Source organism: Eublepharis macularius, chromosome 1 (assembly GCF_028583425.1).
Source record: "Eublepharis macularius isolate TG4126 chromosome 1, MPM_Emac_v1.0, whole genome shotgun sequence".
NCBI lineage: Eukaryota > Metazoa > Chordata > Lepidosauria > Squamata > Eublepharidae > Eublepharis > Eublepharis macularius.
This window is the reverse complement of record NC_072790.1, coordinates 203,621,090-203,693,178: the sequence shown is the minus strand read 5'-3', so window position 1 is coordinate 203,693,178 and position 72,089 is coordinate 203,621,090. Positions and strand designations below refer to the sequence as shown.

Below are 72,089 nucleotides of genomic sequence, written 5' to 3'. Positions count from 1 at the left end.
TGTATCCTGAGGAGGTTGTTTTGCATATGGATTGGTACTTGATGTGCTAATCTTCTCTGCAGGGCTATTGTCAGGGATAGAATGTTTTGTTAGCCTGGTGTTTTTCAGAACTGGCAACCATGCTCGGTTCATTCTTAAGGTTTCTTCTTTCCTGTTGAAGTTTTGCTTATGCTTGTGAATTTCAATGGCTTCCCTGTGCAGTCTGACAAAGTAGTTGGAAGTGTTGTCCAGTATTTTGGTATCCTGGAATAAGATACTGTGCCCTGTTTGAGTTAGGCTATGTTCAGCCACTGCTGATTTTTCAGGTTGTCCAAGTCTGCAGTGTCTTTCATGTTCTTTTATTCTTGTCTGGATGCTACGCTTTGTGGTCCCGATGTAAACTTGTCCACAGCTGCAGGGTATACGGTATACTCCTGCAGAGGTTAGGGGGTCTCTACTGTCTTTTGCTGATCGTAGCATCTGTTGTATTTTTCGGGTGGGTCTGAATACTGCTTGAAGGTTATGCTTTTTCATAAGCTTTCCCATCTGATCAGTAATTCCTTTGATATATGGCAAAAACCTACAAAACCTCCACCTACAAAAAACTAAAACGAGATCCCACTTGCAAAATCACCAGGCTAACAAATGCGCTGATCAAGAATTCCTCACTACATCCCGACACGCACAGAAAACTATGCAAGACTGAAGCACAGCCACCTAGACTATATGGACTCCCCAAAATACATAAGGATTCAGTCCCACTCCGACCCATTGTGAGTGCCACTGGTTCACCGACATATGAATTAGCTAGACATCTGGCAGATCTCCTGCAGGACCACATCGGGAAAACCTCGTCTTACATCAAAGATTCAGCAGATTTTATCAACAAAATCAGTTCTCTGAAACTCAATCCACAAGACATACTTGTCAGTTTTGATGTTGTATCCCTGTTTACCAAGGTTCCAGTAAAAGACACTATTGCACTTATTAATCAGATTTTCCCAGAGGATGTAACAGCCTTATTCCACCACTGCCTGACAACCAGTTACTTCCAATGGGACAATGAATTCTATGAACAGATGGATGGGGTGGCCATGGGGAGCCCGCTCAGCCCAGTTATAGCAAACTTCTACATGGAACATTTTGAAAAAACAGCTCTAGAATCAGCACCCCACAAACCTAGTGTATGGTTCCGGTTTGTGGATGATACATTTATCATTTGGAGCCATGGGGAGGAAGAATTGATGGGGTTTTTGAATCATCTCAACAACATCCACCTGAACATACAATTCACCATGGAGAAAGAAATCGAGGGAAAACTCCCATTCCTGGATACCTGGGTCATCTGCAAAGCAAACTTTCAGTTAGGTCACAAGGTCTACAGGAAACCAACTCACACTGATCGGTACCTACACAAAAACTCCAATCACCACCCCCGACAGAAAAGAGGCATAATGAAAACATTAGTGAATCGTGCAAGACGGATATGTGAGCCGCACTTTCTCAATGAGGAAATTAATCATCTAAACCACGCACTTCAGGCAAATGGCTACTCCAGAAATGAAATCCGAAGAGCAATCAAACCCAGGATGAATCAAACAACCAAAGAAAAACAGTCTCCCACAGGAAAAGTGTTTTTGCCATATATCAAAGGAATTACTGATCAGATGGGAAAGCTTATGAAAAAGCATAACCTTCAAGCAGTATTCAGACCCACCCGAAAAATACAACAGATGCTACGATCAGCAAAAGACAGTAGAGACCCCCTAACCTCTGCAGGAGTATACCGTATACCCTGCAGCTGTGGACAAGTTTACATCGGGACCACAAAGCGTAGCATCCAGACAAGAATAAAAGAACATGAAAGACACTGCAGACTTGGACAACCTGAAAAATCAGCAGTGGCTGAACATAGCCTAACTCAAACAGGGCACAGTATCTTATTCCAGGATACCAAAATACTGGACAACACTTCCAACTACTTTGTCAGACTGCACAGGGAAGCCATTGAAATTCACAAGCATAAGCAAAACTTCAACAGGAAAGAAGAAACCTTAAGAATGAACCGAGCATGGTTGCCAGTTCTGAAAAACACCAGGCTAACAAAACATTCTATCCCTGACAATAGCCCTGCAGAGAAGATTAGCACATCAAGTACCAATCCATATGCAAAAGAACCTCCTCAGGATACAGTGAAGCCTCCCGCCATTAGCATTCCACACCCTGGGAAACTCTTACAGGATGACTCAGCTCAACCCCACCCCTCCTGAATAGATACAAATGATCTACATCTTTTCCACACTGTGACACTGAGAGATCTCTGTCTTTTGGTGCTACACCTCTGAAGATGCCAGCCACAGCTGCTGGCGAAACGTCAGGAACTACAATGCCAAGACCACGGCAATACAGCCCGGAAAACCCACAACAACCATCGTTCTCCGGCCGTGAAAGCCTTCGACAATACATCAATAAGACTTTAACCTGAAGTCCCTTAACAAATTGGAAAAATCATACTATAAACAATGTAGTAAGTGGCATTACAAAGGTAGAAGGCAATGCAGTAAAAGCAGGATCATACACAGAATAATCTTTGTAATAGGCTACACTCCTATTCCATTACAGAGGCACCTTCCTGCACTGTTCTGTTCTGTTATGGTTCTAATACATTCATTAAAATGCCTTCTTGAAGATTACTGTTTTGCATCTTGTAAATGGAGCTAGATTGGTTTTAATTAAGATATAGAAACAGGATTCCTCTTCAAAGAAACAAGAATGGTTTAATAAGGCTAAAGATGTACAAATCCTTGAATCAACTGCTTTTCAAAAACTGACGATATAGAAAGAATAGATGAGCGATGGTCTGTTGCTCTTTGTTGGACTGAGTCAATTAAGGAACACACATGTAAAAGACGTTACAAGTTCAACAAGGTACAATTTACTCAGAGCATACAGTCTTCAGAGATGAAATTTGTTGTCTTATCCGAGGGACTTTATATCATGGTCAGTAACGTTTTAATCGGCTTATGACTTAAATACTTCATAAAAGAGGTTATGTGTGTGCGCGCATGCATTCATGTGAGCATGAGCGTACATGCGTCTGCGTTGGTTGAAATATATATATGTAAATACTAATTTTTGTTTTTCTTGATTTTTATAATTAAATAATAATATTTTTAATTTTAAAAGCCCTTTTCTTTGTGAATATACAACTTTACCCTTATATTTCTATAACAAAAGTGCTAGACTTACTTTTTAAAAAACAGGTGAAAGCTGGAAACTAGGGTATAATTGTGACTGATCATCATTATTACAAGTTGCAAGTTGCAAAGATCTGAGGATACTTAAATTCAGATACTGGAGCCATGAATGGACAAGACAGATCTTCCTACACACCTGAAAAATGCCCCAGGTTTGCAGAAAAATCTGAAATCTTAAAAAAAAACAAAAAAAATTGGTTTTTTTTTTTAAAAAAAAAGGTAAAAGGAACACCTGTAGCTTTAACTAGATGTCCTCAGTGGCTGTTGCTAAGCAACAATAACAGTTCTTCCAGTATTACAAGCTTAGTTTGTGTCAGTAAAAGGCATGGGAAGGGGGCAGGATTCTTTCCAGGGTAGTTTGACCTTTGAGAGAGGACTCATTAGGCCAGGCAGCTGCTGGATGACTTGATACCACGTGGCTTTCACGTCTCACTCAGGCCTGGCTGTTTGCTACTGTTCAACAGCAGCACCCCCCCCCCCAGATAAAGCCACGGCAGAGTAGTGGTTAGAGTGTCAGAGTAGAATCTGGGAGACTGTGTTGTGAAAGCTCACTGGGTGACTTAGATCTAGTCACACACTTTCAGCCTAACCCACCTCTCAGGGTTCTTGTGAGGACAATATGGAGGCAAGGAGAATGACATAAGTGACTTTGGGTCCCCATTATGGAGAAATCAGTATATAAATGAAGTTAATTAATAAATATAGATAAAGATGGGGGGCAAATAAAAGCTGTTGTTCAATGAGTTTGAAATAGAGAAGGATATAGGGAAAGATGAGCATATAGAGGCTGCCAGGAGGAGGGAAAGAGGAAATAGTGTGGGGAAGGGGATACTGAGAAAAGTGAAATACCTCCCACAAGGTTTACTTCTTAAATGAAAGTTGGGGTTTCAGTTGCATTTCCAGGAGATCTCCAGCTACTACCTGGAGGCTGGCAACCCTATTTAGGACCCTCACACGTCAATATATGTAATTCTCAGCATGGCCCCATCTGTGGATACTTAAATCCAGATATGGGAGCCATGGACAAACAAGACAGATCTTTCCACAAACTTGAAAAAAGCCCCAGATTTGCAGAAAAATCAGTAATCTAAGAATATTTATGCTGGAGGGTTAAAAAACCCAAAATAATAAAAGCAGTGCCTGTAGCTTTAAAGAAGAAAATGCCTTCAGTGGCTAGGCAACCACAACTAGAGTGCCAGCCTTCTATACATAGTTTCTGTCAGTAAAAGGTAGGGGGAGGGAGAGTGCCCTTTCCAGGGCTGGGTTGGACTTTGAGGGCAGACTCATTGGGGCGAGGCCTGTTAGCCACCATCAGGCTACTTGCAGGCCTCACTCAGGCCTGGCTGCTTGCTACTGTTCAACAGCAGACATGTAGGAAAGAGACCTTACTCGAATATACAGCCGAAGGGTGAGACCACAAAAGTAGGGCAATTACCAATCAACACTTATAATATCAACTTGTATAAAGTAGTACTCTTAAGTATAACAATGTAAATAATTCAACTCAGTCCAAACAGACAATCAATGCATACAAAGGTGCAGAATAACAATCACTAATATAACAGGTAAGTAATCAGTTACTTCAAAGAATACAGTTAATAAATCCAAGGGTAAGTAATTGATCCATTAAAGGCATTCCAGCACAAAAATGTCCACTAGCAGATAATAAATCTCTTCGTCTTCTATTTCAGGTGGAGCTGGTGAGGATGGGATGGGCACAGCAAGCCTGCCACCCCATAAAAGCCAGCGTGCTGGTGTAGTGACTACAATTTCAAACTAGAATCTGGGAGACCCAAGTTCGAAGCACAATCTAATGTGGACAATCACTGGGTGACCTTGGGCCATTATGCATGCTCAGTCTAACTGCTTCATACAGTTGTTGTAAGGATAAAATGAAGGTGAAGAAAATGCTGTAAATTGCTTGGGTCCCCTGGTGGTGGTGGAGAGTGCCCTCAAGTTATGGCAACCTCTGGTGGGGTTTTCATGGCAAGAAACTAACAGAGGTGGTTTGCCATTGCTTGCCTCTGCAAGTCTGGTCTTTGTTGCAGGTCTTCCATCCAATTACTAACCACCGACCCTGCTTAGCTTCTGAGATCTGACAAGATCAGGCTCACTTGGGCTATCCAGGACAGGCAGGAAAAGCTAAGAAGCAATGGGAGCTCTCAGGGAAGGGAAAGAAAAAATAGCGAGGAAGGTGAAAATGAGATGTCCTCTGCAAGTCCCTGTAGGTTCCCCGCTTGTAATGTTATACTGCTATAGCATTCTAAGAATTACCATTTTTTAAGAGTAACCAAACAAAAAGACCTCCAGTGATGGTGGGGGAATGACAGCCCAGGGGTGAGTCAAGGAAAGTGTGGATGAAACTGCTATATGGACACCCTGTTGCCATTGTGAATGCTTCTGCATTCACACTGCGTATAGGAGCTACCTGGATAATGGTCATTTTGTAGAAGCAGCTTGATTTGCTTTTAGGTAATAATTGCTAATTGGTCTGTTTTAATAGCATTCAAAAGGCTGTCACAATCAAGTGCTGATAGTCATATATAGCTCATCTGTGCCACCTGGTGGACAAAGAATAAATGCCATTTTTTTTTATATCACCTAGCTCCTTGCAACTCTACCATAATCTTTCTGTATTTAACCCTTCTGTGTGATCTTTGGCAGCAAGAAGATATCAGGCTCAAAAGGTATTTATTAACATAGAACTGACCAAGCACAGAATGAATCCTTGGTCGCTTTGGTTGATTACCTCCACCAAGAACTGGACTGGGGGGTATGCCCTGCTAGTCCTGCTGGACCTCTCAGCAGCCTTAGATACTATTGACCATAGTATCCTCCTGACCTGCCTCTCAGCACTGGAACTAAGGAACACTGTTAGATTGGTTTGAGATATATCTGGGAGGTTGTCCCAGAAAGTGGGGGATTCCTGCTCTGCCCCTTGGCCATTGGCCTGTGGGATTCCTCAAAGTTTAGTCTTATTTCTCATGCTATTTAGTAACTCTATGAAGCCACTGGGATAGGTTAGCAGGAAGTTTGTGCTGCAGTGTCACCAATATGCAGATGATAACCAACTCTACCTTTCTTTTCTGCTGTTGATGTTTTGAACTTGTGCTTAGAGGAATAGGTCAGATAAAGGCAAATGAGCTGAAACTGAATCCTGAGAAGACGGAAGTTCTCTGGGTTAGTAGAAAGGCAGACCAAGAACTTGAAATCTCTCCTATTTGGGATGGGCTTATACTTCCTTTCAAAAGCCAGGTTCAGAGCTTGGGTGTGCTGCTCAACACAGCAGCCACCATACAAAAACAGGTAGCTGCAGTGGTTCGGAGCCCTTTTGCCCAGCTTCCTGGCTCAGTCATATCTAGCCACAATGAGCCATGCCTTAGTTACATCACGACTGGACTACTGCAATGCGCTCTACTCGAGGCTAGCTTTGAAGAATGTGCTGAAGCTGCATTTAGTGCAGAATGAGGCAGCTAGACTGCGGGTTGGGGCCAGCTATCAGGAGCATGGGCCCATAACCATTATTGGGTTTTAGTTAAGGCACGTTAACTAAAGAAACTGCACGCAGAAAGCACTCATCCAAGTCAGAGAACCAATAACTGTTTATTTATCTAAAGAAATAATTACATAAGTTTAGTGGCGAGAAAGAACTAATAACTGATCTAACTAGCTAGGATGGCTTTAGATTGAAAGTAGGCCATCTCTCTCAGGAGGAGACACCATGCTGCCTCTCCTGGTGCATGCAGGGAAGAAGAGAGAGAGGAGGGGGAGAGAAGGGAAAGAAGGAAGTTCCCCTGGCAGGAAGGAGACTGATAGCGGCCTATCTATCAAAATTAACTGTATGGTTGTTGCCTTCCTTCTTCTCTGCTGGCAATCCTAAAGGCCTGAGCAAGAGACATCACCAGTCCCTTCTTCTAACAGGTTTCTGAAGGACCATCTTCTCCCATATTTATTTTATTTATTTATTTATATTTCAATTTATATACCGCCCATCCCCAGGGGCTCTGGGCGGTGAACAATTAAAATCGATAAAAACAAGAACTAAAATCAATATACAAACAATAAAACAAATTAACAAAGTGCAGTGGTGGGGAGAACCCTCCCCCACCCCAAAGGTGGGAGGCCAACATGGCACCGCCCCCTTCAACCACCGAATGCCTGGCGGAACAGCTCTGTCTTATAGGCCCGGCGGAATGATAATATGTCCCACTGGGCCCGGGTTTCCATTTACAGAGTGTTCCACCAGGCTGGGGCCAGGACTGAAAAGGCCCTGGCCCTGGTTGAAGCGAGGCAGGCTTCCTTAGGGCCGGGGACCACAAGTAAATATTTATTCGCTGATCGAAGTGATCCCCGGAGACCATACAGGGAGAGGTGGTCCTGAAGATATGCCGGTTCCAACCTGCTCAGGGCTTTAAAGGTAAGAACCAACACTTTGAACCTGATTCGGAATTCAACCGGAAGCCAGTGCAGCTGGCGCAGGACAGGTGGGATGTGTGACTGGTAAGGTATACCAGTCAGGACCCGTGCCGCCACATTCTGGACCAGTTGTAGTTTCCGGATCAGGCCCAGGGGTAGCCCAGCGTAGAGTGAGTTACAGTAATCTAGCCTGGAGGTGACCGTTGCATGGGTCACTGTAGCCAGGAATTAAGATCACAGTGAGAGGCCCTCTTGACTGTCCCATCAGCTAAAGAAGCTCACCTGGTGGGTACACAGGGGAGGGCCTTTTCAATGGCAACACCACGATTATGGAACAACCTCCCCAGGGAGGTGCTCCTACCCCCCTCTACTGCTGATCTTCAGGAGGCAGCAGAAGATGTTTAGGATTACTACAAAGAGATTCTTTTATGCTCGGAGAATTAAATAAATGCCTAAGCTGTGCACAATATAACCAAAGTATTGAATAGTCTAAATGTTCCAAAATTACTTTATCCAGCAATTTCCCAGCTTTAACAATATCCATAACTATATACAGGACCATAGCTGAAAAAATCTGTATTCAGAACTGGGCAAAAACCACACTTGGTTTAAAAAAGACAAACATGGAGATATTTCTGGTGCTAATTTCAATATTCATCTATCCCAAATTTCAATAAAAGAATCTGCAAAAGGATTATAATTAACATGTTGAGGTCTACATTTAGATCTTCACTAAAGCAAGGGATAAGAAAAAATACTAATATTCTCTATTTTCATCCAAGCCACTTGTGGATTACCGGAGAGCAACCTTACCATATTTGCTAGTGACATGATTTTGTAGTATAATATAAGATTGGGATAAGATTAGGATTACTTTTAATTAACTGTGTGTTTGTGTTCGTTTTATTGTTATTTATATTGCAAGCTTTGTTGAGTTCCTGCAAGGTAGAAAAGGCAGCCAATAAATGTTTTAAATTAAAAAATGAAGAAAAAAATAATAAAATATACAAGAGGGTGGCCCTCAAGAACTGCGGAGGATTGCAGGGAGCCTCTTGGGCTTGCTCTCCCCCATCATCGTGATGTACTGCTTTTTCTTCCTCTCAGAGTTGCTCCATTGACAGCGCTTTGATCCCCTCCCCCCACAGCTTCTGCATCTCTCTCTCTCTCTCTCTCTCTCACAGACATGCACACATATGCACGCACATGCACACACGCATGCACGACAGCTCCATGGCAGCTTGTTTGGACATCCTGGGTCCTCTGTTGTGCTTCTGCTGTTCCTCCCTTGCTCAAACATAGTAACTTGGCCAGCTTTCCCCAGCTGCAGGTGTCAGTAGCACATTCCCCCCAGTCTGGCCTCCCCATCCTCATCAGCATTTCTGCCACCCCCCCTCCCCGCCTGACCCAAGGTTTGCTAGTGCTGTGGCAGTGGCTCGAAGGAGTCCCCCCCCCCAATCTATTTATTGTGCAAAGATTTCTGCACTATGTTGCCTGTTGCAATTTCCTGCCTCCCTCAGGAATCAACCAAGCAAAGGAAGCAACTCCAATTGCTTCTTTTAATCAGGGTGGAGGGCAGCTCCCAACTGCAGCCTCCTCCTCCTGGCCCTCCGCACCTCTGCTGTTGATGATGATGATAATGCAGGAGGGGGGTAAGTGCATGATTTTCTGCACATATGCAGAAAACGCTTTTGTTGCCAGTTTCAATTTTGGGCCACACTTCAATTCCCACCCTACTGGCTGAACTTACATTGAGGGGAAGGAAGGGGGCAGGGAAGCTGGACAGAGCACCACTTGACACCTGCTCCTCCTGGCAGCAGAGCCCACCCCATCGACCCCAGCCTCGAGCCATGAAAAATATGTGGGGATGTGTGAGAAGACATCCCAACGGGAAGTTGGGGGCGGCGGCAGTTATTGCCAATGTCAGGGGAGCGAGTGAACAGACAGCAGTTTCTTGTTTTTCAACACATATTTTATTAAACTGGAAAAGGTGCAGAGGTTCTCTGGAAGTATTTCCTGCCAATGTGGTTGAGCTGCGGGCTGCCTTGGTAAAAAGGGAGGATAGCCCTTTTTTGCTAGTAAAACTGGGAGACTGGGCAGGTTGCTGGCTGCCAGTCTCCCTTTCCAACTAAAAGCATGGCCTGTGCGCAGTAAGTACTGAAATGAAATACACAAACTTTTTGGTGGGGAGGGAGAGTCATTACAGCCTTGTTTCCCTGATTTAATTCAGCATTCTGGAAACTGCTTTAACAAGCCAAAACACTAAGTTCTGTGTGTAATTTCAGCTTGTTTTTTCCGTTATGCACATTCCTATTCATTACCTGTACTATACAAGGGGGAGATTCTGAATGTATGCACTATACATATGAACATTGATTTAATTCTCTGTTTTTATTGTTCTATTATAATGTTTCATCAGTTTTTCAATTTCTCCATTTACTTTGGTATTTTAATCATTTTGATTTGTTTTTTCCAAACTTTTGGTTACGTAGCTCATTTGGGTTGATTTTTTCCCATTTTTTCTCTTATTCTCAAAGGTTATATATTCTGGAGGTTACTTGGCAGTCAGTCATTCCTTGTTCAAAAGCCTTAACTACAATTTACAAATAAGGTTTTAGTGAAATATTGGAAAGGGGATAATAACTTGAAATTGTAACTGGTATAGATTGGAGGGGGAGAACAAAAACCCTGACAAGTTACAGGGAAAGACACTTCCTAAGGTTAAAGTGTGAGGAACAAATATGTCTCTCTGCTACTACTCCCAAAATCATGAGCAGTCAAAAAGTAAAGAATTAACAACGAAAGCAGCACACTACCTGTCTGATCTCTGTGGTGCAATTGGCCAGCTTGGTTGCCTGTTAACTGAAAGGTTGGTGGTTCAAGCCCACCCCGGGGACATAGGGAGTGTGCCAAGATGCCCCTTGCCTTTTTATTTTTGAGGAGTTATACAAGCCTTGCTGCCCTAAAAAGTGTCTTCTGGCACTTGGGAAAAACTTCAGCCCCTGCCCTTGAACATAAGCTATGCATCAGCTAGGACAAGAATCCAGCTCATGTGAATGGGAAACCCATATGGTCCCTCTACACCACTGGTGCAGATGCTAGCAGTATGGTGAAAAATCCCACTAAAGGTTAGACTCAGATTTCCAGATTCAAAGTCTGGTGCACTTGCAGCTATAGAACAGGTCTGACCTCACACTCAGCCAAGCAGGTTCCTGCTTCCTCAGTACTGAACATGAGAAGGTGCCTCTATGGCTTTCTCTCCCTTGGCCTCTTACTTCACTATGGAACATCTTCTGGAACCTTACCTGGTAACAGCCTCTATGGAGTGAGCACCAGCTGTGTTTTGTCTCTGCAGATGCTGGTTTGAACCCCTGCTGGACTCTCCCTACCTGATGAGAGGCTGTGCCATTAGCTTTTGGGAAACAGAAAAGCACATTGCTCTCCCTTGGTTCCCAATGCTTGGCCCGGCTCTATTTATTCATTAAGATATTATTATACCAGCATTCCTCCCACTTCAAGATGGCATACAAATCACAGTACTGCAATGTTGCTTTCTTTGCAGAATGAAGAACCAATAAGCAAAAGAATCCAGCGGCATCTAATTACAATTTGGTAGAGCTCATGAGTCTTATAACATCTCCAAAAGATAGCTAGAAAAGGATAGTTTTGATCCCTCAGCCTCAGGGTTCTGGGCACAGTACACTCCCACTGTGCCACTCTGTTGCTTGTGCAGGTTCCTGAAAAGTTGTGTCTCATTCTCTTCCTGCTCTTCTCCCAGTTTTTCCTGATGTTTCTCTGTCAGTGACAAAAGTCAGGGAATGAACACAGAAGGCAGCATACTGCTCATCTGGTCTCTGTGACACAATTGGCCAGTGCATTCAGCTGGTGGTGGTGGTTCATGTCCACCCAGGGATGTAGAGAGTGTGCTATGATGCCACTCATCTTTATTTTTTGAAGCATTCAGTAAGCCATACTGCCCTGAACGAGTCTTGGACACCTGGGAAAAGCTTCAGCCCCTGTCCTTGAGCATGAAGTATGTGCCAGCCGGGACTCAAACCTGGCTCACAAGAAAGGGAATCTTGTATGATACCGCTACACCACTGGCACAGATGCTATAAATTTGGTGGAAAATTCCGCTGAATGTAAGGCTCAGGTTTCCAGATTTAAAGTCTGGTGCACTTGGTAGTACCGAACGGGTGTGGAGCTCAGAGAAAAAGAGCTTAGACTTATGAGACATTGAACATCCAAGTAGAGTTTTAAAACTTTTGTTAAAACTTTGCATTCAAACCAGAAAGACATAGGTGTAATAATTTTTGTTAATTCGTTATTAATGTAGTTCAGCAGCAATGGAAAGATTTGCTGGAAGTGAGGCACTTCACCATTCTTCTTAGTATCAGGTATCAGGATATGCCTCCTGGATCTCTTGGCATCCTAGTCTAGACATTTAGTTTAGAATGCTGTTTCTACTCCTTCCTATCCAAAGTGGAGTTAAGTGTCAAGTGCAAATGAATACCCAATCCTATAGTCCAAGAATAAAGTACTCACTATTTAGCTATAAATACAGCAATAAATACAGCAATACATATAATAGTTATATACAACATAGATTAGATACAATAAATGTATTCAAATGCATTAATTTAAATAAATATATTCAAATGCAAATTAAATATATTCAATTTCTCACAGTGGAATGGAAATTGCAGGAGATTCTCCAATCTAGTTTTGCCTCTTTCATATTGATTACTCTAACAATAGGATTTATTTAACCAAAAAAGAATAGAACCATGGTGTAAAAATAATGACCGTATAGTTAAGACTGCTGCTGGTTTTCATGTTTTTTTCTTAGATAACTGCAGAGTCTCTGTGTGAACTTGCCCTTCAGGAATATGGGGGGCATGGTCACAAGATTATTTATATAATCGTTGAAAGTGAAAAGTAACAGATGCACACAAGTTCCATGCAGTATTTGCCAAAGTTCGATTCTGCGTTTCGTTAAAAAAAATTGTGGAAATATTTCTCTAACTATATTTGTTTATATGCACACAGTTTGTACAGAAATGTTTAAAGTGTGGTTTGGCCAGAGACGGGGTGCCGTTAAGTTTGATGCCAGCGCCCCCTTTTCAGTAGGTTGACTGGACAGCTTCGTTTGAAGCTGTCACGAATTAAAGCAAACGGAGACTATACTAAAACAAATTAACTTCTTGTCTTCCCGTCTTTACAAGACAAGAACCACCAGCAGCTGTCCCACCCCTTCAATTTCACTGAGGGAGAAAGAGACACCGCCTTCCCACGTTATTAGTATTTATTTTTACCCTAACGAGAAAAAAAAACCAAGGAAGGGCACGTTCTTCTGTTAGAAACTTCAGATTGGCAAGAGGTGCGTCCAATAGACGCCCTCTCCTCACCCTACGTTCTAGCGATACGGACCAATGAGAGACAGTTTAAGGTAGCGGGCTAGGAACAACTAGGCAAGAAGAGGAGGCTACGAACGCCATCTCGGTCACGGTGACCCAGGAGGCGCCATAGAGAAGTTGCGTTCCTCCTTTTTCTGCGCCTGTGAGCAACGCCAGGCCGCCGCCATTTTGTGAGCGTGTCCAGCCCCTCCTCCCCCAACCCGCGCGCCATTTCTCCCTCTCTCTGTAGCGACGGGCGCCATGTTTGTAAGGAAGAAATAACCCGAGCAGCTTCTCCTCTCCGGCCACCACCAGCTCCCGTTTCCCCAGCCCCGCGTGTGTTTCCCCCTCATTTTTCATTGTGCGTGTGCAGTGGATGTTGTCACTCCCTGGGCCAGGATTTTTCCTCCGAAGTCGCCTTCATCTCTCACTCATTTTGCTGAGGCGCTGGGGCAGCCTCTTGCCTAGGGCGGCCGTTAAAGTGTCCCTCTGTGTTCCCCACTCAGTAAACCGTGAGTGAAACCGTCGTTCGTCGCCTCAAGGGGATCCTACCGCCTTCTTCCCTCAGCAGAAACAGCGTCGTCGCTGTGCGTGTTTTGAGTGTATGGTGTGTGCGCGCGCGCGCTCCTCCTCCCCCCTCTCCCAACGCCCCATCACGGGCAGCAGCAGCAGTATTCTGCCTTCCTCCTCCTCCTCCTCCCTGCACACACAGCCTGAACCAGCACAATGGCCTTTGAAAGCCTGTTCTCCAAGCCCCCAAACCCAGTTCTTGACCAAAACATGCCCGACTCTGACAGGCAGCATGCAGGGGATGAAAGGTCGAGTAACGTTCTTCTCTATCTCTCTCTCTTGTTTCTCTCCGCTTCTCAATGGTGATAATTAACAGTAATAAGTAAGAATGACGGTATAATGTGGGATGATGATGGTAGTGATAATGATGTATGTTAAAAATGTGCCTAGTTGGGTTTTTTAAAGAGAAAAGGGAAAATATTTCTGTAGCATTGTATGGGTAAAGTCACCTTCAGGCTGGTGGGAGAGCATTTTTTAGCTATGTTGTGGGGTGATCTCTTAAGAGGCGCATTTTGCATGCATTTTTACATCTCATTTTTTAAAAATCCATCTTTTCATAAAATGCACTTTCTTTCTGGTGTCTTATGTTACATCACCGTTGTTCTTATCCTCCCTGACCTCACTTCCATTTGAAATCAAAGAGAGTGTATTTTCCCCTTGTATACATGGAACTACTTGTGATTTTTACACCTTTCACATTTAACTGGCTCTTTTTTGTGCAGGTGAAGTTCTGTCTGATGTTATCTTTGCCACTTTTCCATCCCATTGAGTCAAACCAGAGACATTTTTTCTGGTTTGAGGTCCTACGTCTTCCTTGCTTTCCTGCAGATTCTTGTTTTTACTCAGATTTCTCTTAAGTTTTTTTAAAAACCTGTCATTCAATAACATGTATGCAAATATTACTCTTTAGGTCAGGGGTTACAGTGGTGTTCCCAATAACAGATAAGTCTGCCTATGTTTCCCACAGCCGTCCATCACCATGTACAACACTGTTTATCAAAGTGTACAAAACATTACATACTCCCTATTTATGCAGCAACACTGTAGGTTATACTTTGTTTCCTTGCTTTAGAAAGAAGAACGTAGAGGCACATTAAAATCATTTGCTTAGAGTTACAGTGAATCAGAACTGGGCCTTGTAACTGATCTACATATTAGCTGTCCTTCAGTGAAGCAGTTATAGTATGTCAAAATGTTAATATAGTGTGAACTTCAACATGTTACTAAGTGCAGAATTATTATTTTTACCATAATCCATAATGAAATGTAAGTTTAATAGATCAGCAAACACTGTTTAAGGGAAATAATTGTTTAATTCAGTTGCATCCTGCTAAATTGTTAATAGACCTATAGTTTCTTATTCTTTCATATCTGGAAGCCCTGGAGATATTCTGCTAAAATAGGAACTAGTCCAAGATACCACTACTATGCTAGTGCAGAAATTTTTTCTTTCCAAACAGTTGGCAGAAAACAGTTTTCTGTAGTATAAACAGAACTGCTTAAAAAGTTAACTATAATACTAATGTTGGTCAGCTGGTACTCAAAGTGCAAGGTCTGTTGAAATGTGTTGAACTTGAACTGAACAGCTGGAGAAGCACAGGCAAAGCTTGTAAATTTCTATTGCTTTGCAACTCCTTAGTGAACAGATTCCACTGGTATCTTAAGTCTTGGAACATTTCCTTACTCTGTTCCTTTACTCTGGAGTGTCCCAACTGGAGTGTCATTGAATGTTTTTATAGAAAAATTATTTTAAAATTGAAAAAAAACCCAATTAATTGGATTTGGCAAGATGTGTTCTTCATGTGCTAACTATAATAAAAAGCAAGACCTGAGATATGCATCCTTCTGTTACAGTAGCTAGCAGAGGGGTTTGTTTGTTCCCTGCCAAATGACTGAAAGTCCCAGTAACAAAAACAAAAAGGTCCATAATGAGCCCTTTCTAGTGCAACATGAGCATAGTTTTCCTTAGCTCCCCCAGGGTAATATTTGGGAAGGAATACAAATGGGCTACCATTTTTGACTTGGAGAGTTCTCCTGTTTTGTTGTGATCTGCAAGTTTTATGCAGATGTTTCTTCCTAGAACTTACTTGAACTTATTTTCTAGAACTGTCCATTCTGTCCTAATTCCTGCAGTTGGTAGAACTAAGTATCTTCACAAAACATAGAAGACTATTATTGTTAATAATAAAGAAGAGTTTTCATTTATTAATTACAGTGATGAAAAAGAACATTGAAGAAAATTGAGGCTTATTTTCAAAAATTGAATCCCAGTCTTCAAAGAGAGAGAGTAAGGCACTTTTCCACTGTTCATTAAGTCATTAATGCTGCTTGGGGAACAGACATTATGCTGCCTGTGCTTTCCCAATTACAAGAACAGAGCCTTCAAACTTCAATTCAAACTTTTCAGAAGCAGGGGTATTGCAAAAAAAAAAATGCTCTTGTAGTTTAAATATATGTGCTTCTTCATTCCTCAAATAGCTGAATGTTATAGTTACAGTACCAAAATTACTCCATCCAAATTCCAGAACCGAGTCCTCTGATAAACATTTGACTATTAAATTACAGATATATTTATAGTCTTGGGTATATATGTGTGTGTGTGCATGTGAATGGCAGGTGCTAACGTGTAGGCATCAGACCATGTACCATGAAATACCTATTGAGGTAAAGGTGGGATGCTCCAAAAGTTAATGGGGCCTTGCAGCCAGAAATCATTTGACCTGTGAGACATAATTTCTATATAATCCTCACTGTCTTCTTTTAGAAATGACTTGAACATATCTGCTTGGGCCCATTAAATTATTAAACATTCACTTTTCCATTTCATAGTTATAGGCATTCCTAACTTTTCTAACCATTTGTTCCCCATTTATACCTGAAGAATTACTTCTCCTTGTCTATATATAATTTGTCAACCTTTTTCTCTTTATAAATTTCTTTTCTCCTTTGAAAATATTTTCAGCTCCTCTTTTTTGTCTAGGTTCGCTTTAGATAAATGCTTAATTTAAAAAAAGAAAAATTGAACACGATGTTATGACATGCATAATTGAACAATGCCAGCTCTGAAAGACCAGCACATTAGCCTTAAATGTGCATCATGGCCAGTTGGGACAGTGCATTATTCCTTGGGGAACTGTAGAAGGACCATATTGCATCTCAAATCTATACTGAGCACCTTCTTGGCTTTTACGGAACACTAACTAGCCAGCATTTGCTATTGAGACAGAGGCATGGTTTGTGGGAGCAGTAAATGAGGAACCTGTTTGTGGACTGTACTGTTTCAGATTGCAGGTGCAAGATTATTTGATTAAATGCGTCAACATGGAAATAAAAAATTCCTGCACACAGGCAATATCAGGGAGAGAAGGCTAAGCTAGAGCCCTTCTACCTGACGCATCTGTTATCTACATGCATAGAATTTCTTTAGAAGGAATTCCACCATGATCAGTAGCACATCTGCTGCAAGCCAGGCCTAAGATCTTGATTGATATCTTGAGGATTCATAAATTTATTTTTATGATTAAATTTATAATCCGCTCTCCCCGCAAGCAGGCTCAGCCTCAGCCGACAGTTGGAACAAGTAGCCTCCCCCTTTAAGTTGTCATCAGCTGAGATAATTGTTTATACAGCAGCCATTATGTTTAACGCAGTACTCTTTAACTTCAGTGGAATATACAATTGGTGAAATTAGTTTTGTTTTTTAGTTCCAAAAATAACAGTGAGCTCCTAAGCAGAATTACTCCAATCTAAACTAATTGAAGTCAGTGGGCGAAATCTGGAGTAATTCTGTTTAGGATTGCACTGTATTAAAAGTAGCCTTTAACCAAATGTTAATGAAAGTTTCTTTAAATATGCATGTTTGTGCCATTTTTAGACATGTAGGTTCTGTGATACAATTGTCACATGGTACATTTCCTCTTAATTACTAATGTTTTTAGTCATTCTAAAATGTTGCTAGTTGAGGCATTCTTGAGAAAACACTTCTCTTTAACTGATGCTGTATACCACATTCAAAAGATCAATCTTTTTGTATGGTTGTTAGAATTTCTATTATGTAGTATACTGAGTGCTTTTTAATATCATTTATCCTGTCAAAACCAGATAAATAATTATTTCAGCAATGCCACAAGTTCAGAGATGAATACCTGTACCAGACTATCAAACAGGATGATAAAGATATGCATACCTGTACCAGGCTAGCTTGTATTCAACACAGTTTAGACATACGCTTCCCTATCAGTTGTACTTTTTTCACTACCAAAGAACATTGTTGTCTCTTTATATGATTAGTAGTATAATTCATGTATTTTTCATATCGTACATACTTCTGTAAGTCTTTGCCTATGAAATTGTGGTATTTGTTTGTTGTTCTGATATTATCAGTGAATAAAATTTATTAAAACTACCTGCAAATTTGAGAAAGTATGTTGCATACCATACCACTCCATTGAAATGCAAATAAAAACTAGATACTATATTATGTTACTGTATAAATGTATATAATTTTGACTGAGAAATACACAAATGTGAAACAAGATTTTCTGTTCCATTTCCTGTATTACTATAAGAAAGCATTGTATTGCCCTTTCAAAAAATCATATTAAATCTAGAATTTATGTTTTTAAAACAGAGAAGATGGTGAACTTGAGGATGGTGAAATAGACGATGCTGGTTTTGAAGAAGATAAGGAAGAACAAGATGCAAAAGTTGAAGATAAACAGAAAAATGAAAAAACACACAGAAAATCTCGAAAGAAACGCAAAAAAGAAAAAGAAAAGAAAAAATCAAAAAGAAGAAGACGAGATAAACACAAGGTTTGAATTTTTAGTCAAAGTTCTTTGAAACTTATGTAAAGAATGGCACTAATTACTTTCCCCCTAACTCTGGAAAATTTCGGCAATACTGATACAGAGGAGAAAAATTAGACTATCTCAGATGACATGGCTTTGTATTGTTAGGGATACATCAATACAGTTACAATAATGTAAAACTTGTAAAATCTAAGTGCTGTGGTTAGTTGTTATTCAAATCACTTTAGTTTGCCTTAACTCTAATGCTTTGAATTGTTTCAAATGGTCTTAGTCTGAGCAATGTGAACATGGCAGATAGATTCTTTTTCTTAAGTTTAACATTTAAACTCTTGACTATATGAATATAGATGAGTTTTGTTTTGCTGAAGAACTGCTTTTTGGCAATGATCACGCAAATTTACTTCCACCTATGTTCTTAATGACCTTAACTTCCATACAGTTCACATTGAGACAAAAACAGAAGGTCAGACTCCTTCTTAAAGACAAGTAATACTTCAGTTTTTTAACTTTCAGTATGGGCAGTTCAGAGTTAGGGCTCACTCTTCTCTTCCCTGGGTTTTCTCCGTTTAACAGAACAGAATAGCTACTTTCAGTATAGAAGTAAAGCCAGGAAGAACTCTGGGATACTTGTGTATGACTTCACTTAATATGATCTTTCTGGGGTAGAATTTGCCAAAGGCTGCAAAGTGGCTAAAAGGATCAGCCTGCACAGTAATCACAGGCTGCTTTCAGCATTGTTGACCCTGCGTGTGAGCTGAGACGTGTACTCAAAATGCATTGTGATGTCTCGTGAGATGCTGTAGTTTGCTGCTGGGCACATGCAGTGTTACAGCTTAACATATTTGTGAATAAGATGTTGTACATTATTAAAAATAGAGCAGTGATAGTCCTATAAACTATCTGCAACAAAATAAAATAAAGTGAAAAACAGCAACAACCAATAATGATATAGTCTCAACCTAAAACAGCAAAACAAACAGCAGCAGCTTAAAGCAAAGGGCAAAGAAATGAAATAAGAAATAATAATTATAATGAGCTGTGGTGGGGAAAATCAACCACATTAATGAAAAACAACCTGAAACAACAAGAGGTTTAGCCAGGTACCAGGATATATCAGCATCACCAGGTGCAAGGAGATGAGAAGAGCATTTGAGTGCTGGGGTGGAGGTAGAGGCAGCTAGCAACAAGGCTGTGTTCTTCTTCTGCCTGCTGTACATCTGAGGGTGGAGGAACCAAGGAAGGGCTAAAGATGCAAAAGTATATAGTAGCAAGTGATCTTTCCGTCACCCTGGTCCCAAGCCAATTAAAGCTGTCTCTGTTAAAACCAGCACCTTGAATTGGTACTTGGAATGACGATCAGTGGAGAACTTCAAGCACTAATGTTATATGCTGTCTGAAGTCCATCCTAGTTAGTAGTCTTGATTACGCCTTCTAGATGAATCAAAGTTTCTAAACCTTTTTTGACAATATCACATGGAGAGGATTTCAGTAATATGACTTTAACAAGGGTGTAGATAACTGTGGGTGGGATGGGGGAGTTGTGTGTGATGTCTTGCTGAAGTCCTGATCCTCAAATCTCAAGAACAACATAGTGGGGATCTTCAGGTGGTGGGATTGGTAGAAATTGATGCAACCTTATATATGAGTACTGGCACCTCATACCTCAACTTGATCATGTTGAACATTGTTTTTTATGAGGGGAAAGTCAAAGGTGACTCCCATTGCAACTTAGCCCAACAGACCCAGTGTCATTCACAAAAGCCAGACACTGAGTTCAGCAGTTGGGAAATACCACAGAACAGAACCAAGCAATACCCTGCCTGCCACAAGCACAAGACATTCCCTTGCTTCAGTTTGCTTCTGTTGGGCTAAGTTGCAAGAGTGTCCTGTGCTTCAGTTTGGTTTGGGTGGATTGGATGTGATTCTCTAATGTGATGTTGGTTACCTTCAGGGCTCATTTGGAGCCGGAACGCACAGGAACGGCTTTCCGGTAGATCTGAAAAGAGGTCACGTGGGTTTTGGCCCTGCCCACGTGATTCCTTTTCCTCTGAGTGCAAGCTGAGTGGGTCTGGGCTCCAAAGGAACGCAAGCTGCTTGGATTCATTCTGCTCTACTCCTTTACTTTCATTTGTGATGGGGGCGGGGAGGCAGAGAGAAAATGAGTGAATGAGTGCAAGCCGAGTGGTGCTGAGCTCCAAAGGAACGCAAGCTGCTTGGAATTCATGCTGCTTTATTTTCATTTGTGACTTGTGAGAGAGAGTAAGTGTATGGGTGCAAGCAGGGCTGGCTGTCCAGAGGAGGGTAAGCTGCTTTGAGTTCATTCTGCTTTAAGGAAATACCTGGAGATTTTTGCGGAAAGGGGCCTGAGGGGTGGATGTTGCCTTCTTGCACAATTCCGATGATGTCAGGGGGTGTGGCATATGCTAATGAGTTATGCTAATGAGTTCCTGCCATTCTTTTTCTAGGAAATTACCCCTGGTTACCTTGCTTCATTTTAGTTCGGGGGGGGGTGGTGGTGGTGGTGGTGGTATTCCTGTGCTTCAGTTTGCTTCTGTTGGGCTAAGTTGCAACAGTGTCCCTTGCTTCAGTTTGGTTTGGGTGGAATAGATGTGATTCTCTGATGTGATGTTGGTCCCCTTCGTTTACTTGATTCTGAGGGGATTCCATTCCTGTGCTTCAGTTTGGTTCTATTGGGATTTCTCTGAGATGAGCTCAGCTTGCATTTGGGAGTGTGCCTTGGCCATGACATCCTTTCCCCAGTGTGTTTCTGCGATGGAAGTCAGCTTTGACTTTCCCCATAGGAAACAATGGAGTGGCTGGGGGCACCTTGTTCAGGGGCTCATAAAATTGGTCCCTGAGATCCAATCTTTCTGAAACTTGGGGGGACATTAGAGGACAGTCAGGAGTAAGTCCCCTGAACATTTGGTAGAATTTGCAGGAAAAATGCCACCCCCCCAGCCCCTCGGCTAGCTCCCAGATATTTTCCCCATAGGGAATAATGGAGAGTGGGTGGGGGCACCTTATTGGGGGCCAATCATGAAACTTAGGGGATCTTTAAAGGACAGCAAGGAGTAGGCACCCTCCAAATTTGGTGAAGTTTAGTTGAATAAGGACCTTGGATATCTCTCAGAGTGATTGTACTGTAGAAAACAATGTCCGAATGTTTTAGAAATACCCGAACTGAATTACAGAATCAATTCAGAATTTGGGGGATTTAGATTTTTTTCTCAGATTCAGTAAAAAAAAAATGGATTTACTGATTTTCCTTTTATGCACACCCCTAAAGCTGAGTATTATGGTCATATTGGTGACAGCCCAGCATAAATCTCCATATGACCTTACCGGCAATTTCATGTAGATGTTAAAAAGCATAGAGGACAAGATGGAACTTTGCAGGACCCCAGAATCCAAAGTGCCAGGCAGCAGCCCCCCCCTTTATTTTGGGTGACTTTTCACTTGTATTCTAGCCATCACCTTCAGCTCCACTTGAGCTGCATCAGTTATTCAAATACTTAGGAGTGTGAGAGCCAATGTGGTTTGGTGACTAGAATATTGAATTAGGATTTGGGAGACCTGTCTGGATCAGTCACTCTCATCCTACTGTATCTCACAGGATTGTTTTGTGGATAAAATGGAGGCAAACCATGTGGTCTGCCCTGAGGAAGAACACAGGCTAAAATGTGACAGATAAATAGGAGCAATGGCATATATACAGTATAATTAAGGTACACTATGCCTTTATTATTGGTTAATATTGTGGTAGATTGGACAATGAACCTGTGGTTGAAACCCTTACTTTCCTTCTAACCCAAATGTGGTATTTTAAAAATACATACAGTTCCTTGTGTGCATATGTTTATACAGGTGAAATGGGTTTTGTTTTTCAGCATAATTCGCCATCTAGTGATGATAGCTCTGATTATAGCATCGAGTCTGATTCTGAACGTTCAGAAAGACCCCATAAAAAAGGAGCTGGTTTCTACAGAGATTATGATTCTTCATTTCTTCAGGTACAGTTTTTAAGATGGATCTAATTTCTTGCATACTCACAGCTCTTCAATTAGTCTTCATGCTTAGTCTTGCTTAGACCACAACTTCCATCCTTTCATAAAAGAAGCATGCTTTCGCATTGGAATTGTATTGTACTTTAGTCATTTAATGCATTTATTTCATTGAAAATAATACTTGCTTCAGATATTATAACTTACTGCCATTTTTGACATGTTAATGCCAGGCAAGTCAGTAAAAGTTAAGTCAGGGTGTTTATTTTCACTCTTTTCTTGCTTGGTATGAAAGCTTTCCATTCTTGTTTTGTTGCAAAGGAAATTTATCTCAGGTTTTATGGGTGCTTTGGGTCTGTTGCCTATGCCATATTTGTTCACAACAGAGAGAAGTGCAAATTCAAGCATCATATGCTCCCATCTTGACTGCAGTTAAGATCTTTGTTATTTCATTGCATGAGTTTTTACTGTTTGGTGTCACAGTACTGAAAAGAATCTTCACAAGAACATTGGGGTTGGTATGGTTCTTCTGCATGTCTCTCCTCCCTCTGCATATTTACAGTTGTGAAGTTAGTTTATTTTCTTCTGCTCATGCAAACAGAATAATCAGGCTTTTGAAGCAAAGCTGCTTTTATCATCAGTGGCATCACCATTGGCGTCACAGCACACACACACACACACACACACACACACACACCACTTTTTGTGTTTGTGCTTATAGCAATGTATGGGATTAATTAAGCCCTTATATTGCTATAAGCATGCACACAATGACAACTGTCTAATAAGTAGTAGATAAACTCTCATGTATGACAGTAGCCACAATGGGTATTTTCTGATTGGTAGTTATAATTGCCATTTACTCCCCACGCAAAATGGTAAGTGATAGAAAGCTGCAGAATGCGAGAAGGGAGGGGGAAGATAAGAGGGCATGGATGATGATGATAAGGAAAGACCAATCATCAGAAAGTGGGTTGGAGGTGGGTGCGAGTGAATGAGACAAAACTGAAATAAACATGCACAACTAAAAAGGTTACTCAAATTTGGCTTCCTAAAAAAGGTTGGAGTAAAAGTGGTCTCAAAAGAAGCGGAAAAAAATGCCCCCCCCCCCCATGCGGGCTGTGAAAACTGAAGTCACAAAAATGCATGTAGAAATCAGGGGCAGCACTGAAGCAGTACGAGGCCAGAACCAACTAAAAAACCCTGTGCAGAAAAGCCCCTTTGATTAGTATGTCAGGAAATAAAAGGACCCTTTCCAAGAAGCCCTTTACTGAATCTAGGCTCACCTCCTAATAATTGCATAAAGTGAGACTTTGTAGAGCTCTTGCATGGCATCATGATTTTCTGATGAACATTTAGTTTCCCATGACCAATTGCTTTGTGAGAAGAGCAGTGCTTAGGATTGGATGTTCCAATTACAGCAGTGGTGCATAGTCAGAAGTCATTTTATTAATGCTTGTCTTGTAAGGTCAGTAGTAACTTCAGATCAGTTGCAGTTCATTTAATGGTAGGCTGTTTTTTGTTTCATTTTTTATTTCAATAACAGTAGGTTTGACAACCACTGCATCCCTGTGTTTGTTTAATATCGGAGTAAAAACTGACTTCACTTTTAATTACTTATAGAAATAATCAAAGGTTTAAATGGCTTACAACCAAATTCAAGTAACATTTTTGAAATATCCTAAGGAGGAATTCAGAATATCAGGAGGCAAATCTTCAGGACTAAACTGAGATCTCTTCTAATAGTGTCTTACTAATCTAAATTTATTCACATCTCTGGAAGTCATCAGACTGAATATTCACCATATGGAAATAGGGTGGAACTGTGCATAAGTATTGCTTCATTCTGACTGCTAGAGAATACGATGCTGTCATCTGTGTATGCCACAGATGATCTTCACACTACAGAAAATAGGTAGGAAAACTTTAACATGAGTGTAGCCACTTGCAGTTAAGAAATAACGTTGAATGTGTCTGTGTTTATATTCTGACATATCTTTATAGGGTTTCCTGCTAGCCCTGAGGACATTTGACCTTTCAGGAATGTATTCCCTCATGCCGTATTTACTTTGCTGATCATTGTAATAATTATATTGCTGTTTTGCATAATTTATGTATGTTGCACAGTTCAGCTTTACTTGCAGCATAATTCATGTTACCATGCTATCTTACCAATATCCCTTATATTTTGAATGGGGTTTTTTTTGAAGTATATTTAATCCTACGCAAACAGAATTATGTTGTTTGTTGCAGCGTGAGCCCTAAACTATAAGGAAATCTTTTCTCTTATATGCTTTTTATCTGCCTCCCCATGCAAATACTGAAAGGATAGCAGTACAAGGTGCATTAAAGAGGAGGATTTTTGTATACCAAGGGGACATCCCACGCATGCATATAAATATTATTTTCTTCCTGAATCCTCAGTGAAGTGAAAACATCCAAGAATTGGGAAACCAATTGAATATCTCAGTTTGCTTGGGTTGGTTAGCATTAAATACAAAGGCTGTCTTTCTAGCCCTCCTTGGACTTTGGGAGAGGATTGTTTTGTTGAGTAGGCAGAGGAACTTCTTACCTCCAGTTGCTTCTGAGGGTCCACTTGGGTCTTACCAATAGTTGAAATTGGTTGTACTTTAGAAGCAATCAGTCAGCCGTGTTTCCTCCTTGCTCCTCTACCTACTCACTCCAAACTCTGGAAGCATCTGAACCAAGAGGAGGGAGAGCCATGACTGGACCAAGCATAACTGATCTGTGATCCTATCACTTCTGAAGTGAAGTCAGGAAGCAGCAGCTCCTCAGGATCTGAGAACACCAGGTTCAAATCCCCACTCTGCCATGGAAGCTTGCTGGGTGACCATGGGCCAGTCGCGCGTTCTCTCTCAGCCTAACCTACCTCGTAGGTTATTGTGAGGATAAAATGGATGAGAAAGGAATTATGTAAACCACCTGGGGTCCCCAGTGGAGAGGGGGATATAGATGAAGTAAAAATAAATAAATAGTTCACACTATCTAAAAAAATATGAATAATAGAATTAAAACATCTTGCAAGATTACTATTATTTATATACATATTTTCAGAATGTTAAAAATAACCAAAATTGTGAACCCAGTTAGTGCAACAGTCTGGTTATATCAGAGGTGATTTAAATATGAGGTCAGTTTTTGAAAATAATATAAATACAAGTGGGGGACTCACAAGCACTTGTGGGTGGAATCTCATTTTCCTCTATATCACCTCCCACTCTATTTCATCTTTCCCTTCTCTGGCAGCCCCCATAGCCTGTCCTCTTCCTGCTTCCTTCTCTCCTTCCCACCCACCAGCCAACTTATCCTTTGTCCGCTCCTGTCTTCATCTTTCCCTCCTTCCCTTCCCCATGGCTGTCATTTCCCAGGAGGAGTCTGGCCTAGTTGTGCAGTGGCCACACTGCCAGGTCCAGTTGTATGGCAGTAGCTGCCACCAGGCCAAGTCCAGTTGCATAGCTGCTAGGCTGGGCCCAGTTACGTGGTCACTGTTGAGCCTGGACCTTTTAAAGGACTGTTTTGGCCTCCCAAGTTACAGAAACAAAAGCTTGGAAGGCTCAGCAATATTGCTGTGATTCCTTAGTAACCTCCAAAATGGCCCCTGACAGCTCAGTGGGCATTCTTTTATTAAAGCTACAGCATTGTTCCTATTATTTTGGGGGGCTTTAAACCCCTATTGTATTTCTTTTTTAAGATTTCAGGTTTTTCTACAAACCTGGGACTTTCTTTGGGTTTGCAGAGAAATCTCCCCTATCTGTTCCTAGCTCCATTTTGCCAGTTATTAACCATATACTCTATAGTGTGATTCAGAATTAGATATATGATGATAACTTTGGATCAAGGCAGCTCTTTGCAGGTAAGTCATTGGACTAAGCTTAGCAGTGCTGTCCTTGAAATAAGTTTGGTACTCTTACATTCTTTTAAGTTAGTCAAAATTGTAGGCATTGTGTATATAGATGTGAATAGAAAGAAAATAGATAAAGATACTTTGATAGTATGTTTTTCTGTAATATACTCGCAGTGAAATTAGAATCGTTGTCAAGGTGTACTTGTTAAACTAACAATGTGAGGGCTCCTTTGGTGCAAAACCAGTAACAAGGGAAAAGACCATCCTCCAAATGGAAAAAAATTATTGAGAATTTCAATAGTACATTAATACATATTTTTGTATATTTTTAAAATGTCTTGTTATGTAAAGTGCAAAGTGCTGAAATGTGCAATGTAATAATCAGTGAACAGGAATACCTATAAATACAATAATGTAACCTCATATGAGAAGACTATGTAACAATTCTTCCTGTCATCACATACAATCAGTGTTGCAATATTACAATAAAATATGTAGTCCACAAGTCCAATTGGTGAAAAAGGTGTCCTCAAAGTTAATCTTGCACCTAAGAATTCTTCAGTGTCTTCTTATTAGTAATATATATTCCTTCTCTTTACCGGTACAATCACCATTTGTCAACCAGATTTTCCCACTGGAATGATATTCCTACTCCAGAATGTAAAAATCCTGTTGCAGGGCAGAGCCTGGCAGGGCTTGCTCGCATATCAACTTTCCCGTTTCGTGTTTATAACTTTTTCAAAGGCTCATCGTTCCATAATTGCTGTAATAAATTAGCCATAATAAATATGTTCATCTACGGTCTTCCTGTGCAGTCCCACATGGGACTGCGCACGCGCAGGCCTGCCGATACCGGAGATTTCTATAGCTCTAAACCACTAGGGGGCGCTCCAGCCTCCAAGCGCGCAAGCGCGGCCGCTTTCCCGCCGAAACGGCTCCTAGGAGGCGGAGCGCCCCTCACATACCCTCAGTTTCTCTTTCGCCGCCGATCGTTGAGGTTCTTGCTCTTCCTTCGTCGCGATGGCTGAGACGGCCTTGTTCAAGCGTTGTGAGACCTGTAACCGCAAAATGACAAGGTCGGATGGCCATTCTATTTGTCTCTACTGCCTTGGAGAAACGCACAATGTTCAGGCGTGTAAACATTGCCGCGCATTTACCTCCAAGGCTCGGGCCGAGCGGGCGGATCGTTTGCATGCCTCCCTTTGGCAGCGTGCAATGTCGGTAGAAGACCCTCCACCGAAGTCCTCTTCTGCGCCAGCTGCACCTTCCCGTCCTCTTTCTGAGACTTCGGGTGCCAGGCCGCGTTCCAATCCGTCCCCGAGTCGTTCGGCCCCAGTTCGGAGCTCGTCGGATCCGACAGCTTCGGTTCCGAGAACCGTTCGGAGTCGACCTCCTTCAACTTCGTCGACGGCCCGTTCTCCACCTAGCCGTGAGGTCCGTGGTGACAGGACTCTCTCGGGTCCGAGGGCGACCCCACCGGCACCCCGGGAGATATCGGATCCGAAGGCTTCGGATCCGACTTCGAAGTCAACTGCTCGAACCGATTCTGAAAAGAAAAAGAAGAAGCGTAAACACTCCAGCAAACATGATAAGGCAGTGTTGGAGACCCTACTTACCTCTTCACCCTCGGTTCCGACCGGTCCTACTCCAGCTCCGTCGGAGGGCCGCGACGAGTCCACTGGCCGCCCTCCATCCAAGACTCCTCCGCCGGAGGCGATCCAAGAGGTGGATGTGGTTCCGATCGACAAGCCCCCTACGCCATCAGGTCGGCCTCGATCGGCGTCATATGAGTCGGGCTCGGTTCGTTCCACGAGGAGTCGACAGCCCCGCTCCTACGACCGGAGTTCCCACTGTTCTTATCGGAGCCGGTCTAGAGGTAGTCAGGGTCGGGACGACCCAGGTACCCGCTACTATAGTAGAAAAGGCTCATACTTCTCGGAACGACGTTATTGGGGGGTCTCTCTGTCACCGTCTCCCAGGGCTGGTTCCTATGATGTTCGTGATCGAACACCCCGTCCGTCGGAGGTGGTGTCTCCTCGGAGCCGAGCTCGGTACAGCGGATCTCCATTGTCAGACTCTCCTGAGAGAGAAATTGGGCCCTCGGAGGAGGCTTCCCCTACTGATGATTTCCGGGCCTACAATGAGCTTCTTCAGAGAATGGCCAAGGCTCTGGATTTGGAGGTCACTTCGACTGAGTCCAAATTTACCGACAAGATTCTACAGCATATTTATTCGGGGTCTACTCCCTCAATTGCTTTTCCCCTTATTGAAGGGTTTGCTGACATATGGAAGAAACTTCAGTCGAAACCGGCGTCGGCTACGGCTACAAACAGAAAAGTGGAGAGCCTTTATAAAACCAAGGATGATGTGCATTCCTTCCTTGCAGTGCATCCGCCACCATCATCACTTGTAACGGAGGAAATGCAGGCTCGTTCTCGCCAGGGTTCCTCTTCAGCTCCAGCTGACAAGGACAGCAGAAAGATTGACAGCATGGGTAGGAAGCTGTATGCCTCTTCCACGTTTGGCATTAAGGTTGCTAATTATGCAGCCATGATGGCGGCTTATCAATTGTTTTTGTGGAAGAAGGTGGCTTCCTTCCTTCCTAAGATTCCTGAGGAGCAGCGTACTCTCCTTAGGGTCATACAAGAGGAGGCCGTCCGTCTGTCCAGGCATCAGATCAATGCTGGCAGGAGTATGGCGGACACGGCTGCCAGATCCCTTCTCTCGTCTGTGGTCTTGCGCAGATATGCTTGGCTTCGTACAACTGCCCTCCCTGCTGAGACGAGGAACAAGGTGGAGGATTTGCCGTTCGAAGGCACCACGCTGTTTTTGGAAAAGACTGATGAATATCTGTCAAAGAAGAGAACCGACCGCCTGACGGCTCGTTCGTATGGTGTGTTACATCAGGCTCCGCAGCAATCCTCTCGTCCGTATTATCGTTCTTTCCAGCGTGGCAGACAACATCGCTATCAACCCTATCAGGGGTATGCGTACCAACCACATCGACCCTACCAGAGCCCGCAGTCTGCCTTTCCTAGACGGAGGCAGGGCCAACGTCCTAAGCCTGGCTCTCAGCAACATCAAGCTAAAGATCAGAGCCAATCGCAAAAACAATTCTGACAATCACAGGGACCTGATCCCTTTTTTGGGGACAGGCTTAGCGCTTTCTGCAGTTCCTGGAGTTTGATTTGTTCTGATGTTTGGGTTCTTTCCATAATTCAGTTTGGTTATAAAGTTGAATTTGTTGATTTACCCTACTTGTGTCTCCCTGTTTTTTCTTCGGATGTTCCGCGGTCAGAAATCTTGGGAGAACTCTCAGCTCTTTTACAGAAAGGAGCGATAGAGGAGCTTCCTGTTGAGTCGGCTGGGTTGGGCTTCTACTCCAACCTGTTCCTGGTAGAAAAGAAGGACGGGGGGCTTAGGCCTATCCTGGACCTTAGGGGACTGAACAAATTTATTCAAATCCGGAAATTTAAGATGGTCACATTGCAGATGGTTTTGACCTTGCTGCCCCCATTTTCTTGGTTTGCAGTCCTGGATTTAAAGGACGCTTATTTTCATATTTCTATTTTCCCTGACCATAGAAAATTTTTACGTTTTACCTATGACCATCGTGTTTTCCAATACAGGGTCTTGCCCTTTGGTTTAGCCACTGCCCCCAGAGTATTCACTAAATGTATGGCAGTGGAAGTGGCCCACCTGCGCCTTCTGGGCTGTTGCATTTTTCCGTACCTGGATGACTGGCTTCTAGTGGGCCAGTCGGAGGCTGATGTATCCAATCAGGTGTCTCTCACTCTGGACTTATGTCTCCGTTTGGGTCTTTTTGTTAATCAAAAAAAGTCTAAACTGAATCCTGTGCGCTCCATTCAGTTCATAGGGGTGATTTTGGATGGCGTGCGTAATGCAGGTTTCTTGCCTGCAGAGCGCGCCTCGAAGATTAAGAGGCTCGTGTCTACCCTTAAGAGGTGTCGTTTTCAGTCTGCTAAGTTTATTCAGACTCTATTAGGTTGCATGGCTTCTACGACTGCAGTGGTCCCTTTAGCCAGACTGTTTATGCGACCTCTCCAACTATGGTTCAATTCAGTTTTTTCCCCGGGCAATGATTCCCAGAATAGAAGATTATCAGTCCCTAGGCGGGTGGTGTCTTCTTTGGACTGGTGGTTGGAGGATTCTAACCTGTTTGAAGGAGTGGAGTTCGGGCATCGCCAAACCCATTTATCTGTCATGACAGATGCCTCTTTATTTGGTTGGGGAGCTCACTGTGAGGGAGCTTATGCTCATGGGTTATGGTCTGAATCAGAACGTGTGGAGCACATTAATGTTCTTGAATTGAGGGCAATTTTTTATGCTCTGATCTCCTTTTCAGGTGCGGTCCAGAACAAGTCCGTCCAGGTCCTGACAGACAACACGACGGCGATGTTCTATGTCAACAAGCAAGGGGGCACGGCGTCTGTGGCACTATGCACCGAAGCGATGAGGCTTTGGCAGTGGGCTATAGACCACGCTGTATGGTTACATGCTGTTCACATCCCAGGGGTAGAGAACTCTATGGCGGATCGCTTGAGCAGGATCCAAGGGGACAACCACGAGTGGTCCCTTCAGGACAAGTACCTTGCTCCGATTTTTTCCAGGTGGGGGACTCCGGATCTGGATCTGTTTGCGACAGTGGAGAATCGCAAGGCCCCAGATTTTTGCTCCAGAGGAGGCGTAGGCCTAGGATCACGTGGGGACGCATTTCAACTAGGTTGGTCGGGTCCCCTGTGTTATGCCTTTCCCCCATTCCCGCTTCTGGCCAGGGTCCTCAGCAAGGTCCAAAGGGACAGGGCGACAGTCATCCTGGTGGCTCCGTTTTGGCCGAGGCAACCCTGGTTTCACTCCCTCCTGAGTCTGCAGAATCAGTCGATCAGTCTCCCGGTGGTTCCAGACCTTCTGTCCTGCGAGGGGGCCTTTCACCACAACATCGGGAAACTCAAACTGACGGCGTGGCTGATCAGACCGGGAATGCCTTTTCTTCAGCAGTAACGCACGTCTTACTTAACGCTAGACGTCTGTCTACGAGACAGTCCTATGCTTTGAAGTGGGACAAATTTTCGGCCTGGTGTCAACAGCGGGCCTTGGACCCTTTTTTGGCTCCCCTCTCTGAGATTTTGGAATTTTTGTGGGAGGTTAAGCAGAAAGGCCTGTCTAATAGTTCAGTTAAGGTTTATTTGGCAGCTATTTCTGCCTTTCATCCTCCTGTTGACAAGAAGTCTGTGTTTTCCCACTATTCTGCACGTTTGTTTTTACGGGGATTGAATAATCTGTTTCCCCCTATTCGGGCTCTGATTCCACAGTGGTCATTGCCCTTAGTTTTGGCTCGTCTGATGTCTAAACCGTTCGAGCCGTTGGCCTCTGGCCCGTTACGTTTTTTATCCATGAAGGTAGCCTTTTTAGTTGCGGCCACCTCGGCTAGAAGAGTGGGAGAGTTGGCGGCTTTATCTTGTGAACCGCCTTATTTGAAGCTACACCCTGAGAAGGTTGTCCTTCGTACCAAAGTTGAGTTCTTACCTAAGGTGGTGTCTCGTTTTCATCTGTCCCAGGAACTGATACTGCCAGTTTTCTTTCCAGTTCAGACCTCAGAGGCAGAGAAGGCTCTTCATTCCCTGGACGTCCGCAGGGCCATTCTGTTTTATTTAGATAGGGTTAAGTCTTTTAGGCTTGATTCTAACTTATTTGTTTGTTTTGCGGGACAGAATAAAGGGAAACGGGCTACGTCCCAGACCATCTCGAGGTGGGTGGTCCAGACTATTTTGACTTGTTATTCTACTGCTAACTTACCTTGCCCTTTGGAAGTGCGTGCCCATTCCACCAGGTCCCAGGCGTCGTCTCCGGCTCTGCTCAGAGGTGTTCCTCTTCACAACATCTGTAGAGCGGCAACGTGGGCCTCGGCAGATACCTTTGTGAAACATTATGCGCTGGACATCCTGGATAGAAAGGAGACAGCGGTGGGCACAGCAGTTCTCCAGTCCATCTTTGTGTGATGCTTTGGCGTCACCTCCACCCAGGTATTAAGCTTTGTAATCTTCCCATGTGGGACTGCACAGGAAGACCGTAGATGAAAAACAGGTTTTTACTTACCATAACTGTTGTTCATCTAGGTCTTCCGTGCAGGCACACATGCCCTCCCTCCTTCCCCGCTAACTCTCTTGGTACTTACCTTGCAGGGGGCTGTGAAAGAGGAACTGAGGGTATGTGAGGGGCGCTCCGCCTCCTAGGAGCCGTTTCGGCGGGAAAGCGGCCGTGCTTGCACACTTGGAGGCTGGAGCGCCCCCTAGTGGTTTAGAGCTATAGAAATCTCCGGTATCGGCAGGCCTGCGCGTGCGCAGTCCCATGTGTGCCTGCACGGAAGACCTAGATGAACAACAGTTATGGTAAGTAAAAACCTGTTTTTACCAACTGTCAAAGTGTTGTTCATATGAAGTTACATTATTATATTTATAGGTATTCCTGTTCGTTGATTATTACATTGCACATTTCAGCACTTTGCACTTTACATAAGAAATATTGTTAAAATATACAAAAATATTTATTAATGTACTATTGAAGAATCCTAATAATTTTTTTCCCTTTGGAGGAGGGTATTTTCCCTTAATTGTTAAAGGTGTACTTTGTTGCCTGGAAATGAATAATCAAATATTGGAAAGTTAAATAGAAGTCAGACTATGCTGGTTAGCTGACAAAAGTTTCCAGAACACTTCATTCTTTACACTTGTCTTAGCATTAAGGCAGAATGAAATCTTGATTTAAAAGATTTCTTTTTCTGTTGCCATTTTCATGTGGTTGGCAGTCTGATTTTGGAGGGGAAAATGAGATGATGATCCACTTCTGGCTCTGATTTGGTGTCACCACACCTGTGGATGTTAAATTACTAGAGGCACCTTTATACTTTATTTACAGCTCTAAAACCACATTAGTGACCACATAGTTTTTCTGGTGCATTTTTATATGGATATGTTTGTATTTCAGAGATTTCCATCCACATTACTGAAAGAACAAATCTGGTACAGAATAGAAAAAGTTCAGAGGAATGACATTGAATCCATTGTATTTTCTTTTGCTTTTTATGTAGAAGGACCTGTGTGTAACCTTGATACTTCAGATTAGGCTATCACAACAAATCTGGTAAAAACTTCTGCTAGAGCGTCTGGGAAGTTCCTGCTGGTCATAGTAAATGGTATCAAGCCTTAAATCCTAATGTTTTCTTAATTGTCACTGTCTCTTTGATCTAGCATGGGCATATTTCAGGAAAATACACATCTTCACAGAAGACACAGCATAATAAAAAGTCAAAAAGCAAGGACTATGAGGATTATAGCAATTACAGCGATGATAATTTTGGCTACAATGAAGATGAAAAAGAGGATTTTGCTGATCAGTTAAAACAATATAGACAAGCTAAAGAAACACCAAATGCTGATTTAGAACCTCCAGTTTCAAAAGAACCAGTGAAAAAGCAAGGGATGAAAGGGATTCACAAAGGTAAAGTAGCTTACGTTTGTTACTTTTGAAGTAAAGTAGCAGTCTAGTTTATGCTACTTCCATTTAGGATAATATTGCAGAATTAATAGTGAAATGGTGCTACAGATCCATAAACCATCTGATGGTTTGGAGTGGGACATTTTAATGTTTGAGGTTGCACATTCACTTGCTGTTAGTGTCTGGGCACAAGCCGTATTATGGTAGTCCCAAGGTACTGCATTTTCTGCTTCCTGTAATTTTAATGATCTTGGCCCATCCATTCTTACAAAACGTGTCCTGCCTTTATTATTTGCTGGTTTTCTATTCCATTTCAGAGTGCTTTCCTATTGTCCCAAAAATAGGTACACTCAACTGTATTGAGTGCTCTTGGAAAATGTCAGGCACTGGAATATAGGAATTGTGTTGTTAAGAGCCAGTTTGGTGTAGTGGTTAAGAGCGTGGGACTCTAATCTGGAGAGCCAGGTTTGATTCCCCACTCCTCCACTTGAAGCCAGCTGGGTGACCTTGGGCTAGTCACTGTTCTCTGGAGCTCTCTCAGCCCCACCCACCTCACATGGTGTTTTGTTGTGGGGATAATAATGACATACTTTGTAAACCGCTCTGAGTGGGCATTACGTTGTCCTGAAGGGCGGTATATAAATTGAATTTTGTTGTTGTTGTTATTAGAGGGAAACAAGTATACAGCAACCCTTGGACACTTGTTCAAGAGACTTCCCCACTTGCTTTTCCATTGTAAAATTGTTTTGATAAAACAAAAAAAGTAGTATGGTCTTAGCCCTGAGCTTGTTTGTGGAGAGGGCAGGTTAGAAATTTAATAAATTAATTCTATAGAGTCCCACTGATAAAGCATCTAAATTTTATTGTGTGGTAGGACAGTTAAGTAAAAAAACTAGTTTTGTTGTCTCAGAAGAATATTAATTTTGTTGGTTTTTATGCAAACTTGTCTACTGTGAGCAGTATCCAGGGTTAATTGTCTAGTACAGCAAATTAACAACTGTGGTAAAAACATAGTTATGGAAAGGGGTACCTGAGTCATTTTTCCCCATTGAAGTCAAAGGAAGCATATTCCTTGAGCATGGTCCTACTAAATAGTTGGGACCCAAGTGTTTTGCACACCAATGTAAAGTGGCTCACTCCATGGACACCACCACATTTTCTTTTTTGTTTTTGGCTGTATGACCCTTTTAAAAGAGAAGGAGGAAGAAATATATGGTAATAAACTTAAAAGTTGTTACCATGCAGATTAAAGGTAGGTCCTGGATATGAAAATGTTGAAGACTACTGAGTTTAAAAGTTCAGTGTTGTACCTCCAATCTCATCCGCTGAACTTTGGTTTAAAGTTCCCTGGGCTAAATCAGATTTTCAGGTCTCAAATCAAACTTTTGCCTGTACTAACTCAAACACACAAGAACAAATCTCTAGCAAACCTTTGTGCTAATTTTAAACAAGAAGCAGAGGTTGAATGCTCATCCTATTTTTTAACTGTTAACATTGCCTTTTCCTGCTTCATTTTCTCCACCCCACCCATTTGTGTGGGGCCCTTGTCTTCACCTTTCCCCCTTCTCCCCCCCCCCCCGCAGCCTCTCCCTGTGGCCCAGAAGTATGGTGCTGGCTGAACCAGGCCCAGTTGCATGGTGGAGAACTTGCAAGGAAATTTGAAGGTTACTTCACTTTTCCCTTTATTCCCCCACACTATTTCCTTTGTCCCTCTTCTTGGCAGCCTCCATATGCTCATCTTTCCATACATCCTTCTCTCCTTCAAACACCCTAAACAACTTAACTTTTAACTGCCTCCTATCTTCATCTATATTTATTAATTTACTTCATTTATATACTGCTGTCTCCACAAAAGCAGATTACATCATTCTCCTTGCTTCCATATTGTCCCCATAACAACCCTGAGAAATTAGGGTCAGAGTCTGTGATTGGATCACAGTCACCCAGTGACCTTCCACAGCAGAGTAGTGATTAAAACCTGGGTCTCTGAGGTTTCTAACCACTACTCTACACTGGCTTTGGTTGTGGGGGAGAGCTGTTGAACAGTAGCAAACAGCCAGGCCTGGGTGAGTCATGCAAGTAATGTGGTATCAAGTCACGTTGTGGTTGTTTCTGGGCCTGGCTCCAATGAATCCTCCCTCAAAGGTCAAAACAGCTCCAGAAAGAGACTTGCCCCCTCCCCCTATCTTTTCCTTGCAGAAACCAAGCCTGAAATACTGGCTGAACTATTATGGTTGCCTAGCAACAGCGACTGAGGGGATCTGGTTGAAGCTACAGGCACTCCTTTTATCCTTATAGTTTTTTAAAAATCTGAATGTATTTTTGTTTAGATTTCAGATTTTTCTGCAAGCTTGAGGCAGTTTTCAGGTGTGTAGGAAGATCTTCTTGTCTGTTAATGGCTCCAGTTCCCAAATTTATGGATTCTCAGATCAGGGACACTTGGCTATTAGTATATAAGATTATATAAATCTAAGAATTCATCATTACCAGAGCAAAAAAATAAACATGACAAGTGGAGGATCCACAAGGACTTGGGGGGGGCATTTCCCAGAAGAGCCCTGTGAAGAGTCTTGCCCCCTCTCTTTTCCTGACAGAAACCAAGGATTTAACTGGCAGCAGGGCTCATTTCGAGGAGGAACGCACAGGAACGCAGTTCCGGCAGTTCCCCAAAGAGGTCACGTCAGGTGGCCCCACCTACCTGACTCTCGGCCATTTTGGGACCGTTTCGTCCTGGATTGGGGCCGAAATGGCCCGGATCAGGCCTCTGATGGGTGGTGGATCACTCTCCTGTTCAGCAGTGGCCCAATCCTGACCATTTTGGACCCCTTTTCGGCCATTTTCAACCCCTTTTTACTGTTTTGGGCCCAATTTCAGCCCTAAATGGCCAGGATTGGGTCCAAAGCAGCCAGGATAGGTGATGTCAGGGGGTGTGGCATATGCAAATCAGTTGTGCTAATGACACATTTCTGGTGATGTCAAGGGGCGTGGCATATGCTAATGATTTATGCTAATATGTTATGCTAATGAGTTCCTCCAGCTCTTTTTCTACGAAATGACCCCTGACTGGCAGTACTCTGTGATTGTGCAACAGCCACAGAGGGTATTTATTTCTTAAAGCTTTTGCTACTTTGGTGGGTTTTAACTTCCCAGTTTATTTTTTTCTTTAATATATTTCAGGTTTTTTGTTCAAATCTTTAGATTTTTTTCAGGTTTATGTAAAGATCTGTATCATCTGTTGATAGCTGCAGTCTCTCGATTAAAGTATCCACAGGTTTGGCCACAGTGAGCATTAGCTGTATTGATATTTATGTCAGTCACATATGCATCTTGTCTGTCTTCACGTTCTCTTTTGGAATATTATGCCCTAAATGGGTTGACATTTTTTCTGCAGGTGCTACACAAACTGGCAATAGCTACGGTGTGGGCCGAGGCCGTGGCATTCAAAAGAAACTGAAACGTAAAGACCGTGGAAGGGGAAGAGGTGCAAATAAAGGACCTGAAGAGGTAAATGAAAGGGAAGTGGCTTGTGTTAGATTAAAACTTTAGAATTTTGGGTACTGTGGAATCTGGTACTATGCCTACCTTTGATGTGGTTATAGTGTAATTGTAGAATTTTATTAGTGCTTTTATAAATGATGACAGTTACTCTGTATTAAATTGCTTACGTATTACAGCATAAGGATACAGGCATTAGTGAGCTTTTGATGTGCTTAAATTGTGGGAAGGGCAATGTTAATTTTGTAACATGAAATAATAACAAGATGATAATAACAAGATCACTGGTCATCAGGTAGATGCTTTTACAAAAATAGCAAGATTATATAGCTAACATTGATGAAGTCAGTCACTCAATAGCAGTAAGAGGGCTGGTGGTTGAGTTGGCACAGCCCACCGCTGAACAGAATAGCCAATGTCTTTACAGCCCTTATTGTGTTTGCATTTCAGGCTATCCTGCAGAGGGGGATAACTATCATTTCTGTTGCAAAGATGGGTAACTAAAGCTAAGAGTGACTTTGTAAGGCCTCACAGCAAGCCTGTGAGGTTTAAGCCTATGAGGTTAAGTTTAAGCTTGGTCCAAATTATCTACTGGACCATTCTAACTAGTTTTGTGCTTTGAAATGTCAGAAAATCAACATTGGGAGCTATGCCTGACTTCATGATGTATGAGTGTACTACTTTACTCCTTGTTAAAGACACAGGAAGTTCCGGTACAAACATGTCAAACACTGGTAAAGTTTATCATAACTAGAATATTGATGGCTAATGAAGAAGCGCAGCAAATTATAGTATATTTTTTCAATCTAAATGCTGTAATTTAAATTTGGAGAGATACTTAAGAGGGAAAAAGTATTAAAATGAATATTTAATTTTACAGGAAATAAAGCAAGTGAAGAAGTGGCCAACTATGAGTCAGGCATTCATAAACCAGCATACTGTGGAACACAAAGGAAAACAAATTTGTAAATATTTCTTAGAGGCACGATGCATTAAGGTGGGTATATAACTATACTCTGTTTTTGGAGTATGTAAATTTCAATTCAGTTTGTTTAGTACAAAGACAGCATTCATTGGAAGGATGTTACCTTTTGAGGGATGTTACCTTTTATGTATTAAGCAATTTGCTCTAGTATCTTTTTTATTGATCTCAAGAAAACTAAGTCAAAATGACCTGTTATTTTGTTTGTGCATAACATTTTAAAATTTTCTGTTTTTTATACTTACCTTTGGAACTTCCCGAAGATTCTCAGTATACAAATAGAAGTCATGAACTACTCTTTGGAAAAACAAATGTGTTCTGGTGATAGCTTTGTAATTAACATAAACATTCCTGCAACACAGTGTTGCATCATTGTGAAAAGAGGAGCTTCAACAATTCTGATAAAACCAAAACTCTGGCAACACGTTCCAAACAACAGCACATAGTATCTAGATTGTCATAAAACAGTGCTATGCACTTCTATGATATGCTTTATTTTATTGTTGTAAAATTAATATAGAAATTCATTTCAACCTTTTACCTCCACTAGTGAAAAAATATTTGAAAAACAAAGGAATATAAAAATTAAATACTTGTAACTGATACTTTCTTTCTCTGTACACAGGGAGACCAGTGTAAATTTGATCATGATGCAGAGATAGAGAAGAAAAAGGAAATCTGCAAATTTTACATACAGGGTTATTGTTCCAAAGGAGAGAACTGTATTTATATGCATAATATCCTTTGACAAAAATATTCAGATAATATATTTGAAGTGATTTAAAAACTGTACTAGAATATAGATGTTCTATAGAAGTATTGGCTTTGAAAGCAATGTAGATGGATACTTGCAAAGCACTCAGGAGCTTTAGAGCCATGCTTGTTAGGAAGTATTATATTTAATGTTAATTGTTAGTGATAGTATATTGTTAAAACATTATAAAGGCTGTGTTTTCTCTTGCCAGTGCTTGTTGCTATAGAATGAAAATAGCATAAGGAGAGACTTTTTTTGATATAATCTGATTTCAGAATACTAGAAACAGTTGACCCCTGAAATGGAACAGTCCAGCCCACACTGAAAGGAATCCTACATACTTCAAGGGGGCTTCTTACATGCCCAATTTCACCATTCTCTGCCTGATAAAATGCTATGCAATTTAGTAGAAATGTTTGCCTTGTTAAAATTCTTAATATTGGTTCACATGAATTTCCTTGCAAGTTCTATCATACAGGAGCAAAGTGCTACCATGGTGATAAATGCAAGTTTTCTCATGATCCACTAACTAAAGAATCAAAAGAACTACTTGATAAAGTGAGTATTACTTGTTATCAGAATATGCAGCCTCATACAGTAGATTATTAAGACATTTTTTAATTTTTTTGAACTTTATTGGATAAAACACGATACATAACAGTTATAACTTCCAAAATACGTTTAACAGCTTAACTTAAAAATTAACTATTATTTATGTAACAAATGATAAAAGAGTACTGTGTAATGATGTGTTACATATTTAAGATTGCTATAGTTTTAATGAAGGTTGAATATTGATGTTTGTTGTATAGTCAATAAAAGGAAACCATTTTGCCAAAAAATTGTTGTATTGGGATATTAAGACATTTAATATGATCATTAAGAAAAGATTATTTCAAAGTTATTTTGAAAATAAGAGAAATGAATGGTTTTAACTTGATCTTCCAGGAATCTTAAGCATATTTAATGAGGCTTTGGATACACCTAAGCTGTGTAAAAATAGGCCTTCATTTTATATTTAATACAAAGATAGGATGCATCTAACCCACTCTTTCACTGTGCCCTTGCAAGGCAGGGCCCATTGGAAAAGAGTACACTAGCCCTTCTAGAATCCCAGCTGAAGTAGCTAGAATGAGTGCTGCCTCATGTAGAAGCAGCTTGGGTCCACCCTTTCATTTGTCCCCTATATTGTATGTTATCTGAACCATTCATACTTTGAAACTGACAGATGAGAAATCTTTTGTGCCATGAAACCTATTCTGTCCTTCCATGTTGGAAATAAGGTTTATCAGCATTACAGATGAGATTGTTCATAAGCAAGAAAGGAAACTAAACAAAGGTATTTCAGTTACATTGTAAACCTGGTTTTCTCCCAGTTTTAATGATAGGTGCATAATATTGATTTATATTCTGACTCAACCAACCTTCTTGTCCTTCCTCTATGCTTGACATTAGACTGTCCACTGATCAGTTTTTTTTTAAAAAAATGGCCCCACATATGCATGTTATCCATTCATTATATATTTTTTAAAAAAATGTTAAAAAGTAAAAACTTCTAAAATAATAAATGTGACAAAAGTTCAAGCATTTTCAGGGATTGAGGGAGCTTTCTTGGGGACTGTTTGGATGCTGGCCAATTTGTGCTGAGCTACAAACTTGTAAAACTTTTTTTGATAGGTCAAGGCCAGAGAGGAAATGTGTGGTTTGATATGAAGGGTGCTTCCATATTGGTCCCACTAATAGAAATATGTTCCATCTGTCATTGTCTTTCCACTTCCTTTCATTCTGTTACCTTTCCCCATTAATTTCCTGTTCTGTGTAGTTTGTTTTCCCTGGATTTTTTAAAAAATAGTTGGGTCCTGCCATGAATAGCTGTTCAAGGCTGCCTACAAAAACTAGTATTCGCTAGCACTATAGCAATTAAAAAGCAAGCACCACCAACTACCAAATAAAGCTACATACAGTTCATACCTCAATGGAAACAATGACACCAGAGATATCCTGCTATCAAAAGCCTTTTGGGGCAAGCAGAATCTAACAAGTGAGACAGTTTTAACCCATTATGCAGTTGGAAGAATGGTATCTTCATAACCACATTAATTTTTTAAAATCAAGGAAGTGGGGTTTAAAGAGTTTAAAGTTCAATGCCACACCACCGAAAGTGGGCAGAATAATCCCTGCCAGAGCGTCTGTCTTCCTGACCCAACACCACATCCGTCTTATCCGGCTTTATTTATTTATGTCTTGTCCAGCTTTGTTTGTTTGTTTGTTTGTTTGATGTCATTTGTAGTCCACCTTACTCACTGAGACTCTAGGCAGATTACACAGTATGAGATTAGTACAATCATTATCAAGTACATTTCCATACAGTATCAAGGACATTTCCATAAACAATGCCATTGGGTAAATAGATACAAGTTTAAAAAGACACAGCATTAGAATAAATAGTGAAACAACATAATCAATTCTAGTACTAACATTAGACAACGTAAATCACAGGTAGTACATAGGAGTACATATTTAAAGCAACATAATATGTAAGGTAACATAGCGGTGAAGTCTGTGGTCCCTAACTCATTAGCGAAGCATCTGAGACCCCATCCCTACAATACAGCCATTCGAGTAAAAAGCCTTTTTGAATAATTTGGTTTTGCATCATTTCCGGAAAGCCAGGAGAGTGGGGCTCTCCTGACCTCCTCAGGCAGGCCATTCCACAGGGTAGGGGCCACCACAGAGAAAGCCCGTGTACAGGCTGCTGTTGATTTCTCCCATGTGCAACTTGGCACCTGCAGGAGACCCTGTTCAGATGAGCGAAGCTGCCGTGGAGGAACATAGGGAGGGAGACGGTCCTGTAGGTATGCCAGACCAAGGCCGTGAAGAGCTTTGTATGTAATAACCTATACCTTGAATTGAGCACGGTAACTGATAGGTAGCCAATGGAGTGACTGTAAGATGGGAGTCATGCTCCTGCTCCTACTCACTCCTGATTACTATCGAGCTGCAGGATTTAGCACCAATTGGAGTCTCCTAGTTAACTTAGATGAGAGACCTATGTATAGTGCACTACAATAGTCGAGCTTTCATGTTACCATAGCATGAATCCAGGTGGCCGGATCAGCCATGTTGAGATAAGAAGTCATCTTCCAGGCTAGAGGGAGGTTGTAGAAAGCATTTTTTGCAGCTGCCTTAACTTGTTTTTCTAATAGCAGCGCTGGATCCAGTATAACCCCTAGGCTCTTAACCAAGTCTGCAAGGATCAGATGAACTCCATCAAAAGTGGGGAGTACAATATCTTTCAAGATCTCTGCCTTCCCAACAAGCATCACTTCAGTCTTGTCTGGGTTCAATTTCAATTTGTTGTTTTTCAGCCATTTCACCATGGCTGTCAGGAAGCAATCTAAGATTTCTACTGCATTCTGTGGGGACCTGGATAGCAAGATGTAGAGTTGGGTGTCATCTGCATACTGATGACATCCAACTCCATAGCTGTGAATGAGTTCTCCTAAAGGCTTTATGTAGAGTTTGAATAACATGGAGGATAAGATTGCGCCCTGTGGAACCCCGCAAGATAGTTCCCATTCTGGAGATAGCCGATCTCCAACAGCAACCCTTTGAGTCTGTTCCATGAGAAAAGATATAAACCAGTCCAGGGCACATCCTTTGATGCCCATGTCTGTTTCTAAACGCCTCAACAGGATGGCATGGTCTCGTGTGTCAAAGGCTGCAGACAGATCCAGGAGAAGCAATAAAGAGGCATGGCCTTTGGATTCGGTTTCGTTTTCTCAGCCATGCCGGACGCTCCTCTCGGCTGGTCCGGGAGGAAACGACCGGGCACCCTGACCGGGCGGCTGATCCGCAAGGATTAGCCCCCAGGACTCCCAGTGAGGGAGCCAGGGTCCGGGACGCGGCGGGAAGAACTCCCCGAAATCAATGCGGGGGGGGAATTGCCCGTTTGTCCCTATGGAGGCCGGCAGATGTGCGCGGCGCCTCGAGTGCCGCCGGGCAACGAGAAACGGCAAGTAAAAGAAACAGGCGGAAGCCTGTAAACAAGCGAATCCCTTCTGTTTTACAAGCGTTTGTGAAGGAGAGGTTGATCTGAAGAAGACTCGCTCTTCCCCTTCGTTGAGTTCCAGAATTTTGTTGGCGCCCCCCCCCCCCCCAAAATGGCAGCAAGGAAGCAAAGTCCCGCTCTCGGTAAGTCAATCTCGGCTACTTTGAAGGGGGAGTCGCTCGAAGAGTTGGTGCGCAGGGCGGTGGTGGAAGCCATAAAACCCTTTGTTGACAAGCTGAACGAAACTGATCAAAGGGTGGGCTTAATTGAAAGCGAGGTGAAAACCATTAAGGCAGCAGCGGGGGGGGGGCAGAAAAGTCTGCTCTGGAAAGTGCGTCACTTGTGAAGGCTACAAAAAAGGAGCTGAAGTTGGTGGAGAACCAGCTGATCGGGCTACAGGTGGAACGAACGCAGACAATTTTGCGTCTCCAAAACGTGAAAGAGGAGGAAAATGAGGATCTGTGGGATTTGGTCTCGGAACTACTGGCGACACCCGCGAGGACGACTAAAGAAGAGGTTAAAAGCGCCATTTTGGAGGTCCGTCGGGCTTCTTCAAAATATGCAACAAAGCGACAGTTGCCTCGTGAGATCATTATTGACTTTTCATCTAAAAAGATTCGGGACACCATCCTATATAACTCATACAATGCGGATTTGGACTTTATGGGTTTGAAAGTCAAGATCTTGAAGGACGTTCCATTTCTAGTCCGGAAACGGCGTTTTAAATATAAAAAGTTTGCAGCTCTTCTGAGGGACCATGGAATAAAGTACAAATGGTTATTCCCGGAAGGAATATGGTTCAGATATAAAGATCAGGCCTATAAGATATTATCAGAAGATCAACTAAAGGATTTTGAGAATAAAAACCCAGAACTCTGCTGCACCGAGAACGAAGAAAAGGAGGAGCCGGAGGGGGGGGAGGAGGAGGAGGAGAGCACCGCAACAGCGGTTGCACAGAGAGAATTGCGTCCGGGACCTAGAAGGGGGAGGAAAGTTTAATCAGAATTTGAAATGTTTATTCTCTGTATGATTAACCACTCCATCATTATTCTATGGAGCTATTTTTGTATTATGACAGTATGAAGGGAAACATTGAAGTGTAGTGTTTAGTGTTTGTAGTTCATCCCCCCCCCCTTCTCTTTTTCCACCCCCATTTGTCCCTTCCCTCTCCCCTTTCCTTGTGATAGTCTGGTGTAGTGTTTTGTAGTTATGAAAATAAAAAAAATTTATTAAAAAAAAAAAAAAGAGGCATGGCCTTTGTCTGTATTCAGACAGAGATCATCCACTAATGCTACTAGTGCTGTCTCTGTCCCATGGCCTGGTCTGAATCATGATTGGAAAGGGTCCAGAGCGCTAGAGTTCTCCAAGAAGGTCTGGAGTTTGTTAGCTACTGCTCTCTCAATCACTTTGCCCAGAAAGGGCAGATTAGAGACTGAGCGATAATTGGCCACAACATTTTTGTCTAGGGATAGTTTTTTAAGTAGCAGACAGATAACTGCCTGTTTGAGTGGCCTCGGGAAGGAGCCCTGAGTTAGCGATTGATTTACAATAGACTTCAGTAGTTCATTTATGTGGTCTTTACTTGATATTAACAGCCAGGATGATCAAGGATTGAGTGCACAAGTTGTGGCTTTCATAGACATCAAGAACTTGTTAAGATCTGTCATTGTATTGGTTCAAGGCAGTCCAAATGTAAGCTAGATGGTGTATTAAGCATTTCTGCCATCTCGTTTGCATTGCAGCTAGCATCTAAATCAGAGCGTATTCATGCTATTTTATCAGTGAAAAACTTAGCCAAGGCCTTACAGCTAATTGTCTTTTCTTGGGACTGTAAAGAATCAGATTTAGGGGTTAGGAGGTGTCTGGATATCTTAAACAAACTTCATACAGTCTTCTGAATGAACAAATGAAATTCAATACTTGGTCTCTGCACTAACAAGGAACAACCTTCTTAAAGTGGCATATGCTGATCAAACTGTTTTTATAAATATTGCACCAGAATGTTTTGTATTCTGCATCTTATTACCAATAAAGTGCAAGTACTCTGATATTGTTATAGGTACAGAATGTCCTGTTTGTATATAACATATTGCACAAATCCATAAATTAAGGTGCTAATTTAGCCATAATACATTCAAACTAGTCATATTGCACAAATCCATTAGTTAAAGTGCTAGTTTGTCCATAGTACATAAAAATAATGAACCTCAAGGATCCATGCCACTTGCTGTAGCAGAAAGTCCAACAGTAATTCCACAAGACTTGAGAACGGCTGTGGTTTGTCACTTGTTCTACTTGAGAACAGCTGTGATTAGTCTCGTGTTCTAATGGGTCATCTAGATCCAAGGTATCTTGTTTCAAAATGTATCTTTTTCAAAGAATCACAGTCAATATCAATTTGTGTCATTCAGGCATACAAACGTGATTTGTTCTTTACCATTATAGTGTCAGGTGTATTTGCTCATCCATACCTTAAAGGAAAACTTTATCCTTGTTGTCAGTGTTAACTCAACAGGTATTAAACAAATTTCCCAACTAAGGAAATGTTATGCTATAGTGTTGCCAGGGTGGGGTGGGGATAGAGGAAGCAGTAATAGGGGGGTTAGAAGGAGAAGCACTGCACCCAGTAAGCAAGCAGAGTGTGTATGTCCAATCTCCTCTCTTAAAAGCTTTTATTTTATTTTATAAGCATTTATTATAAGCTTTCAGAAATGTCACTGAGTTCATTATTTTGAAGGTGCTATGTACAAACTGGCACTTTAACTAATGGATTTGTGCAATATGACTAGTTTGAATGAGTTATGGATAAACTAGCACCTTAATCTATGGATTTGTGCAATATGTTATATACTAACCAGACATTCTGTACCTCTAGAGCACTTGCTCTTTATTGTTAATAAGATACAGAATTCAAAACAGTCTAGCACAATATTTATAAAAACAGTTTGATCAGCATATGCCACTTTAAGAAGGTTGTTCCTTGTTAGTACAGAGACCAAGTATTGAATTTCATTTGTCCATTCAGAAGTCTGTTATTGTATATGAAGTATTACTTTATGATAACTTACTAAATTGTAGTAATTGTTGTATAGATTGGCTTTATTCATTAGTCCTTTGTTGCTTCATTGGCACTGCAAGGCAGGATTCTGTCCTTGATTCAGCATTTAATTTCCTCATCATGGTTGGTCTTTTCTTTCATTCCCACATAACAATATAATTGAAATACATTGTTTTCCTTAAGGGAAAAGGACAACACCCTTATTTTGGATCCCACGCTTCCCCAAAAGCTTAATGCTGATAGTAGTGAAGCTTTAGGTTTGGGTGATGGATTGTGTCATCCATTTGATCTTACAAAAATTGCCTAGGTGGCACTAGATTTAAGCTTAGGAGGGATTTTGCTAGGTGGTTCAAAATAATTTTGTTTATTAATATTAGACTGTGTACTGCATGATGGTATTTTCATCCCATTTGTATTCTGTGGACTTTTATCATCATGAATGTTCTCTTTTGAAAAGGTTATAACCTATTAGTAACCTTCAGAATAGAAAATTCAATAAGGAGTATGGTTGGAGTCTATAATGACATTTAGAAGAGGCACCAAAACATTTATGACTTTTGTTACATTCTGTGTTTCTTTTAGGTACTGAATACTGAAGAGGAGCCACAAAATGATGATGAGAAAGAAGTGGAAGAACTTAGGAAGCGAGGCATAGTTCCTCTTCCTAAGCCACCTCCTGGAGTTGGACTTTTGCCAACCCCACCAGAACCGTTTTCATTTAGTGAGGAAGATATGGAAAACTTTCAAGATCCCTCTGGTGAATTCAAGAAAATACCATCGCTCTTCGAGATAGTTGTAAAGCCAACTGTGGATTTAGCACACAAGATTGGAAAGACGTAGGTATCAGAATGGGCTTTTAATGAGGCAATAAAAGGGTTCAGGAAATCAGTTAAACATTACTGAAAGCTTGCTTTCAGGAGTAGAAAGGAGACTGGACTGCTTGCTTACTGGGTGCAGTGCTTCTCCCTCTAACCCCCCTATTAGTGTTTCCTCTACCCCCACCCCAGCAACATTATAGCATAACATTTCCCTAGTTGAGAAACTTGTTTAATACCAGTTAAAGGAGACACATCCACAGTACCGCTAAACTGTACATCATGAGTCCCCAGTGTGCCCATGGGTGCCATGGTACCTGCCAACATCTTTCCTGGCAACCGCCCAGTGTTTTTATAAAGTGGGAGGAGCAGGTGGGGCTTTTGTCCAGCAAGGCTTCTGATTGCCCACTGGAGATTTGATTGGCTGTGCAGATTTTTAGAAATGTTGCTTTTGCAGCAGCTGCCACCAAACCACAAGGATCTTCATTGTGTTACTGAAAGTAACAGCCACTTTGTGGAGCCATTTTGTGGCTAGCTGCATCCCCTGCAGCAGCCATTTTGTTGTTGTGCTCAGCTCACTGTGTCAGAATTCCAGTGGTGCCTGCAGGCTGAAAAAGGTTTGGGACCCTGGTGTCTATCCTCTAGAAATACAGCTACACAGTGCTGTATTTGCTACACTTGTGGCTGTCTGTCTTCTATCCTGAAAGGACTGGGCTTTTTTTTAGTTGATGGAAAGAGAAGAAATTGAAAGCATGTTTGCCGCAGGACTGCATTGTGTTACCCCTAAGGAAAATGTAGCAAAAGTGCTCTAACAGTGGGAGGTATATACAGTTTGCCACACTTCGCTGCTGTAAGGTCATTATTTAGATGTTTGTCTTGTTCAGCAGATACCTTAATGAAAAAATATGTTTGTCTTGTTCAGCAGATACCTTAATGAAAAAATACTGTAACTCAGAACTCTGTTTTATTCTGATTGAAATCCTTTTGGAGAAACTTTGTGTAAGGCAATCTGTTGTGCAAATCTAATTTCTTAAATATTTCTAATCAAGAAATTTCTTGGTTTCTTCATAAGATTGGGAAAAAGTTTTCCTTAGTATTTAAGCTATCCTTGTTTTCTTGCAGCTTCTACCAATCACTTTGGCCTGTAACTGGCCCCTTCAGTATTTTAATATTATGATCATAACAACAACAACAATTTATATACTGCCCTTCAGGACAACTTAATGCCCACTCAGAGCAGTTTACAAAGTGTGTTATTATTATCCTCACAACAATCACCCTGTGAGGTGGGTGGGGCTGAGAGAGCTCTGAGAAGCTGTGACTGACCCAAGGTCACCCAGTTGGCTTCAGGCGGAGGAGTGGATAAGCAAACCTGGTTCTCCAGCTTAGAGTCCTGCCACTCTTAACCACTACATCAAACTGTAATCTGTATATGCAAGGTTCTTAACTTGTAATCAGTTAGACCAAATTAGAAATTATGTTATAATCTCTGGAGAGAAAGTAATTTTGTAAAATATGTGCAGCCATTTTATAAGTTCTTGATGGAATACAAGATTATGTTTTTATTGATGGTTGTTGTGGGTTTTCCGGGCTGTATTGCCGTGGTCTTGGCATTGTAGTTCCTGATGTTTCGCCAGCAGCTGTGGCTGGCATCTTCAGAGGTGTAGCACCAAAAGACAGAGATCTCTCAGTGTCACAGTGTGGAAAAGATGTAGGTCATTTCACTGTATCCTGAGGAGGTTCTTTTGCATATGGATTGGTACTTGATGTGCTAATCTTCTCTGCAGGGCTATTGTCAGGGATAGAATGTTTTGTTAGCCTGGTGTTTTTCAGAACTGGAAACCATGCTCTGTTCATTCTTAAGGTTTCTTCTTTCCTGTTGAAGTTTTGTTTATGCTTGTGAATTTCAGTGGCTTCCCTGTGCAGTCTGACAAAGTAGTTGGAAGTGTTGTCCAGTATTTTGGTGTCCTGGAATAAGATACTGTGCCCTGTTTGCATTAGCCTCCCGCCATTAGCATTCCACACCCTGGGAAACTCTTACAGGATGACTCAGCTCAACCCCACCCCTCCTGAGTAGATACAAATGACCTACATCTTTTCCACACTGTGACACTGAGAGATCTCTGTCTTTTGGTGCTACACCTCTGAAGATGCCAGCCACAGCTGCTGGCGAAACGTCAGGAACTACAATGCCAAGACCACGGCAATACAGCCCGGAAAACCCACAACAACCATCGTTCTCCGGCCGTGAAAGCCTTCGACAATACATATGTTTTTATTACTTGTAGAAAATGTTTCTAACCTGTTCTCTTGTCTTGCAGCCCGCCAGCTTTCTATAACAGCACATCACCACCAGGACCAGAATTTGAGGGGAGTGATGCACATATGTACAATGCAGAATCAAGCCCAGGACATAATGGACCATCAGGACTACCAGGTTCTCCTGGGCATCCTTGTACAGGTCCAGCAGTGCCACAAAGTCCACCTTTACAGCAAGTTCCTCCAGGTTTCTTAGGCCCACAGGGTCAAATTGGTGGACCTATGCATGGACAGCAGGGTGGTCCACCTTTAACACCACCTGGTGCATCATACAGCTGTGTAGCTGCTCAAGAGCTTATGGCTAACATGCCGAGAGACAATCATTGCCTACCTGGGCCTCCATATCAGCAAATTCCCAGTGAAAGGCAGCCAAATATTGGTTATGAAAATGCTCCCAATTTCTATGACAATTATTATTCACATCAGGCTGTACATAACTTCCAAACAAACAATAACACTTGTGGTAAGTTTTTATATATAAAATTCCTTCTTTGCTGAGAAGTATTAGTTAAGTATTGTGCCTGCACAGAGAGATTTCCCTCCCTCTTTTCCTGGACCCAGTAAGTTATAAATGATAGGTTTTGTTCTCGTTCTTAAGTGTCCTTGTTCTTCTACTTTCTCTTACTCACTTTTAAGGGGAAACTAAAAGATACTCTTCAGGGAAATAATTTGGATTTGGAGTAACCTGCTCTCAACCCTAACTTTTGAAAATCTAGCCTTGCTGCTATCTGTATAGCCCTATCCTGAGTTATGTTGCTTGGTCATGCTAGAGAGTGGTGGAATATTGAAAGGTGGTATTGATGTAAAGAGAAAGACCATCAAGTGTAATTTATGTTGCTCAAGATTTTTTTTTTTGCTTATGTCCAACGTAAATACTGATTATTTGTAATACTGAATGCAGATGGTACATGGCATGGAGAATTTACCGATCATCAACCTCACCACATTTCTTCAGATTCACATAACAGTGGGACTGAATACGAGTCAGACTGTGCCCCTACAGCAGGACACAATTCAACCATTAATGTACCAGATTTTCTTCCTGCAATGCAGAAGGCCCTTTTTGTAAGGCTTAGTCAAAAACAGCAAGATGATGGAGAAAGGATGAGCAGTCAGTGTCAAAGGACACTGAGTAGAGAAGAAGGTATTGTCAGATTTTGCACTTTAAATAACACTGTAATATGCTTACATGCAGGTGCTCTTACTTAAAAACGTGAACATTTTCAGTTTAGTTTCTGCTTGTTTTGATTTTCCTTCTACTTTTTCTGCAATACTCTTTCAAATAGTGCAAAATTATCCCCAGGTGGGCTTGAGGAGGGAGGCTTCTGTGACCCATTGTGGAAGTTTCTTTTCTCCACAGAAAAACTATTCTTTTGATCTGACAGTTTTTGTTTCTTCATTAGTCTCTGAGGATTCAGAAACATGGGGTTGTTTGTACAGTCTGAACTAATATTTAACTTAAATCTTCTTTCTTGCAACTTCTGAATGTACTGATGCTTATTGTAGCTTCAGCAACCCAGAACAACAATTGATTATTCTTTTTAATAGTCACTATTTACATAATGTGTGTTTTGTTAAAATTGACTCCCATTCAAGGGAAGAAGGGAATGGTGCTGGTTCTACAGTATGGAAATTTGGTCTTTCTCAGTGGTACCAGTCACAGACATTGTCGAATATGATATAAATGGGAGTGATGATTCCCACCCTCCAATAGTTCAACACCAAGCTAGATTCTATTGTTCACAAAGTCAGGCTTTCTTCCAACAGGCAGGTTAATACTGAACTAATCTTGAGTCAAAGATGCGCATCCAAAGCCTGCCTCAATATTGGTCTGTTGGGAGAAAAAGAAGTTCTGAAATAGGGTGAGATTAGAAAAGGAATTTACAAAAGGCAGTTCGTCTCAAAACTGAAGTGTTGGGTATTGAAAGAAATGCCCTAGTCAGCTTTTCCTCCCCTTTTGCTGATGTCTATATAACTTGAAGAAGGTAAGAGAGAAACTTGGTGGTTTGTTTTCAGAAGTCTAGCTAGCTTTTCATTCTGCTAAAACATTTTAAATATTTATATACTGGAGTATTTTTCATTGTGTAAAGTGTTCTACATATGGACATAATACTTCAACTTGGGCTCACAGGACCAAATAGAACCGAGCGGTGTCTGCTTGTATTTTATATGCTATGGCAAAAGGGTACTTGCTTGTTATAAAACAAAAAAAACCCTGTGATTTGTGATCCACCTGTCCTCTTGTCAAGCTATTTGTATATTACTTTTGTTTTTTAAAGCCCCAGTTCTTTTAGCCTTTCCCAGTAGGGAAGGTGTTAGGCCCACTCAGCCAGATCATGCAAGGCCACAGACAGAAAGCCACAGGCCAAAAGGGTTGCATCTTTGGCCACAGCTAGACTTTTTAATATCTTCAACAGGAAGGGAAACCAGAACCTCAGTTTGGATCTTGTACAGCTGGCAGAGCTGTTCCTAAATTCCACTGCTAGTTACCTGTTAGTATTAGATAAGTGGGGGTGCACAGCAAAATGTTACGAATTGTTTCATCCTGCCCAAGGTGGCTGGAAATGTTTTACAGCCATCCTTGGGGGAGGGGTAGAGACCATCCACTGGCACATTCCCAGCAGCTGCTGTTTAACCAACATAGATGGCTGCAAATGATAGAACTGCAGGGAGTCACGTGGGGAAGGAAAATCCCATACTCCACTGGCTTATTGTGAGCATATTGGTATGGTGAACTGGTTGGCAAAGTAGGGCTTGGAGGTTAAAGCATTTTAGATCCAAGTCCACCCCTACTACCACTAGACAGCTGATGAGGGGGCTGGGAGCTCACCATATAGTTTTGCCAGGTTTGTTGGTGTTAGTTACATGGCACTATACTGCACATCTTCAATCCACTCTCTAGTGTTAAGTTCAGCACTAGATACAACCATTTGTTTAGCTAATGATAAAAATTTCTAGACACAGCAGTCTAGTTATTGAAAATACACAGCTGTTCAGTTACTGAAATTTACATGGTGTTTTCTTTTCTAGATGATAATGTAAACTGGTACTCCAGTAGTGAAGAGGAGGAAGGAAGCAGTGTTAAGTCAATACTAAAAACCTTAAAGAAACAAAGTGAGACATTTAGGAATCAGCAATCAGCAGAACAACAGCTGCGTATTATGCCTACTGACCCAAGACTTAGTAAGGAAAGAGGTCCAGGAAATCAAGCTGTTGATCCTAGGCTGAGATCAGCTTCAAGATCAAATGCTAGGAAACTTTCAGAGTCGGGAACCTTGGACCCAAGGCTCGCACGAGATCCTAGAATCTTAAAAAGTAGTGAAAGCAGTCATACAAGTTCATCTGTTGGTGGAGCAAAGCTAGAGTTGCATCACACGCATCCTGGTGTCAAGGTCGTGCAAAAAGGCCTAGAGGAAGATGATGAAGATGTAGAACGAGAACTGAGAGAGAGAGCCTTTTTAATACCATTGGAACCTCTACCTGGTGTAACAATACGAGATCCAAGATCACAACTTCGACAATTCAGCCACATTAAAATGGACATTGTCCTGAGCAAACCTAACTTTGCTAAGCATATCGTATGGGCACCTGAAGACTTACTTCCAGTACCTTTGCCGAAGCCAGACCCAGTATCCTCAATCAATTTACCCCTTCCTCCACTTATAGCTGACCAGAGATTTAATCAGTTACGCAATAGCAAAAGTGATCCCATCCCATCTGACCCAAGACTAGCAGCAAAAGCAAAAAATAATACAAATATAGCAAATAGAAGTGGCTCATTGGACCACTGTACAGATTCACATGCTGGTAGCATCGCAAACAAATTAGGGGATCCTCGGTTGCAGAAAAACATTGACCCCAGACTTCACAGGCTGCCTAGTACAGACTCCCACCATGGTATAATGAAGGATTCTCTGCCTCCAAAAACTGACCCCAGGTTAGCAAAATCTGGCAGTGGTACATCACAGTCTTCAGAAGCTACAAATTTTAAATCTGACTCTGATGTGTTGCCTCCATATGCACCTAAGCTATCATCTGCTAGTGCTAGAATGGGCACTCCGAGCTCAATACTTAGTGGCATTAGTTTGTATGATCCAAGAAATCACACTTCTTCAGACCCCTCTCCTGTTAATTCAGGGGAGAATGGAGAAAATCAGAAAAAGGGTATTTTGAAAAATGCTGGCCAAAGTGAAGCTACTGTCTCAGAGGAACAGTTGTCTACAAAAACATCTCCAAACATGGAAAAAGGTCTGGAAATGTTTGGAGAAGCCAATGCAGATAAAGTGGGTAGTGTCAGTAAATCTCAGGCAAAACACTCCAGTGCTGCTCCAGCAGTGCACAATCTTCCTATCCAAGCTTTATCAGGGTTAATCAGACCACAGTACAGTGAGCAGAGGCAGGTGAGGCAGCCTGGGCAGATCAGTCTGACACAAGAAAGTGATCCAAATGGGGAATCGGATGACAAATCACTAAAGGAGGTTTTCAAGACATTTGATCCAACTGCTTCACCTTTTTGTTAGTTGTTGGTTTATTAAGACTTTTTACATTGTGAATAATGCAGAATTCTGCAGTTTTGTAACTGGTTTACCTCTATGCTTTATTTATTTTTAAATTATAACTAGAAAACACTCTGGGGCTGCTATTTTCAGAACCACATGCAGTAAGTAATACATTATGCTATGGTGTTTGCCAAGTTGGTATTTTCTATATAATTTTCCCATTTCAGGGAGGACTAATCATGGATCTGTTTAAAAAAATAGGTATATCATGTTAGATCTGAGAGAAGCACTTTCATTGTAAATAATCATCAAGAATTCAATTTGAAGACTTGTATATGTGTAATTGTCTTTTCAAAATCAACATTTAGAGAATGTTTGCCACTTTTGTATGATTGTATAGGTTTAAGCAATATAATGTACATTAACTGTGAGAGACACTATTTAAAGACAATTATCTGATCTATCAAGCCAAACTTGCTAACTAAAATAAAAATATTGTTCTTTTCTGAACATTTGACACAAGGCATCATTTTTATTCATGCATTCGATATTCTTAGCTTAAAAACTGTATTGTGTATTGTTAAAAAACAACTTTTTAAAGTATTTTATTCCATTCTGTATATAAAAGAAATTTCGAAGGATATAATTAGAACATTACAGTTAAAGTGGAAAACACTTAATTTGTCTGTATAACACTGTATTTCCTTTTTTCATGTATACACTTCTCAGTGCTATGTCACATTGTGGTGGTCATGTATTCAATGTATTTTTGTATTCAACTACTTAATTTGTATTGCTTTTTTGTATTGATGTAACTACAGTAACCTGTATTCATGTATCTATATGACATTTTTAACAAATTAAAAAATAGTGAAAATCTCTAGCCTTTCATGGACTAGACAAGGCTGATTATACTATTTGGTGACTAAATGATGGGAGATCTGCCCTGGAGACTAGTGGAGCCAATCTGAAATACACAGTTGCTTTTTGGGTTGTATTTATTAGAGCAAAATTCCTTTGTTAATTTTTTTAAACATTTCTTTGAGGATTGTAATCATCTCAGCTTTATGCTAATTGCTGTCTTTTTTTATATAGGATAACTACAGGAACATGAACACCTTTCCAAATAGTTTAGTAAAAAAAAATTAAATATATTTTTCTAGATTGAGCTGAATGCCATTCCCTGTATTGTACTGGAAGGAGTATTTATGCTTTTGAAATATAGACGAAAAAAGGTAATAGCAAGAATAAGCTTTGCACTGCATTACCTTGTCATTGAGTAAACCTTTTTACCATTTTGGAGTTGTGTACTCCCCCTCTTGGTGGCCATTTATACCATCTCGGTAAGTATGATCCCCCCCATACCTCCCTTTTATTTCCTGCCCCAGTTTTTCCATTGTAAGTGCAAAGAGCTGAGCAGCAACATGTCCTCTGTCCTCCACAGCAAGGCTGCCTGCACTCGCTGTTCTTCTTGGGCTATTTATATAGTTTTGTCACTCAGTCTTATCCAGTCTTATATATTAATAGCAGTGGCCCTAATCTGAAGATATTTAAATCCAGAGACTGGAACCATAAATAGATAAGACAGATCTTCCTACATGCTTGGAAAATGCCCTAGATTTTGGGGGGGGGGGCGTGGAATGAACTCTTTAAAAAATATGTTGCAGGGGGGGTATAAAACACCCCCCAAAATTATGAACCTCTGTAACTTCAAGAATCAGATGACCTCAGTGACTGTTGTTAGGCAACTGTTACAGTATTCCAGGCTTGGTTTCTGTCAGTAAAAGGCAGGGGGATGGGACAAGACCCTTTCCAGGGCTGTTTGGGTCTTTGGAAGAGGACTTACTACGGCCAGGCCCAGAAGCAACCACCAGATAACTTGATACCACGTGACTTGCATGATTCATTCCGGCCCTGCTGCTTGCTTCTGTTTAGCAGCACCCATGCACCCCAAAACCAGTGTAGTGTAGTGATTAGAGTTTCAGAGTAGGATGTGGGAGACCTAGGTTGGAATCACCAGTCTGCTGTGGATGTTCCCTGGGTGCCTAATCTAGTCACATACTCCCAGCCTAACCTACCTCAGGAGGCAAGGAGAATGATACGCTTTAGGTCCCCGTTCTGGAGAAAAGCAATCTATAAATGAAATAAATTAATAAACAGAATAAGATGGCAGGGCAGATGTCAAGTTGTTCAGTGGGTTTGAAGGAGAGAAGGATGTGGTGGAAGGTGAGCATAGAGAGGAAAAAAATTACGTGGGGAAGGGGATACAGGGTAAAGTGAAATACTCTCCAGAAGTTCTTGCAGATTCTCTGCTATGCAACTGAGCCTGGCTCAGCCAGCACCATGCAACTGGGCCAGAGGGGAGAGGCTGGCAGATGGCGGCAGACAAAAGTACGTGGGAAGGAGAAATGGAAGCAGGAAAAGGATATATGGGGGGGGGCAGGAAAGGGAAATATATAGGGGAGGGGAAAATGAGATCCCTCCAACAAATCATTGTGGGCTCATTTGTTCCTATTATAGCCCTGTCCCATGTGGTTTTTCTACATAAAGGTCTTCTGAGTCCCAGCATAGCTGACTTCAGTGGGCAAAATGGTCCTCCCCTTTTTCAGCAGAAAACATGTTAAAGCAACTTTGAGGATGGGCACGGTCATCAGTGAGTTACTATACTACACCTGCAGCAACTTTTCCTCCTTGATATAATTGACCAAGCAAAAACCAATACTGCTATGGATACCTTTCTATATATAGGACCATTGAATGGTATTAAAGTTCCAGTCTGCTTTTGAATAGAACCAGGCTTCCAGACGTATCCCCATGAATATTTTAAAGAATTTACAACAGGCTTTCCGCAAAAAAGTACTACAGTGCTGTTTGCTGTGGTAGAGCAAATGGCCAGCAGTGTAAGTTGCCTTTTCAGGATCTGAGGACTTCAGCACTCTTTGCCTCTTCCGCCTCTGCCTTTCTGCTGCATTTGTGATGCACCACATGCTGGAACTGGGGAAAGAGGAGGCAATGCTGAGGAGAGTGAATGAAAGTTGAAGCCCTTCTCCATCACTTGCCCGGAATTGCTGCAGTGATGGGCAGGCGAGAGGGGGGGCAGGTTCAAACTGTCCTCAAATAGTTCCATAGCTTTCCCTGTTTCTGCTTTAGCTTTGTACCTTGTACCAAAATAAACCAGTCTGATAAATGTTGTTAGTCACTTGTAAGTATTCCTCTTCTTGAACTACAGCAACCCTTTCAATGACATTCTCTGTTGTGTGCATGCACGCAAACACATTCTTTGCCAGAATACACCTAAATGTGGGTAGGGGAGGACATAGCCAAACCAGGCTAGCCATGTATGATCAGTGCTCATGGGCCCTTTCCTTATAAGGCATGAAGCACTATTTATTTATACCCCATCATTCTCCCCAGTGGGGACCCAAAGTGGTTCACGTTGTTCTCCATTTTAGACAGAGAGGGTGTTACTGGCACAATGTCACCCAATAAACTTATGTGGCAGAATGGGGATTCAAACCCCAGCCTCCCACATCCCTAGTCCAACACTTCAACATGCTGGCTCATCTGTGGGAGGGTGATAGGCAGTTGAGTGTATTTTACAGGTGGAATGCACCATGTCTACTCTGGAATGTACTTTATAGATAGAAAGCCCTGCAGTTCTTGCCATCCAGCCAACCTTAATCCTGTTCTCGACAGATATTACATGACCCTTTTTGCAATGTTAAGTATGTGCATTTATGCCTTTCAGATTCTTTTGTAACTTAGGTAATTATTTACAACGTATATACCACTTTGCCCAGATTTAAAACAGTTTGATAGACATCCACAATACAATTAAAATCAAATACAAATCTAATAAACCCAGAATATAAGACATCCATAACATTTTGTATAATTAAAGGCAACTTAGGGAGGGGATCCATCCTTTGAAAAAAAATCAGAGGACCAATCCTCTGACCTATGCTAATTAACATCTATGTTTGGTCTTCAGGTAAGATCATCTGGAGCTTGGTAGCTGGATATCAACAATTTACTGATGACACAGGTGGTGGACAGAATTTTGACAACAGGAAGGGGTGCAACCCCAAAAAGGCTGCCATGGGTTGCTGGACCCAATCCCAAAATGTTAGAAGGTTGCACGTCAAACATCTACAATGGAGGCAGCTTTTTCTGAATTAGGTGTCCTTGTAGATTCTTCTGAAGCCCCTCCTGCTTCAGTGAGGTTGATCAAGTGTGGAATGGCTCTTTGCTTCGGGGAAGAGATGGTTTGTCAAAGGAGTAATGTTGAGTGATGTGACATCCATGGGTGCTGTGCTGAATATCACTGTTACAGTCTTAAGCCCATTCTTTGCAAGGAAAGATGGTACTTTAATATTTGTGCGGGGAAATATATGAGTATGGTAGTGCTAGAAAAATGAGGGGAAGGGGAAAATAATACACTGTTTAAGGAATTTGTTGCAAGTCACCTAAGGGAGACCTCCATTGTACATTTCTTCAAGAACTGCACTGGGGAACAGCACATTTGCCCTGCTGCAAAGAGGCATCAGTGTCAGTAGTATCCATTCATTACTCCAGTCCCCTTTCCCTTGTCAGTCCTATTTGCATGCTTAGCAACCAAGGGAAGGGAGGCTGGGATGCTACCCATCAGTCACAGGCCTTCCCTTTCCACTATATTTCCATATATACTCCTAGGATTTGGTAGGCATTTTACTATTGTGAATGGTTTTCAAAGTATTTAAAAAGAGATCTTTCTAGGAATGTTGAACTGATAGTTCATGGATCATAGAAGTGAAGGTGGGTTCAATCCGTGCCCCTGTTTTGCGGAGTCCCAATTCATCTCGGTCTGAATTGGAAGCTTCTTTGACCCTGTGCTGCCACAGCCTTTTTCTCCACTGGCTGCAAAAGGCAGCTACATCAGCTTCTTCTGAATTAGGTGGCAGCTGCTGCAAACCCTGCACAGAGAGAAAGCAAGAAAACAGTTATATCATTGTAAAATATTTATCACTAAAATTATATTCCCCACCTAAGATAAAACAGATACATCCCTGCCCCAAAGAGTTACCACATTATGGATGGGACACAAAAAGGACACTGGTAAGAAAGTGCCTCTCTTTCAGTTACACCCACTTTACATCATCAGATTAAACCTGGAAGGGAACACAAGGCAAGAGCTCAAAGCAGGCAGGAAAGCCCAAACAACTGCATTCTGAATGTAAATGAATGAAGAAAGGAAGGAAAATGGAGAAACAGCTCTTCATATTGTAATATGCTTGCTATCTGATTACTAAGTATGCATCTATCTTTATGGTTTGGCCTAAAGTGGCATAGGATGGGAATTAGGAATGTTAACGCTGTTTGATGGCTGTGGGTGTTTCCTCAGCAGGACCTAACTGTCAAAAGAGGATCTCCTGAAAGCAATATATTCTTGAGTAAGAGATTGGACAAGATGACTTGTCTAAGGGGCTGTGAGTTTCAGCTTGGGAAATTCCCAGAGATGGGGAGATCTCCAAAGCTGCCCATTTCTTCTGGAGGAACTGGAGCTCAGCTGAAATTCCAGGAGAACACCAGGCCTCACCTTGAGGGTGATAACCAGCTGACAGAAGGAGTAGGTGTGAGAACAGTAGTTGGCAGTTTAGAACACGGAGAGAAAGAAAGATAGAGGGCACACAGTAGGTGTAAAGGTGAAGCACCTTGGAGTGGAGGTCTATCTGGCTATCTAAAATGGGACTGCAGATCTGTTGCCTGGTAGGAGTGCCTCTTTGCTTATTTTACGTCATTTATATCCCATCTTTCTCCCCAGTGGGGACCCAAAGCTGCTTACATAGTCCTACTCTCCTCCAATTAATCCTCACAACAACCCTGTGAGGTAGGTTAGGCTGATAGTTTCTGGCCCAAGGTCACCCAGTGAGCTTCCATGGCAGAGTGGGGATTTGAACCTGGGTCAACTAGGTTCTAGTCCAACACTCTAGCCTCCACACCAGACTGGCTCCCCCTATGTTCTACGTGTCTATTTGTAAATAAAGGATATATTACAAAGCCACTATATGTCTCCAGTGTGTTCTCATCCAGAGAAATCCAAACCTTGGTAATACTGCCTTTGGAACTTCTCAGTACTTTGGGAAATGGGGAGCATCACAAAGTGTGTTACACCCACTAAAGTGAAATAGAGCAAGGATGTGGGATTATGGCGGTAGATGGGGCTTTTAAATCTATTCAGGTATATCATTTTAAATGATCGAAAGATTTTTATTCTATTAAGTAAGCTGTTCTTGACTTGCCCTAATGAACTCTAATCTTAAAAAAGGAAAACTAAGCTTTTAAAAATAAATTAGTAATTAAAATGATGTGTACAGTATATGATCCGTAACCTCTGCTGAAGAATATTCAAATAAAGAATGGGGTGAGGAGTCATATTCCTGCTTTGCATGCACCCCCAGCGTCAGTCTCTGGCATCTCCACTTAAAGGAAGCACCACTGGGGAAGACCTTGGTTATCTGCTGCCCATACAGCACTAGATGGACCAGTAGTCTGGGCAGGCCTTCTACGAAATCTGGTTAGTCACTGAGAAACAGTATGCTAAACTAGACAGGCCACTGGAGAAGGGCTGCTCTTATGATGGATAAGTAGTACTGATAAATAGCCTGTGTTTTACATACACAAAAAGAGTCCAGTAGCACCTTTAAGACTAACCGATTTTATTGTAGCATAAGCTTTCGAGAATCAAGTTCTCTTCATCAGATGCATGATACAAACTGGTCAAATACAGAAGAGGAGTTACATACACATGCATTGATAGAGGCAACACAGTTGGGAATACTTTATTTTTATATAACAAGGATTTGTGGATAACCAGTATCTGCTGTATCAATATTCCAAGTGACACAATTTATGACTTACTGTGACACAAGCTGCTTCAGCTGCCTTTAATATCTGAAACGCTGCGTGGATTAAGTTCTGGGCATTGCTCACTAGATGTTCTGCAGATAGCCTGCTTTTGCCTGTTGATGCATTTACCCTTAGAAATATAAAGATTAAGCATTATCTGACCTGCCAAATAGCAAGTAATGCAAAAAGAATGGCCAAGAGTCCTAACATGAGGTGCTCTTCCCTCTGTCAGCAGGCAGCAAATGTGTAAACATCCCGAGAAGGCCAAGATCACGCTGCCTCTTTCATGTCCAGAGATTAAGCAGAAAGAACCCCACAAATAGTAACCATTCATTCTGAGATATAGCTAAGAATAAGATACCTCGGTGTTTATTCATCAAGTATAGGAAGACACAATTTACTGAAAAGCGGCTCCCCTTCTTTGAACACATTGCCAAAAACGATGTACAACCAATTAATCAATCTTATCAGTCACTCTTAATCTTATAACTCTAGACACCCATATTCTTGAATACAAATCACTTAAAATCATCAATCCGCAACGCTTCCCTGAAAACAGAGAGAACATTATAATACAAAGGACAGCTAAAGAGATATATAACAATATTAACAATATTGTTGTGGTTTAATATGATTGATCTTATTGTCGTATCTGTTATTGTAAAATTGATAAATAAAATATTTTTTAAAATGTAGGGAGACGCAATGTTAGCCGGAAAGTGTAGTTTAAAAAGACAGAGCCAGCAGAGATTGCTCCTCATAGGTTTGTTAATTTCATCACCTCCCTGAAGGGCTGTCAGTTTCACCTCTCCAGTCTAAAACTGTGTGGGATCACAACCAGAGGGCAGCGAAGAATGTAAATGGGCTGGAGCTGCCTTTCAGAACCGGGCTTGGACCCGGATTGGTTATAATGGGCTGAAGTTTCCCTTCTGGCATTTCATAGCCCCTTCACACAGATCCAGTGTATAGCAAAGCCTTTGTCCTGTTGTCGGTTCTGTCTTCTTAAACTACCCTTCCCGGCTACCATTGCATCTCCCAACACGTGTTCTACACAGATTTTGAGGTGCAACTGTACAGCTGCAGTTGCCAGTGATGCACGTTTTTGGGACTCACCACAACAGATTAAAAATCAAATTGATTTTCCAAAGTTTCAAAATATGTCTAGTTATGAAGTCGTAACCTAGTTACTCAAAATGAATCCTTTGTCAAGCCCCTTTAATTCCTCCTCACACACATTTGCGCTTCTTCTACAAAGCCTTTCCTCAATCTACAGGCATCTTGGTGCATCTTTTGGCATCTTCTTTTCACGTAATGTTCCATTCTATCCTCTGACCTTTATTCAGTCTTCTACTTTCCATTTACCTTTGAGTGGTCTATCTTGACAAGGAGCAGTTCACACAGTTAAGTTCTGTGATGAATTATCCCAAGGACCTTTATTTGAAAATGTTCACCATTATTTATTATATGGTGGGTCCAGTGATCTTTTTTGCTCTTCTTGCCTAATTCCCATCCTACCTCACTTGCCATTTGTATATGGAAGTCCCATGATTCCCAACATAGCTTTTGGGTGGTCAAAAAGGACCCCTTCCTCCCTTTTTCACTACCAGAAAAGCTGGCTGGATTCAACCTTAAAGTTTCCATCAGCAGAATAGAACTTTCCTGCCTCCTTCTCCCATTGCAGCCCTCTGATCTCTAGCGAACAGTGGAGAACAACAAGCTGGAGGGGTCACTGATAAGAACTGCCAGTTTAGTCTGGATCCAACCCTATATTATTATTATTACTATTATTATTATATTTATTTGCTGCCGTTGGGAAGCCAGAGCTGATCCAACCTCTTTTATCCCATCCCCAAAACTATCAACAGCAGCATGTTTAGTCCATATCAAGGCTATTCCCACTATACCTTCATCCCCTCTATTCTTTTTTCCACTTCAAATTCTTTTGCAGCCTCAGGATGAGAAGTTCTTAAACCAGCAGTAGATTCAAGGCAAAAAATTCTTAGACTAACACCCAGCACAGCTGCTTTGACTAATTAACCACTTGGTTCTCAAAGGTTCACAGTGCAAGCAAAACTTCCATCAAAACATCCACTCAACAAAATAAAATTTATCTCTGGCCATCAGCAACACATGTTTAAAAGTCCTGTCGTGAATTGCTCAAAATAGCAGGCAAAGGCCGGGCTTATCCCTTCTACTCACTAGACATACACAGTACTCCAGCACTAGAACCAGTATACTATAGATAAAATGCTGCACATTTTATCACATGGAAAGATTTGGAGACCATTCTTTTAAAGACCCAGTTACCTGGAAATGATGCTAAGCTGATAGCTAATTGTCTTGGTCTGCTCTATAGCATACTGCAGTTCATTAGCACATCTTTCATCTAGGCAATTCTTTGCAATGATGCCAGCAAATTTCAACAATGCTTGCCCTCCAGAAATGATCCGTGTAGCACAGGCAATGAGTTGCTCTTTGGTCTAAATCAAAAGCAGTTATTACAAAAACACACAATCCCGATCATCATGATACTCATCCAAAGAATTCATGGTAGCATTTTAGGGCCTGTTTATACAATCAAAAGGAAGGCAGCACGAAATAGCTAAGTGGGGTAGGTACCTGGATGCGGGACACCAAGGGAAACTCTACCAAAGGCCATGGCAAACCGCCTCTGCTTTTCACTTGCCTGGAAAGCCCCTTGCTGGGGTCATAATAAGTCAGAACTTGATGGCACAGATATATATATATGTACACTATACAATCAGGCTAAGTAATAGGTAATTTTTTTTTTTTGCATTGTGCCCCTTCATGGTGCAGATGGGAAAGTTTATTTTATTTTTTAAAAATCTGTGCTGCCTTTCCACCCAAATAGGATCCCCAAGCAAACAACAAGGCATAAAATCATTTAAAACATTAACATCACATTTCAAATGCATATGTAAAACATGTAACAATACAATAAAAACAGAGACATACAAACACAACACAAACTGGGAGGAGGGCTAATAAGAGTTTGCATTATCTGAATGCTCCCCTGCAAGAAAGCTCCCTGCATCTCCCTGCAATTCAGAAAAAAGGCTAATTCGAACATTTCTCTGCAACCTCAGAATTTTCTGTGTACAGAGGAAATAGTTTAGTTTTGTTGTTTTTACCCCAGTCAGGGAGCATTCAGAAACCCGCCCCCCCATGCAGTTTGAAATTATGCAGTTCTGCATAAGCTGTAGTACTGATTCTACTGATTGTGCAATCTGCACTTCAAAACACACAATACCTCTAAGAGGCAAGGTGAGATATAATACTGTGATTTCCATAGGTCCACCTAGTAAGTTTCATAGCTGAACAAAGGTTTAAACTTGTCTTTCCCTACCTCCAAAACCAATACTCTGGTCCAGGGATCCCCAACCTTTTCAAGCCTGCGGGCACATTTGGAATTCTGACATAATGTGGTGGGCATAGCAACAACAGGGCTGCCACAAAATAACTGCTGCAGGAGATGGAACCAGCCACAAAATGCTGCTACAGCTTACCTTCAGCCACACAGTGAAGATCCTTGTGCTGTGGAAGCAGTTTCTGCCAGAACAATGTTTTTAAAAATCTGCACAGCCAATCAATACTCCAATGGCCAATCAGAAGCCATGCTTTGCAAAAGCCCCACATGCCCCCTCTTTCTAAAAACACTTGACAGGCACCATGGTGGGAACCCCTGCTTTAGTCACTAAACTCCACACTATTTCTCAAAACCTTAGCAAGTTTGAGATCTTTTGAAACAGACAGATGTTGAATAGGAATACCTCCCTAACAGGGCCAATTCCAGACGACTAACCTGAAGGTGCTGCATGCTGCCATGTTCCGGATCGCGACGGGGAAAATGCGAAATATCGTGATGTCGCGCCAAACTCGGGCGAGAAAATGCGATATTTCGCATTTTCCCCGTCGCAATCCGGAACATGGCGGCATGCAGTGCCTTCAGGTTAGTTGTCTGGAATCGGCCCTGGAAAAATGGGGTGCTGAGATCAAGCCTATCTTCTGGCTACCCTAAATACCAGGGGAGCAGCCTGATGACAACCGATCTCTGTGGAAGAAAGGAGATGATATCTACCAGGCCAGCCATCCTCTTTGTGTAGTGGACAAGTAGGCATTCCTCCATTCCACCACACACGTTGTTCAGCACTCCACATTGTTCCTTGTCTACCTCATTCTTTGTTATGTGCATAGGGGAAGGGTATGTATCCATTCCTCTACCAGCAACTCCCTAAGTAGGATCAAGCCAGAGATGTACAAATAGATGGCAGACATCTGTCTGTCTGTCTGTCTATCGATGAATATAGATATAGACAGATACTCTTATCCCCCCACCCCACCCCCACACATTTCGTGAGAGATGCAGTTGAGAATCCTGAAAGCCAATTTGGCCTTTGCTATACTTAGTGGATGCAGCTAAGAGCTCCCAATATGCAGCCCCTAAACTGATGCCTTGCTCTCAAATCCAGAGATGCAACGTGCCTTCATTGCAGCGCATCACATCAGCCCTGCTCTTTAAGGGGAAATAGAAAAGCCACAGTAGGTATGTCTGTTGAGAGGTTCTCTTTGAAGCCTTTGTCATGAAACAGAAGTCTTGGGTTTTTTATGCCCCCTTTTCAAAAGAAAGAAGAAATACCGTGATGGGCCCTTTTCCTTTTAGAAACCGGGCCATGTAAGACATCTGAGTGGTCATTTGCTTGGTTACTTGTAAAACTGGATAGCCACCATGCCACCATTCTTCAGAATCCCCTGAGGAGGCTGCAGGGCTGGCTCTCAAGTCTCGGTCAGGACTTGGATGTGACTGGAAACCACTTCGAAGATCAGTTCCGGGCTGCTGAAATAATACAACGGATCATTTTTCTCTTTCCCCACAACTTTGCCATCCCTTTGAAGACATGTTTTTGTTTATGAGGGGAAGCACTGAAATGACAAGTGTGTGAGATTTCTGTACAAAACAAATTGTCAGCCTTTTCTACACAATTTCTCATTAAGCTTTGGTTTCCCAAACAATACAAATGGCAATTTTTGCCTGAGACAAATGTAGTCATAACCACAGCCTGTTCTGTGAAGTCCAACCTGACATTTCTTATTGGATACCATGACCAATGAGTTAGTGAGATTTCTAAAATGACATTTTGATCCACCTTCAGTCATTAAGCATTTGGTAAATGAGCTACTTTCAATTCTAACATCAAACAATGTGGAAGATACAACTCTATCCCCATCTGTGACTGTGAAGTTATTCTCCAAAGAACTACTTCAATTAAGAAGGAAGAAGGATTTCTCAACTCAAAAATCCTCAGTTCTTTATCTGCTGGGGAACCATACAGAACTTTACAAACATTTTCTTAGAACTGAAAAGAGCAAGTTCCTATGTAAATTTGTTTTTCTCCACAGCAGAAAATTATGAATGCAAAGGTATCAGAACGGTAATAAGAGAAAGGGCCTTTTCAATGGTGGCACCTCAATTATGAAACTCCCTTCCTTCAACTATCTGCCTTGAACCAAGCTTATTAAGCTTTTGGTACAAAATGATGTCTTGTATATTAACCCAGGCATTTTTGATTTTATGTTGTAATTGCTGGTTTGTAGATATTATTTTAATGTACATATTTATGTTTTCATTGTATACAATATCTAGTGTTTTGTAAGATGCCTCAAGAGCCTGCATTGGCTGAGGTGGATAGGATAATTTTTTAAGTATAAACAAAATAAGTAGAAAAGATCCAGGAGTGGAAGCTCATTTCCCCTCTTATCTTTCCCTTTCCATTCAAGTTGAAAATGCAGTGAAATTTGTTATTAGCATTACTGACAAAAGTGCATGCTTAATACCTGCTCCTGCTACATAACAGTAGGAAAAAAGATTGATGTTACCCTTTCATTTGTGTCCCAGGCAAGGCCCGCTTTCTGCTCAGTTTTGAAGGCTCTGTGGCTCAGAGCTGCTGGATTGTGATGTTTTCCATCATCTACCTCTCTCTGTACTTGGGAAGGCTGCATTTTGCAGAAAGGTTGACCTGAATAAGTCTGTTCCCCTCCATTGTGCAAGCACCTCCTAATGAGGTCCAGGGCTGTTTCACTGATCCCTTCTGTGGACTGGAGCTGTGCTACAAGACAGCTAGCTTCAGCAGACCACTCGTGCAGAATACTGTCTGCTAGGAGTTGCTCCTTGTCCAGCTGGCTTTGAAGTTTCCCAGCTCTCCCCATCACTTCATCACTGAGGAGCAACAGGCGGTCTACTGTGGAGAGCAAACTCTCTTTCACTTTAAAGGAAGCCAGATTCTCAACAGCATCTCCCATTATCTTCTTCACTATCTGAACATTTACCACGAGCTGACCTTTATTCTTTTCAAGGGCCTCTTGGTTGCTTTTGTGACTGTCACATTTATTGTCACATGTCACAGGTTGGGTGAGTTTGACAACACTTTGGATGCTGTTCAGATACCCTCTGTTGATCACGCTCAGTCTAAGCAGAAGCACTTTGGCTGTTACGGCAAGTTCTCTTTGGAGAAGCTCAAAACGAACTGATAAATTGGGGGCGGACAAGGGAGAGACCGCAAGAACACCGGCAACTTGAAGCAGAGCTTCAGTCAGTATTTTCATCTGTTCCTTTAGTGCCACCATCTCTTCCTTAAGGCCATGCTCAGCACACAATAGAAAAGATAACTTGGCGGCTTTTTGCAGTCTCAAAGAACTGTTTGATACTGCTGCTATGGTACTCTGCAAGCCAAGCTGATATTTCAATTTGGTCTTTAAGTCACTCAAAGACAAAACATCTCTTCCTGTAAACTGATCTACAATGTCTAAGAACGTTTGGACAGTGACAGACCACTGAATGCAATTCCCATCAAAACCCTCCAGTTTCCCTGCATTAGAGTGACAGTTAAGAGTAGACAGGGTATTTTCAAGCAAGTGTTTAGTGTGGGTCTGCACACAAGTGAATTTAGCCTGCATCTTCAGAAAAGATTCACGAAGCCCAGGAAATGTGGGCAGCTCTTCATCACAAGCTATAAAGGTAGCTTTGCCAGCCAGCTGTACAACAGTCCCTAACATCTGCATTATCTCATCCATTGTTTGAGTGTTGTGAAGAAAATCACATGGCGAAACCGTGCAAAATAACTGTTTCGAGAGGCTGTACCAAGGGTCTGCAACAACAGTCAGGCATTGTTTTGCTTCACACAGCCTCTCAGAGAGTGAAAGTGCCATCTGCAGAAGCCTCTCTGAGCTGCAAAAAGGATTTGGGGCCACCTCTCTGGCTAAGCTAATAAGGAGAGGAGTTAATGTCACTATTTCTCTGTAATGCAATAATTTTTCCGACACAGGTGACTTGGCAACGTGCAAGGCCTTTTCAGCTGCATCGATGTAACAGGTGGAAAGCTCCAATAAATTCGAACCAGCACTATTCAGCTTTGCAACATTGTGTGTCTTTGTTGCTGTAATGAGCTCACTGATCAGAGGGTGTAAATCCACTTTTCTAGCTGCACCTTTGGCAAATGAAAGACATTCTTGAGAAGCATTTGGGGAAAAACTATTGACTGGAAATGATCTGCCTGAGAACCCTTCCAGTACTTCTAAGTGGTCTGTAGTGCTTTGCTTTATTGTGTTTTGTGAACGGAGCTCCAGGGAATCCTTTGAACTAAAGCAAGTTGGAAGACCTTTGGAAAGACTGAGATTTCGAATGTTCTCCCGAAGAGGGCTAAGAATATCTGGCTGATTACATTCATCTAGCCCCTTTCTGACATTGTAAGCAGACTCAATCAAATGGTTTGCTCTCTTTGAATACATGTTCTTTGCTTGGAGACTGGTGCTGTTTGCCATGCACTGATCCATAGCCATTTTTACCAGTAGTGTGGCATTTTCCAATTGTTTAATTAAAACTAACAGTCCATTGCGGAAAATGGGATCTCTGGCTCTATTCACGTGTCTGATAGTAAACTCAGCCACTTGTATTGCTTGCTTGGAAAGACTGGATGCATGCCAAGAGAACTCTCCCATGTGCTGTTTAGCTAATGCTTTTTCACTACACTCTTTTTGCCCGGTCATCTCCTGAACAGATAAATCAAGGAACTCCCGAAGATCAATAACCTTGTCTAAACACATCAGCAAGTCTTCCGTTGTGCTTGACCATATTTGACGCAAGGAGTTCAATTTTTCAAGCACATCATCATCATCAGGATTCTGACTCATTTTGCTAAGGAGAAGAGGCACTCTGGCAAGAAGCTTACTCAGATGGTTAACACAATCTTCAATGTCCTTAATGGTTTCCATTTTGGTGCATGTGACTAGAACAAAATTGGCTGCTTTGAGCATCTGAGCGGAATGGCTGAAGAATATAGTAATAAGAGGCTGCAGTTCTTTTAGAAATCTACCCTTTCTAGCTTGAGGACTTGGCTTCGCAACAGCTTCTACCAACCTCTTCAGGGGTTCTTCTGTTTCTGCAAAATTGTCCAGGATCTGATAGAGAACAGCAGTGCGTACGGCTTGATCTAGATTTTCCAGCTCAGCTCTCATAGAATCACATTTCTCTTTCATGCTTCCCTTTAGCTGGCTTTCCATGGCGCTTACTTCCATGGCACTTACTTCCATGGCAATCATTTTTCTGAGTTTCAGGAGATGATGGCAGAGCTTGACCAGGTTCATTTTAATGGCTGCCCTTGAGGAATCAGCCAACACCATGCAATAGAAAATGACAGCTGTTACAAGGACATTAAATTTACCCCCACAGAGATCCACAGGCTGTGGCCTAGACAGAAGCCTCAAAAGCTTTTGCGAATGCTGGGGGAAGAGGCCATTTTGTACATGTAGGGTTTTTTCCCCTCCATCATTCTTTAGTAAGGAGATCAGTTCTTTTACAATTTTTTCTACTAAATCAAAAATATAGGTTTTTGACAGCTCCACTTGCTGATCACTGGGATACTTTAGGTTGCTCAGCTTCGCTGTGTGTAGCATAGGGATACATTTTTTGAGCATCTGCAGGGTTTGAGCCAAATGCTTTTGATGAGGAGATAATCTGAGCTCCAAAAGAAGTGTTTCTGTCAAATTTGTCAGCAGCAGCAAGGCTTCTGAAAAAGTACGGAATGCAACCAGCATTGCTGATATATTTTCTGCAGACTGTAGATCCAGCAGACCGTCTAAGAGCCAGTAGGCAGCTTGGATTATCCTCCTGAACTTGACGTCACCTTCCGTTTGGAGGACCTAGTTAGTTATTTAAAACAAACAAAAACATCCACGTATCAGCATTAGTATTTCTCCAAGAAATTCTAAAAGAAACAATCTTCAGTATCCCAACATCTGCTCATACTTTGACTAGGTTTGGAATGGGGTTTGGCCTGTGGGTGACACAGATCCAGTGATCCCTGTAAGTAAAAGGGGTATACTTGCCCCTTTTATTAGCCCAACTGAAGGTGTTGGATCTCTTTATTCTGCATCTGCATGCAAAAGGGTTATGGAATGATACAACATATTCTAACCTGAGACAGCAGGTTAGTACTGTTCTTAACATGTAGTATTATACCATAACACTTTACTGTCATCAGTGTCAAGATTTGTACTCTCTCTACATTAATTAGTTTGTTATTTGCCCTACTTTATTGCACTTTTATTTATTTGCCTCACAGGTAAGAGAAGTTGGAACTTCTTACCTCTCCCATTATCTATTAACCTACCCAAGCGGTCTAAGTCATCACATCCAGAATCACATCTGATTTAGTACACTCGGCCTTCCTCTGCTTAGCTCCTCTTTCTTTCAACAACAACCTCCCCCCCACCCCACCCCATAATTTTCTGTAAAACTGAGACAAGGGATTTTTTTCTCCTCTTGTATTTGAAGAAGTGCGCTCTGTCTCATGAAAGCTTATACTGGGATAAATGTTGTTGGCCTTTAAGACTTTGGTTTTGTTTTGCTACAATAGACTAACACAACTACCCCATTGAAATTAGTATGAAGACAACACAACACACCTTCCTCAAAGCACACTCTCTGTGACACACAAACATTAAAAAATTCTTTTGTAGCCTGGTCATCAAGATTGGCTGTCTTGCCACTTCAGGCAATGTGGGCAGCATCCATACACATTCCCATTCTGCTCCAACTTAGCCCAATAGATCCTCACAGCTATACTAGTGTGGCATGACACTTGCCTATATGATTGTCAACTTCTGGGTCAGCTTGTGTAGCTGTGCCTTTAACTTTGGCTTCATAAATGGAGATTGGAAGGTGAGGCTTCTCTCTGCCTGGAGATGAATATTACCACCAACTAACTACTGTGTATCAAGCCACTGTGCAAGCACTGCTGCAGCAGCCAACTGAAAACTTGGCAGTCCTATTGACCAGCCTAAATATTTTGTGAAAATTGGTCGAGGTTGGGGGAGGGAGGCAGGGACTTGAAGCAGACAAGAGTTAAAAAAGGAGCTGGAATCAGCATCACAATGATAATTGGTGTTCTTCCAAGAAACACATAAGAAGATGGGTTCCACTATTGCAGTAGGTTGCCATCAATGCTTCTCTTATTCCCTGCCATTCCCTAACTGGTAACTAAACTCGAGTCCCAGTGACCCGGAGATAACAATTTTTAAAAAATAAATAAGAACAAGCATGTCTGTGTTTAAATATACAGGGGGAAGATGTTCTCGTACTTTTATAGTTTCCACTAGAATCCTTTTGGCTGCTGCCCCCAGTTCCTCTGTACCATTTTCAGCATTGGGTTGAATAAGAAGCTTCTGGGCTACCAGGAGGATGCTTTTCCCAGCAATCAAGAGAGATTCGGCAGCTGGCTTCATTTCCTGCTTGAGCATCTCGTCATCAGATTCTTCAGCCAGTCTGGGCTTAGACAAAAGAAGTTGCCCTCAACTTAATTATAGACGGTGTCATGTTAGTACAATGAATTAAACACTTGAGACCATGTGATCATGAGATCATACCATGTGGCATTATTATTACCCTCTGCTTCAAATGGCGTGATCTGACCAAAAATGACCAGAAAATAGCATGACTTCTGTTGCCCACCCCCACCCCCACGAACAGTCAAATCTAAATTACAAACCTGAGTTTGCTGTGGAATATAGAGTATGAAATGGTCCTTTTCAGTAGGTCCTTCAATGGTCCTTTGACAAGGTGGACCAGACGGGCTATTCCCTACTATAATGTGGGGAAATTGGTTGTTTGGTCCGAATCTAAATTTTATAATGATTTTTTTTGTTTCAAAACAAAGATTACCTTCTCGCAATACAAGCAAGTTGTTCAGTAGCTTTCACTAATTCATTTGCAGTCTCCTCCAAACCAGCCAACGCTTCATTATTCACCTCTCCCAACTCTATGGCTATAATTAAATGATAAAGTTCAGCCACCACTGGTGAAATAATTCTCTCTGTAGATTTGGTGCAAATGATAGTACTGATATCATACAA

The 72,089-nt window shown here is 41.7% G+C and overlaps 1 protein-coding gene across 1 annotated transcript; it reads left to right on the top strand.

The window, feature by feature from the left end:
• Nucleotides 1-13,301: 13,301 nt before the first annotated feature.
• Nucleotides 13,302-54,669, top strand: ZC3H6 (zinc finger CCCH-type containing 6). Its single transcript, XM_054986177.1, has 12 exons — nt 13,302-13,863; nt 18,246-18,429; nt 22,314-22,436; nt 33,561-33,810; nt 37,199-37,311; nt 38,183-38,299; nt 38,910-39,023; nt 39,489-39,596; nt 46,730-46,983; nt 49,284-49,744; nt 50,183-50,425; nt 52,312-54,669. Exons 1-12 carry the CDS (start codon nt 13,772-13,774, stop codon nt 53,799-53,801), a joined length of 3,549 nt encoding a protein of 1,182 aa, XP_054842152.1. The 5' UTR covers nt 13,302-13,771; the 3' UTR covers nt 53,802-54,669.
• Nucleotides 54,670-72,089: the final 17,420 nt, after the last annotated feature.

What these genes read in the sequence shown, in the direction of transcription:
- ZC3H6 (XM_054986177.1), top strand. Translation starts at nt 13,772, where the DNA reads ATGGCCTTTGAAAGCCTGTTCTCCAAGCCCCCAAACCCAGTTCTTGAC. An exon ending in GAAGACGAGATAAACACAAG is followed by an intron (nt 18,430 to 22,313) that starts GTTTGAATTTTT and finishes TTTGTTTTTCAG; the next exon opens with CATAATTCGCCATCTAGTGA. An exon ending in GATGAAAGGGATTCACAAAG is followed by an intron (nt 33,811 to 37,198) that starts GTAAAGTAGCTT and finishes TTTTTTCTGCAG; the next exon opens with GTGCTACACAAACTGGCAAT.